Below are 72,089 nucleotides of genomic sequence, written 5' to 3' on the forward strand. Positions count from 1 at the left end.
TAAGGCTGCCATCAAATCCTGAAATTAAAATATGGTGTATAAGCTAGCAGGTAGATTCACTGGGTTAATTACTGCATCCTGGAAGTTGAGGCAGACAGATCCACTGTAAGATCAGGTTCAGTCCATATGGTGATTTCTGAACCAGACAGAGCAACAGAGTGATACAGTTATGCAACAAAAGTAAGACAAAATGAAACAATAATATCAAGCCAATTTAGCCATGCATTTTTTTTGCAACAGTGATTTTCTTGAACCAAGGAGACAAAAAATAGAGTCAGTGATTCTCATATAGTTGAATAATCATAATTATTTAGTAGATGATTTCTAATTTAGTTCTAATACATAGATCAATTTCTAACTGTAAATTTTTGTCATGATATCCTCTAACAGCATGCAAAGATTCTGTGCTTTCCCAGACTCTAAGGTGTAACATTAAGAAGTCACCATATAAATCTAAATGTGCTAACACAAACCTTTAGTCCCATTACTTGGCAGTCAGAGGCAGGTGACTCTCCTAATGTATGACCTGTTCTATATACCATGTTCCAGAACAGATAGAGCTACACTGTGAGACCCTGTCTTGACAATAAATCAATAAATACAATTAAAAGAATGCAACATATGATTACAGCTTTCTGAATACTCTGTTCACATCATCGAGGGCATTTGTATGATAGAAGATTAATGAAATGCATAAAGTTGCTTAGTTAGTAAATTTTATTGTTTTTATTTTATTTGGAGTAGGGTATTCCAGGTTGAGAGAACATGGTGGCCAGGTGTGTTTTGATATATAAAATATGCACCTTGTCTTGGAGTATAAAACTAAGCAATATCAAGGGTGTCTTTGGCTAGGTGTTTACTTGACTTCTGTTTCCTCTCTTGGCCCCTTGCTTCCTCCCTCCTCTTCCTTTCTCCAACTCCTCCTTTCTCCTCTCATGACCAGGTTCAGTCTGGACCCTTCCTTTCTGATTCTATCAAATTTGTACTGTTTTCTCACGTTACTAATATCTACAAAGCTTCATGAGGATGCCTATTTCCCAGGGTAAAGGCTACTCTTTTGATGAGGCAAATGGTGGATCAGGGGAGTTAAAATGCATAATGAATTAGAATTCGAGCTTTGTAAGCCAGACACCCAGATCCAGAAACTTGGTAGATTTAAAACCATTTGGGCCAGGAGCTTTTTCTTCCTTAATTAGCTTTATAATATCCATCTAGCTAATTAATTTTTTCCCCTCACTCCCCTAGTCCTGATAGTAATCCTATCCCATGGAAACCAGACCCTATCACTCAGATTTTGGCAACCTGTAGCACAGCTCCAGCTGCTAGGCTGCTTTGGACTGCTCTGCACAGTCTCCCAACATTATTTCTGACAACCTAGACTTGAACTGGATCTAGTAGAACAAGGTATCCTGATATCTGAGCCTCATAGTGAATTCTCAGAAACTCAGTGGTCTCTCAGCCAAATCAACCCTAGTGCCAAATTCATCCTGTGATGTAGCTTTCATCACTAGGTAGTAATGTTGTGGTAGTGCTAAGTCTGGAACAATTTTGTCTTCTGGTGTATTTTGGGCAGTCTCAGAGAGTTCAGTTATACCATGCTCACAAACAAAGGGAAAGTAAACAACTCTATTTCATTCAAAATGGGTTAAGACAGAAATAAGAAACAAACTAAACCTGCAGAGATGTCATACTACCAATTGAGCAGCACACCTAAAACTCTCACATTCAAAAAAGTAATCACACACAAGAAGCATAGACAGCAAGAAACAATCAAACTCAGAGTTGATATCAATAAAATAGAAGCATAGATAACGATACAAGGAATCAAAGAAACAAAGAGTTGGTTCTTTGATAAAATCAACTAGACATACAAACCCTTATCCAAAATAACTATAAGACCAAGAGAAAATATCCAAATGAACAAAGTCAGAAACAAAATGGGGACATAATGACAAGCCCAGAGGAAATCCAGAGACTCATAACACAAATTAAAGCCGTCTACTCCACCAAACTGAAGAAAAATAAATGAAATGGATAATTTTATCAATAGGTACCAAACTCCAAAGGGAAATCAACATCAGATTAAAAAATAGCCTTATTTAACTCCTAGTTAAATAAAAGCACTCATTAAAACACTCCCAACAACAACAACAAAACTAGCAAATAAACCAAACCAAACTAAAACATAAAACAAACAAAAAACAATAACAACAAAAAAGCACATGGCCTGCTCAGAATTCTATGACTTTTAAAGAACAGATAAATTAAGAGTTCTCAAATTATTCCACAAGAAACAGAATGACATCACCCAATTTATTTTGTGAGGCCACAGTTACCCTGACACTCAATGCAAATTAAGATGCAACTAAAAAGGAGAATTACAGAACTTTCTCTATGAACATACAGGCACGGATACTCATAAAACACTTGCAAACAGAAACACACGAGGAAGATCAACAACCATGATAAAGCAGGTTTTGTATCAGAGTTGAAAAGATAGTTCATTATACAAAAATCAATAAATATAATCCACTTAATGAAACAAACTGGAAAAAAGACATAATCATTGCATTACATGCAGAAAAAGCTTTTGACAAAATCCAACATCATTTCACCATAATATGGAAAGAGTCTTCCTTAGAACTTTTCATGAACCAAAAATAAATGACCTTTCCAAAGGAATAACATGAAGGAAAGAAAATACCACAAATAAGAATGTCTCTTTTCCTCTAAGAATTTCACATTGCTTTGCGAGATGTGAGACTCATTCACACACAGCTAAGACACATGAAAAGTTGTTTTCACAGGAAATCTGAGGAGGGTCAAGGAAGACAGAAAACAACAACAATAACAACAACAACCACAAACTATCCTGACCCACAGAATTGAGACTGCTGTATATCTCCACCAGGAGTTCTCCAAAAAAAAAAAAGCCCTGAGAACCGGATCTAGGCATTCCTACTGCAAGATGTCCATAGTCATAGAACTCAAATATCAACAAACAATGAAATAAAAAATAACAGTTTTCTACAGATGCATGGGTCCAATGTCTTTCTTGAACCGAGAAGATATTTTTCTGATGAAAATGAATAATCATAATTATTCAAAAGGTGCTTTCTAAACTTGTATTAATCTATAATGAGTTTTCTATCAAAACAAAAACAAAAAACCAGTGTACCCTTATATTTGCCTCTCACAGCATACAGAAAGTACTGGCTGGAACTTGTAAGTTCTCAAAGGAACTATGGAAGAATTGAGGTGCCTATTAATATATCAATGTGGACATTTTTGGCTAGGTGCTCTTTTGGGTCCTGTTCACTTTCTAGGCCAACTCCTTTATTTTCTCTCCTCTTCCTCAATACCAGGACCCATTCTGCTCCTCTTATGGATAAGTTCAGTCTGGACCCTTCCAGATGAACCTTTTCTCACTCATAATGGTAGCTAACTATATCAGTAGACCTGGGAGACTAGCTCTCTCCTGAGTTTCAGTGGTCAGAGTACTCTCTGCAGGTAAGCTCTCCTCTTGCAGGGAAGATGTACAGATATCTGGTGTTCGAACCTGCCTCCTGGCAGAAGATGAAGGCCTGAAACAGGGCCTGTCCCAAAAGCTGTGTAGCTTCTGTAGTCCACACTCTCACATGCGCAGACTAGTCTCTGAGGGATCTGGGAACCCAGATGGCTTCCCCAGGTGATCTGACAAAGCCCTCCTGGGTGAAGTGGACACCTCTCCTCTGGCAGGGAAGGTGCCCAGATGTCTGGAGCCCAAAACGGGGTCTGTCCCAGAAGCTGTGTAGCTTCTGTAGTCTACACTCTCACTTGTGCAGACTAGTCTCTGAGGGATCCGGGTACCAAAATGGCTCCCCCAGGTGCTCCAGCAAAGCCCTTCCAGGGGGGGCAGACACTTTTAAGAACTCTTATTAAAAGTAGGTTTTGGAAAATATAAGCCTACAGACTATATCTTCTTACAGATGAATGAATGAGTTGTTCTATGTCTCTTGCTCCAAGAGGAATGCTGTTTCTGTGTCAACCAATAGAGAAGTTTAAAAAAAATACTTCAAACAGACTTACAAAAATGTAAGAAACAACTCAATTACTCCAATTACTTTTCCTTTGAAAACTTCATATGGAAGTAGATATTGACCATTCTGCTGTCTACCATTCTCATTTTCCTGCTTTTAATGAATCACACGCTGCTTTATCAATTTCTTCAATGCATTTATCCAATGACAAATTCATAAAATCTCTAAACAATTAATTAGTTATTGTTACAGGATTAATAACTGCTAGCCACAGAGTCTGAGAGTCACAACTACAGAGTGTATCCTGATGCAAAGTACAATCTGTGCCCCAAAGATGACAATACTCCCAGACAATAGGAAGTAGTCTGAAGAGCAGAGCACCCTCATTTCTGCTCCAGCGTCACTCATTTCTAGGTCCACCTCTTTTATAAATTAAAAGAGGAAAATGTTAGCAATCAAGCATCTCTACTACCTGCCTAAGAGACACAGCAACAACAGGATGCATCATCACTAGCTGCTAAGATGTGACACATCACAACTGTCACAACTAGTCATATATCCTCCCATTGTGTATGTATTAAATCCCCTTGAAAAGGCCAGTTTGCCACTCTTTTCTTCACTCTACCTTCACCCAGAGGCAGCCTCTGTATACCCTCTTCCCAATAAACCTCCCATGTGAGAGCTGTTGCATTTGTGGCATCCATCACTCAGATCATAACACAATCATTAATTAAAACCTGTGCAACCACAGTGGAGAAGGAAAACATAAAAATACAGAAAATGATAGCTCTTTTGATTCTGAACATAATTCCACATTGAAATGAATTCACAGTGGACAGAACCTGTACCAATGCTGGAAATGTGGAAAACACCCATTATGAAACTCACACCAATCATGCTGCCTAGATGAGGCTCTAAGAACTGCGCTACAAAGATAGGACACCATTTAATGATTTCATGATTTAATCTCTCTCTTTCAGCCCCAGCGTGCCTTACAGAAATACCCGGTTCATGTAGGCTGCAGGCCGGCTTACTACTTCAACAGTGGTTCAGTGTACACAGAGAACTGTAGAGAACTACATAACAGGATAAAATCTGGGAAGAAATGGCAAAACAATGTAGAATCTATGGTAGTTCAGCAGGGCCCAGCCTAACATCAGAAACTTCCTTTTGTGTTCAGACTCCATCTTTTTTTAAGCTTGTCCTTAGTTTGAATTTGGGTACTGGAAAAACCACAGCTTGTTCAAAGAACCAAAATATGCACCTTAAAACAGCCACAACTTCACTAATAACAACTACTCTACCCTTAATGACACCCAATTGGTTCTTAGGAGGAAAAACACCTAATGTTTCAGATGTCTCAAAATAGAAGGATCAGGACTCTCCATGCTGCAGGCACCCTAGTACACCTAGGATCTTGAGATCACTAGTGAGTGGAACGCAACATCTTTTCCAAGAAAACCAGAGGGATTTGTTCTAGCAGGAACAGGGAAAAAGAACAAAGGCAGGCCCTAGCAAACTCTGAATCTTGGGATCACTGAGACCAGTCTAAGCAGGAGAGCACATGGGCAGCAGAAGCAACAGAGCTTCTTGAACAGGGTCCCTTCAGGCCTTCATCGTCAGCCAGGAGACAGAGATTAGACTCAGACCCCTGGACACCTTACCTACCAGAGGAGAGTCACCCTCCAGGGAGAACTATGACCCCAGGACTCAGGAGGTGGATCTGAGCTCCAGACATCTGTTCATCTTCCCTGCAAGAGGAGAGCTTGCCTGCAGAGACGGCTCTGACCACTCAGGCTATGGAGAGAGTTGGTCTCCCAGGAGTATTGACAGAGGCTAAATCAGTGGAAAGAGAGGCCCATTGGTCTTGCAAACTTTATGCCTCAGTACAGGGGAACGCCAGGGCCGGGAAGTGGGAGTGGGTGGGTAGGGGAGTGGGGGGGGGGATATGGGGGACTTGGGGATAGCATTGGAAATGTAAATGAATAAAATACCTAATTAAAATAAAATAAAATTAAAAATTTTTTAAATATTTGAACATATATTTTAAAGTGAAATTAAAATAAACTTATAATATATATATATATAAAATCACAGAAGGAACAAGCTCCAGCCAGAGACAGCTAGAACATCTAACACCAGAGATTATCAGATGGTTAAAGGCAAACAAAAGAATCTTACTAACAGAAACCAAAACCACTTGGCATCGTCAGATGCCAGTATGCCCAACACAGCAAGTCCTGGATACCCCAATACATGTGAAAAGCAAGATTCATATTTAGAATCATATCTCATGGTGCTGGTAGAGGATTTTAAGAAGGGCATCAATAACTCACTTAATGAAATACAGTAGGACGCTGCTTAAAAAGGTAGAAGCCCTTAAAGAGGAAGGACAATAATCCATCAAAAAATTTTGGGAAAACACTGCTAAACAGGTAGAAGACCTTAAAAAGGAAGCACAAAAATCCCTGAAAGAATTACAGGAAAACACAACCAAACAGGTGATGGAGTTGAAGACAACCATCCAAGATCTAAAAATGGAAGTAGAAACAATGAAGAAAACCCAAAGGGAGACAAGTCTGGAGATAGAAACCCTAGGAAACAAGTCTGGAACCATAGATGTAAGCATCAGCAACAGAATACAAGAGATGAAAGAGAGAAACTCAGGTGCAGAAGATTCCATAGAAAACATGGACACAACAATCAAAGAAAATGCAAAATCCAAAAAGATCCTAACTCAAAATATCCAGGAAATCCAGGACACAATGAGAAGACCAAACTCAAGGAAAATAGGAGTAGATGAGAATGAAGATTTTCAACCTAAAGGCCAGTAAATATCTTCAACAAAATTACAAAAGAAAACTTCACATACCTAAAGAAAGAGATGCCCATGAACATACAAGAAGACTACAGAACTCCAAATAGACTGGACCAAAAAAGAAATTCCTTCCAAGGCATGATAATCAGAACAATAAATGCACTAAATAAAGATAGAATATTAAAAGCAGTACGGGAAAAAGGTCAAGTAACATATAAAGGCAGGCCTATTAGAATTACACCAAACTTCTTATCAAAAACAATGAAAGCCAGAAGATCCTGGACAGATGTTATACAGACCCTAAGAGAACACAAATGCCAGCCCAGGCTACTAAACCCAGGTTCTCAATTACCATAGATGGAGAAACCAAAGTATTCCATGACAAAACAAAATTCACACAATATCTTACCAAAAATCCAGCCTTCAAAGGATAATAAAGGGAAAACACCAACACAAGGAGGGAAATTATGCCCTAGAAAAAGCAAGAAAGTAATCCTTCAACAAACCTAAAAGAAGACAGCCACAAGAACAGAATCATAACACTAACAACAAAAAATACCAGGAAGCAACAATTACTTTTCCGTAATATCTCTTAATATCAATGGACTCAATTCCCAATAAAAAGACATATACTAACAGACTGGCTATATAAAAAAAGATCCAACTTGTGCTACTTACAGGAAACCCACCTCAGGGAAAAAGACAGACACTACCTTAGCAAAAAAGGCTGGAAAACAATTTTCCAAGCAAATTGTCTGAAGAAGCAAGCTGGAGTAGCCATTCTAATATCGAATAAAATCGACTTCTGACCCAAAGATATCAAAAAGACAAGGAGGGGCACTTCATACTCATCAAGGGAAAAATCTTCCAAGAGGAACTCTCAATTCTGAATATCTATGCTCCAAATGCAAGGGCATTCAAATTCATTAAAGAAACTTTAGTAAAGCTCAAAGCACATATTGTACCTCACACATTAATAGTAGGAGACTTCAACACCCCACTTTGATCAAAGGACAGATCGTGGAAACAGAAACTAAACATGGACACAGTGAAACTAACAGAAGTTATGAAACAAATGGATTTAACAGATATCTACAGAACATTTTATCCTAAAAGAAGAGGGGATATACCTTCTTCTCAGCACCTCATGGTACCTTCTTCAAAATTGAACATATAATTGGTCACAAAACAGGCCTCAACAGATACAAAAATATTGAAATTGTCCCATGCATCCTATCAGATCACCATGGACTACGGCTGATCTTCAGTAACAACATAAATAATGGAAAGCCAACATTCACGTGGAATCTGAACATTCTCCTCAATGATACCTTGGTCAAGGAAGGAATAAAGAAAGAAATTAAGGTCGGGCGCACACCTTTAATCCCAGCATTCGGGAGGCAGAGGCAGGCGGATTTCTGAGTTCGAGGCCAGCCTGGTCTACAAAGTGAGTTCCAGGACCGCCAGTGCTATACAGAGAAACCCTGTCTCAAAAAAACAAAAAAAAAGAAAGAAAGAAAGAAAGAAAGAAAGAAAGAAAGAAAGAAAGAAAGAAAGAAAGAAAGAAAGAAATTAAGGACCTTTTAGAGTTTATTGAAAATGAACCACAACATACCCAAACTTATGGGACAAAATGAAAGCATTTCTAAGATGATAACTCATAGCTCTGAGTGCCTCCAAAAAGAAACTAGAGAGAGCACACACTAACAGCTTGACAACACACCTAAAAGCTCTAAAACAAAAGGAAGCAAATTTACCCAAGAGGAGTAGAAGGCAGGAAATAACCAAACTCGGGTGAAATCAAACAAGTGGAAATAAGAACTATTCAAAGAATCAACCAATCAAGGAGCTAGTTCTTTGAGAAAATCAACAAGATAGATAAACCCTTAGCCAGACTCACTAGAGGGCACAGAGAAAGCATCCTAATTAACAAAATCAGAAATGAAAAGGGAGACATAACAACAGATCCTGAAGAAATCCAAAACACCATCAGATCCTTCTACAAAAGGCTATACTCAACAAAACTGGAAAACCTGGATGAAATGGACAAGTTTCTAGACAGATACCAGGCACCAAAACTAAATCAAGATCAGGTTAATGATCTCAACAGTCCTATATCCCCTAAAGAAATAGAAGCAGTTATTAATAGTCTCCCAGCCAAAAAAAGCCCAGGACCAGACAGGTTTAGTGCAGAGTTCTATCAGACCTTCAAAGAAGACCTAATTCCAGTTCTTCACAAACTATTCAACAAAATAGAAACGGAAGGTACTCTACCCAACTCATTCTATGAAGCCACAATTACTCTGATACCTAAACCACAAAAAGACCCAACAAAGATAGAGAACTTCAGACCAATTTCCCTTATAAATATCGATGCAAAAATCCTCAATAAAGTTCTTGCTAACCGAATCCAAGAACACATCAAAACAATCATCCATCCTGACCAAGTAGGTTTCATCCCAGGGATGCAGGGATGGCTCAATATACGTAAATCCATCAACGTAATCCAGTACATAAACAAACAGAAAGACAAAAACCACATGGTCATCTCGTTAGATGCTGAAAAAGCATTTGACAAAATCCAACACCCATTCATGTTAAAAGTCTTGGAAAAATCAGGAATTCAAGGCCCATACCTAAACATGATAAAAGCAATCTTCTGCAAACCAATAGCCAACATCAAAGTAAATGGTGAGAAGCTGGAAGCAATCCCACTAAAATCAGGGACTAGACAAGGCTGTCCACTCTCGCCCTACCTATTCAACATTGTACTGGAAGTCCTAGCCAGAGCAATTAGACAACAAAAGGAGATCAAGGGGATACAGATTGGAAAGGAAGAAGTCAAAATATCACTTTTTGCAGATGATATGATAGTATATATAAGTGACCTTAAAAATTCCACCAGAGATCTCCTAAGCCTGATAAACAGCTTCAATGAAGTAGCTGGATATAAAATTAACTCAAACAAGTCAATGGCCTTTCTGTACAGAAAGGATAAACAGGCTGAGAAAGAAATTAGGGAAACATCACCCTTCTCAATAGTCACAAATAATATAAAACACCTTGGCGTGACTCTAACTAAGGAAGTGAAAGATCTGTATGATAAGAACTTCAAGTCTCCAAAATAAGAAATTAAAGATTTCAGAAGATGGAAAGATCTCCCATGCTCATGGATTGGCAGGATCAACATTGTAAAAATGGCTATCTTGGCAAAAGCAATCTACAGATTCAATGCAATCCCCATCAAAATTCCAACTCAATTCTTCAACGAATTAGAAAGGGCAATTGGCAGATTCATCTGGAATAACAAAAAACTGAGGATAACAAAAATTCTTCTCAAGGATAAAAGAACCTCTGGTGGAATTACCATGCCGGACCTAAAACTGTACTACAGAGCAATTGTGATCAAAACTGCATGGTACTGGTATAGTGACAGACAAGTAGACCAATGGAACAGAATTGAAGACCCAGAGATGAACCCACACACCTATGGTCACTTGATCTTTGACAAGGGAGCTAAAACCATCCAGTGGAAAAAAGACAGCATTTTCAACAAATGGTGCTTGCACAATTGGCTGTTATCATGTAGAAGATTGAGAACTGATACATTCCTATCTCCTTGTACTATGGTCAAATCTAAGTGGATTAAAGAACTCCACATAAAACCAGAGACACTGAAACTTATAGAGGAGAAAGTAGGGAAAAGCCTAAAAGATATGGGAACAGGGGAAAAATTCCTGAATAGAACAGCAATGGCTTGTGCTGTAAGATCGAGAATTGACAAATGGGACCTAATGAAACTCCAAAGTTTCTGCAAGGCAAAAGACACCGTCAATAAGACAAAAAGGCCACCAACAGATTGGGAAAGGATCTTTACCTATCCCAAATCGGATAGGGGACTAATATCCAATATATATAAATAACTCAAGAAGGTGGACTCCAGAAAATCAAATAACCCCATTAAAAAATGGGGATCAGCTGAACAAAGAATTCTCATCTGAGGAATAGCGAATGGCAGAGAAACACCTGAAAAAATGTTCAACATCCTTAATCATCAGGGAAATGCAAATCAAAACAACACTGAGATTCCAATTCACTCCAGTCAGAATGGCTAAGATCAAAAACCCAGGTGACAGCAGATGCTGGCGAGGATGTGGAGAAAGGGGAACACTCCTCCATTGTTGGTGGGATTGCAAGCTTGTACAACCACTCTGGAAATAAGTCTGGCGGTTCCTCAGAAAATTGGACATAGTACTACCGGAGGATCCCGCAATACCTCTCCTGGGCATATATCCAGAAGATGTCCCAACCGGTAAGAAGAACACATGCTCCACTATGTTCATAGCAGCCTTGTTTATAATAGCCAGAAGCTGGAAAGAACCCAGATGCCCCTCAACAGAGGAATGGATACAGAAAATGTGGTACATTTATACAATGGAATACTACTCAGCTATTAAAAAAATGAATTTATGAAATTCCTAGGCAAATTGATGGACCTGGAGGGTACCATCCTGAGTGAAGTAACCCAATCACAAAGGAACTAGCACAATATGTACTCACTGATAAGTGGATATTAGCCCAGAAACTTAGGATACCCAAGATATAAGATACAACTTGCCAAACGTATGAAATTCAAGAAGAACGAAGACCAAAGTGTGGACACTTTACCCTTTCTTAGAAATGGGAACAAAACACCCATGGAAGGAGTTACAGAGATAAAATTTGGAGCTGTGACGAAAGGATGGACCATCTAGTGATTGCCATATGCAGGGATCCATCCCATAATCAGCTTCCAAATGCTGACACCATTGCATACACTAGCAAGATTTTGCTGAAAGGATCCAGATATAGCTCTCTCTTGTGAGACTATGCCGGGGCCTAGCAAACACAGAAGTGGATGATCACAGTCAGCTATTGGATGGGTCACACGGCCCCCAACGGAGGAGCTAGAGAAATTACCCAAGGAGCTAAAGGGAACTGCAACCCTATAGGTGGAACAACAATATGAACTAACCAGTACCCGGGAGCTCTTGTCTTTAGCTGCATATGTATCAAAAGATGACCTAGTCGGCCATCACTGCAAAGAGAGGCCCATTGGACTTGCAAACTTTATATGCCCCAGTACAAGGGACGCCAGGGCCAAAAAGTGGGAGTGGGGGGTAGGGGATTGGGGGGGGTGGGTATGGGGGACCTTTGGGATAGCATTGAAAATGTAAACGAGGAAAATCCTAATTAAAAAAAAAAGAATAAAAAAAATGTTCAACTTCCTTAGTCATGAGGGAAATGCAAATCAAAACAACCCTGAGATTCCACCTCACACCGGTCACAGTGGATAAGATCAAAAACTCAGGTGACAGCAGATGCTGGCAAGGATATGAAGAAAGAGGAACACTCCTCCATTGCTAGTGAGATTGCAAGCTAGTACAACCACTCTGGAAATCAGTTTGGCAGTTCCTCAGAAAATTGGACATAGTATTACCAGAAGATCCTGCAATACCTCTCCTGGGCATATACCCAGAAGATGCTCTAACTTGTAATAAGGACACATGATCCACTATGTTCATAGCAGCCTTATTTATAACAGCCAGAAACTGGAAAGAACCAGTTGTCCCTCACAGAGAAATGGATACAGAAAATGTGGTACATTTGCACACTGGAGTACTACTCAACTATTAAAAACAATGAATTTATGAAACTTTTAGACAAATGGATGGATCTGGAGGATATCATCCTAAGTGTGGTAACCCAATCATAAAAGAACACACGTGATATGCACTCAGTGATAAGTGGATTTTAGCCCAGAAGCTCAGAATAGCCAAGATACAATTCGAAAAACACATGAAACTCAACAAGAAGGAAGACCAAAGTGTGGATAATTTGATCCTTCTTAGAAGGGGGAACAATACCAGAGCAGAGACTAAAGGAATGACCATCCAGAGACTTCCTCACCTGGGGATCCATCCCATAAACAACCACCAAACCCAGACACTATTGCAGATGCCAGCAAGAGCTTGCTGACAGGAGCCTGATAAAGCTGTCTCCTGAGAGGCTCTGCCAGTGCCTGACAAATAGAGAAGTGGATGCTCACAGCCAACCATTGAACAGAGCACAGGGTCCATAATGAAGGAGCTAGAGAAAGTACGCAAGGAGTTGAAGGGGTTTGCAGCCCCATAGGAGGAACAACAATATGAACTAACCAGTACACCCAAAGCTCCCATGGGACTAAACCACCAACCAAAGAAAACACATGGTGGGACTCATGGCTCCAGCTGCATATGTAGCAGAGGATGGCCTAGTTGGTCATCAATGGGAAGAGAGGCCCTTGGTCCTGTGAAGGTTCTATGCCCCAATATAGGGGAATGCCAGGGCCAAAAAATGGGAGTGGGTGTGTTAAGGAGCAGAGGGAGGGGGAGGGGAGAGGGGGTTTTGGAGGGGAAACTAGGAAAGGGATAACATTTGAAATGTAAATAAAGAAAATACCTAATTTAAAAAAAGAATAGTCAAGTAGATAGATGGATGGTTAATTAATTGAATTAATTAATAGAAAAGATACAGTCTCTGCCCTTGAGACTCTTACTATCTGGTTGAATAGGTCTCTTTGCATAGATTAGTGTAAGAACAACACATTTTTCAAAAGATTTGAAGTCTGATGTGGGGGAGCGAGGTGGCTCAGCTGTTAAGAGCACTGTCTACTCTTCCAGAGGACTTGGGTTCAATCCAGTCACCCACATGGCATCTCACAGTTCACAATCATCTAAGACTCCAGTCCCAGGGGATCCTTTCAGCTCTTATGGCCTCCAAAGACACCAGGAATGCATGTGGAGCACATAAATGCATACAGGCAAAACATTCTGCACATAAGCACAAAATAAAATAACTGAATAAAATAAAAGACATTTTTCTTTAACACCCAGCCAGAAAAAAAAAAAAAAGAAAATTGGACATAGTTTTACCTGAGGACCCAGCTAAACCACTCCTGGGCATATACCTAGAAGATGCTTCAACATGTAATAAGAACACATGCTCCACTCTGTTCATAGCAGCCTTACTTATAATATCCAGAAGTTGGAAAGAACCCAGATGTCCTTCAACAGAGGAATGGATACAGAAAATGTGGTACATTTACACAACGGAGTACTACTCAGCTATTAAAAACAATGATTCATGGAGTTATTAGGCAAATGGATGGAACTAGAAAATATCATTCTGACTGAGGTAAACCAATAATAAAAGAACACACATGGTATGTACTCACTGATGAGTGGATATTAGCCCAGAAGTTCGGAATACCCAAGATACAATTAACAGACCACATGAAGTTCATGAAGAAAGAATACCACAATTTGGATACTTCAGTCCTTCTTAGAAGTGGGAACAAAATACTCATTGATGGAAATACAGAGACAAAATTTGGAGCAAAGACTGAAAGAAAGGCCATCCAGTGACTGTCCCACCTGGGGATCCATCCCATATATCCTTACCAAACCCAGACACTATTGTGGATGTCAACAAGAGCTTACTGACAGGAGCCTAATATAGCTCTCTCCTGAGAGGCTCTGACAAATACAGAAGTGGGTGTTCACAGCCATCCATTGGATTGAGCACAGGGTCCCCAGTGGAGAAGCTAGAGAAAGGACACAAGGAGCTGAAGGGTTTTGTAGTTCTGTAGGAGGAACAATATGAACCAACCTTTTCCTCTAGAACTCCCAGAGACTAAACCACCAACCAAAGGATACACATGGAGGGACCCATGTCTCCAGTTGCATATGTAGCAGAGGATGGCCTTTTGGGATCATCAGCAAGAGGAGAGGCCCTTCTTGTGAAGGCCTGAGGCCCCAATGTAGGGAATGCCAGGACAGGGAAGTGGGATTGGGTGGGTCAGTGAGCAATGGGGGGAATGGGTTGGGGGGGGGGGGTGGGTTCAGAGTGGAAATGTGGAAAGGGATAAAATTTGCAATGTGAGTAAAGAAATATCTAATAAAAAATTTAAAAGTATAAAAAATTAATAAATATAACTCACTATACTACAATCTGGAAAAAAAAAAGACATGGTCATCTCACTACCTGCAGAAATGGCCTTTGACAAAATTGGGCATTCCTTCTCTGTAAAAGTCCTGTACAGATAAATGATATGAGGGAAATACCTAAACACAATACAGGCAGCTTACATCAAGCCTAGATCGATGATCAAGTTAAATGGAAAGAAACTCAAAGCAATTCCACTAAAATTAGGAACAAACTGAGGACATCCACTCTCTCCATATCTATTTAATAAAATAATTGAAGTGTTTTCTAGAGCAGTAAGACGATATTAAGATATTAAGAAGTTACAAATTACATTGGAAAGGAAGAAGTCAAAATACCCTTATTTCTAAATGAAATGATAATGTACATGTGACATAAAATTTTCTATCAGGGAAATTATATAACCCACAAGCCCTTTCCCCAAAATAGCTGAGTACAAAATTAATGCACAAAAATCAATAGACTTACTATACATGAAAAACAGACTAAGGGAATAAATCAGAAAAATCATATCACAATAGCTTCAAAAATATAAAGTATGTTGGTATTAACTTCATGCTGTTGAGGTTTAGTGTTTTGTTTATATTATAATGCTAAATAGTCGGCCCAGACCTCATTGCCTCTATGGATCAGAGAGTCTGCAGTTACCCAAGGGAAGCTCTGAAACCTTGCTCCCAAGTTATCCCTGACTGGAGAATAAAGGTGCCTAAGCCAATAGCTGGGCAGAAGAGAGATAGGCTTGGTGGGTGGGGAGGGGAATCAAAGAAGAACCATGGTTAAAAAAAAAGAAGGTGGAGGCTGAGGAAGCCATCATGGGTATTAGAAGTCTTAGAATAGTGGGTATATTGGCTGGCTAATTGGAGTTAAAAGCATCCAAGAGGAAACATGGCAAAATAAAATGGGATTAATAGCTGTGAAATAGACATTATCACAGCATATAGGACAGATATCTTCCCAGCTCTAGTGTTGATACATGCTTATTATAAAAATTGTATATGCCTTTTATCTGGGAACTGACGAATTAGAGGCCAGGTAGGAATCACGATTGGGATTAAATATTTTGCCCAACACTGCAGAAGCAAGTCAAAGACTTGAATAATAGCAAGTCTTTGAAGAAAAAATTGAAGATATTAGAATGTAAAATGATCTCCCCTGCTCATGGATCAGGAAGATTAACATTGTAAAACTGGCTATCCCACCAAAAGGAATCTACACATTCAATGCATTCCTTAGCCAAATTTCAGCTTATATATTACAGACAAGAGTGATAATGTGATGTGCCAGGCACTAATGCCCCTTTTCTTAAAAATTCATGCATTTCTATGCCCATTTTCTTTACCATCCTGATCCTGAACATGAATTCCCCATGCCTGGAATTTTACCTATTAAAAACTCATGACAGCATTTTATTTTTCTTGGCTATCAAAATTCTGTTGTGCTATCACTATATTTTCACTTACACAAACTGGGTCTTGTGCTGATCTTTCCAATCATATTATAGTTTTTAGGCTACAGAGAAATATTCTTGGAAAGCATTGGCATTATCTACTTTCTTTGCTATTGTAGACACAACAAGGTCCCTGGAATTTAACTTTATCCATGCTTTCCACCTGCCTTGATCTACTGCTTGCTCTTTCTACAGAGTGACCTTTGTCCCTGGAGCTCCCCAGAGAGCTTGCACAGCTCCCCTCTTACCATTCTCAGTTCCACCCCCCCCCCCGATTTTTTTTTAAGTCTACATTAACATTAGTCCTTCTTGTGTTTTATGTATGTTTTGAGACAGGTTTTGGGAGGGAGCTAGCCTTTTTTACTTATTTTTAGCGTTATGTATTTAAAATGGAACAAAAGAAGTCGGAACTCAGGCTGTTGGTTGTGTTTTCAGCCCAGGAGGCTTGTATTCCAAATATAAGAAGTGAGGCTGCCTATCGATTATTTGAGGGTTTAAGAGCTCACTATCACACATCAGGGTAGAACATCTTACCAGATTCAGTTCTGGCCTGGCTGGCAGAAAGCTTGGGGGGGGGGGGGGGGGGGGGGAGGCTGTGCAGAGCAGGTCCAGGGCAGCCCGGCAGGTGGTGGTGTATGGCAGGCAGCCTGAGACTGAGTGGGAAGGACCCAATTCCCTGGAGCAGGTTGAGGATAAGATAAGGGACCAGATCAAGAGAGTGGCAGCAGAAAACAAAAACAAAAACCAAACAAACAAACAAACAAAAAAACAAAAGGGTGAGTGGATAGTACAAAAATAATTAAGAAAGAGAATACGCCTGGAAAGGGGAACCACGTGGCCGGACCCGGGCTGTGGTGGGCGGGTCTAGGAGAGGGGCTCCAACGGTCCAGGCCAGAGTGACAGGAAAATCCACCATTCCTCTTGCTCAGTGAGTGGTCCCTAAACCCTAACTACAGGTACTAGTTCTCTCTGGATCGGAAAAGTCACCTCAGATGCAGTTCCCTGGTTGTGGCCCTGGGAGAGAGAGCCATCAGCAGCACAGCTGCAGGAATATAAGCCCGGGGACCCTGGAACCTCCCAGGTCAGAGGAGTTGCGGGGCTGGGAAACGGGCGGGATCGGTACAGGGCGGGTGTTTTCCCCAGCTGCTCTTAAGGACGTGCTCTCACAATTCTGTTGTGGATATCCTACCATTGTCGGGAAGTTGGAATCCTAAAAACTGGGGTTTATCGTGTTTTGTGGTTTTTGTTTTGTTATTTTTTTGTCGTCCCACCCCCCATTTATCCTACACTTCCGGAACATTCAGTCATAAAATAACTGGTAAAAAAAAAAAAAATCTGGTAGAGCAGTTGCATTATCTGCTGTTTGCCTTTGTATGCAAATCTCCTGGAACGTTAATTCATTCATGTCTTCTAATTCCCTTCTTTTACTAATTGCTTATTCAACAAAATTGCCTTTGGTCTTGGTTAAGAGGAATCCACAGACATACTTTTGTATATAATAATTATATGAGGAAACTACAGAGTTTATTTTATTTTATTTTATTTTATTTTATTTTATTTTATTTTATTTTATTTTATTTTATTTTATTTTGAGACAGGGGTTTCTCTGTGTAGACTTGGAACTCACTCTGTAGACCAGGCTGGCCTCGAACTCAGAAACTGACTTGCCTCTGCCTCCCAAGTACTGGGATTAAAGTTGTGCGTCACCACGCCCGGCCTATAGATTTTATTTAACCAGAAAATGTACTTTATCTAGCGTAACAGTTATTGATGTAAACATTAACATTTATAGGCAGACTTTTTAGTGGCTATGAATTTTTAATCAGAGTTGTATGCAATTTAGGATGGAAGTAAAACATTCAGAAACGTGTCTTCATATGCTGAGTATTTATGCTATACTTAGGTCCACACAAACACAGTACTGCCAAGTGAGTGTATCAGACCACACTATTTGTAGAATTAGAAAACCCACAGTAGATTAAAATAAAGTTTTACAAAGGATGTTTAAAATAATTATAATCACCTTTACCACAAATTGGCTCATTGCTTGAAGAAAAGCCCTCTGCCCTTACACATATAGCCAAACAGTTTTTTGTTTTGTTTTGTTTGTTTGGTTGGTTGGTTGGTTGCTTGGTTGGTTGTTTTGTTTTTAATTTCATGGTATGTTAACATACAGTGCTGTGATCATGGACTTCTCGTAGGAGGAGTTGGGAATGCCTAGACCCTGCTGACAGGGCTTTTTGCAGAGATCTCCCTTTGGACAAGTGCAACAGTCTGGTTTCTGTGGGTGACAATGGTTTTCTTGCAGTCTCCCCAGCTCCTCCCCAGGATTCCTGGGAGAATGACTCTGCTTGTGTCTGAGCTCTGTGTGAGTGAGTCTCACATCTTACAGAGTACATTCAAATCCTTACAGGAAAGGAGACAGTTTTAGTTGTGATATTTTCTCTCTTCCTCATATTTATCTGTTTGGAGGCGTCATATATTTTTGTTGCACGGAAATTTCTGGGTGCTTTCTGAAGACTCTTTGCCATATGCAGGTGTCCCACTCCTCAGGCTGGCCTGCTCACCTGTGAGTCTGAACCAAGAGCCCTGGGTGGTGAAGAGAAGAAGGTGTAGCAAAGGATCCAGGCATGTTAGAGAGAATGAGGAAGCCTTGGGCGTGGGCAGGCTCAACTGACAGTGGGAAGAGGACATGGAATTGGTTTCCACAGATTGTATTTCATTTCAGTTGTTTCTAAATAACTGTACTGAGACTAATGTCAGAATATTCCCAGTGTAGGTATTAGAGGACTCTGTGTATGAATAGATACACAGAGGCAAATGTAATTTAATTGGTTTGTATGTGAGGATGTTGTCCCCCTCCCATTCACATCACTGATCATATCTTCTTACCAATATTAAATATTTTCATTGTTGTAACTCTAATGTAATGTTTGATCAGAACAATTGATGCCTCTTGGTTCTTCCTGCTCTTACAGTTTTGGCACACTTAGGTCCTTTAAGTTGTTTTACTTTGGATGCTTAATTTCTCCATTTCCTAAAATTATTCCAGCAGGTTTTTGAAAAGATTTGTTTAATATCTCTGCATAGTATTAAACTCAGTCTACATTTCCTTTCCATTAATATCTGCTTTCATCTGTCTTCCTGTCAGCTGTCAATGTTTTGCCCTGCCGTAATTTTAATATATTTTGAAATCACCCTTTGGGTTTATCCTTCTCTCATAATTATTAAAATTCTCTTTTGTTTCTCATTTTATGAATATACAGAAGAAATTCTCTATATTTCAAAATGTCAGTATGATTTTGTAAGGAGGCTGTACACAGCAGGTCCAAACAGCCTGAGGCTATATGGCAGCCTGCCTGATTCTGAGTGGGAAGGACTAGTGGGGGTGGAAATATTATCAGCACCAGGAGGGTGAAGGGGAAAGAAAGTAGCTAGATGGACTCTGTGAAGGTGATTAAGGAAGTGAATGTCCTGGCCTGAAAGAGTTTAGAGCTTTGATATTTCTGGAACCTGGCTGTGATGGGCAGTTCTAGGAGAGCTGCTCCAAAGATCTAGGTCAGAGTGACAGGACAATCCACCAATCCCTTCACTACCCGAGGGAGCCTTGCATTCCCTAACCATAGACAAGAGTCACCTGTCAGCAGAGCAGAGGCAGGAACCAAAGCCCAGGGGCCCTGGAACCTCCTGTGTCAGAGGAGCTGAGAGGCTGAGAAAGGGGTGGAAGAGGAGCAGGGGGTGTGTTTTTCAGCAGCTGCTTTTAAGGATGGACGCCTCTCTTAAAATTCTGTTGTGGCTATATATCATTGTTGGTAAGTTGGAGATCCTATTGAACTTGGGCTTATCGTGATTTGTTCCATTTATCATATGGTTTCCATTTGTTCCATTGTCTCATAGGTCATTTGCAGTATGTGTAGTTTGCACAAGGGGCACTCTTGGCTACAGCAATTACAAAGCTCAAATTCAACTTCATCCATGCATTCTTACTTCCCTGAACCACCATTTGACTATTCAAGAGAATTCCCTTTGGCCTGGGAAATAGGGATCCTCAACTTTGTAGACAATAGTAATCTCTAAGGAACCAGTGTAGTTTTGGTTGAATCAGAAAGGAAGGGTCCAGCGTGAATCTGGCCATGAATAGAGAGGGGACTTGGAGGTGGATTGTGAGAGAAAGGAGGAGAAGGGAAGAGGAGAGGCAAGAGAAGAAGTAGGAGCCAAGAAAGCACATAGCCAAAGATGTACTCTTTGATATTATTTGATTTTGCACCCCATGAAAATATACTGAGGTGAATATTTTACATATCAAAGCAGACCTGACCTTCAGGTTCTTCAGCATCTTTCAATCCCTACCTGGTAACCCTTGCCTCCATCTCCTCCTCTCCCCCCTCCCCCCTCCCCCAGCCCCAAACTTTCCAGCCCTTGAGCTTGGTTGCTCTTCCCCCAGAGACTTTTCCCTACATAATCCAGACATTTAGTTCAATCTCCGCCCCCTTTCTCTCTTTCTCTTCTCTTTTCTCTCTGTGTCCCTCCTTTTACTCCCCCCCCCCACCTCGCATTGGGCACTCTCATGGCCTCAATCCTTTGTCCCAGTGAACTTGCCCAAGACCAGCTTCCCAATAAACCTGCCTTTACTATATTCTAATCTGGCTTGAATTGGCTCACTTCTCTGTAGGAGAAATAATGTATCAGATATATTAATGGGCACTAGAGTAAGCCATTTATCTGGAGTTTCTTTGAGACCTAATAAGGTCTTGGCCAGCCCAGTATACATGCTGTGAGAGGATAATATCTGGCCAAGCTATTTTTTTATAGCTAGAAAACTTACTATATGTTAACAAAATTAAAAGGCAGTTTTGAATAATTATGATTGTTCACTTACATCAGAAAAATGTATTTGGTTCAAGAAAAGCACTGTATCCATGCACTTGTGACCAGACTGCTGTGTTTTTATTTCATAATTTGTTGACATTGAGTTTTGTGACTGTGGATTTCTTGTAGGAGTGGGAATTCTTAGACCCAGCAGTCAGAGCTTTTTTCAGAAACCTTTTGGAGAAGTGCAACAGTCTGGATTCTGTGTCAGAAACTTTTTCTTTTTTTTTGTCTTCCTTGCTCTTCTTCAGAGTTCCTGGGAAAACAACTATGCATGTGCGTGAACTCTCTGTGAATGAATCAAACATCTCATAGAGTAAAGTGAAATCCTCAGAGAAAAAGAGACATTTATTATGGTATTTTTCTCTATCCTTCATTTTTATTCTTTTGTCAAGTGTGAGCATCTTTCATTTTTGTTCCCTGAAGTGTTCCAGGTGCTTTCTGAAGAATCTCCTTCCCACATGCAGGTCTCCCACTGCTCAGCCAGATCTGCTCACCTGTGAATGAGAACTAAGAGCCTTGGAGGATGAAGAGAGGAGACTGTAGCCAAGGATTGAGCAAAGGGTGGGGTAGGTCTCAAGTGACAGTACAAAGAGGACATGCAATTGTTTTTTGCCAGTTCCTCTTTAGTTCTTGATTCTATAAAATTTCACTGAGAATAATATCATATGTGGTAATTTTGGATTTCCAGTTATAGGTTGTACTGTAAGAAGTCAGCTATTCTCAGTACTTGGTTAGTTTGGAGTCTCTGAAATGACTGTTGCCCATTAAAACTAAAATTTGTTTGATCCGGACTGAAAGCAGCATCAGGGTATAGGTGTGAACGGAGACTTTAGAACATGTAGCAAGTGTCAGTAATGGGTTCCCTTCTAAGGCCTATGATATTCCTTATTATTGGCGTTTGGCCAGGTTCCCAGTATAGGCCGTGATTTTTTTTTCTTTTCTCCTTTCTGTACAGCTAGCCTTAGATTACACCAGAAAACCTTCTGTTACCCAGAAAATAAGATTGCCAGTATGACACTGACAGGTAGGTTTGACTGCCTGATTGGGATTGTAGCACGTGGGACCTAAATCAGAACACAAATGTCTTATGCTCTAATATCAACAATGGACCTCATAAAATTGAAAAGGACACTGTCAATTTTTTGACAGTAATTTTTTGGGAGAGGGTAACTTCAAATAGCCCCAAAGCAAGATACTTCAATTTTTAAAAAGAACAAATTGAATTCTCGGTCATATAGTTAAAAGGACATCAAATTCTGGATACCCTACATTCTGTACTGATGGAAATAAATCAGGGAAGGCAGGCTATCAATCAAAGTATTCCAAGGGCTACTAGAGGGACAGATGTTCACATATCTAATTGGTGTTTAACTGATTGTTTTAAATTTGTTAATTTTTCCCTATTTTAAGGCCACTGTTCAACCCAGATGAACAGATGAATCCTTGATCTATTCCAGTCAGGGAATAAGATATTTAACATCAGTTCATAGAATTGAGAGTCCTTTTGATATTGATATTTTGGGTACTGCCTCTTATTTGGAGGCATTCTCCACTGGCAAGGACCACATTTAAATCTTCAAATATAACTCTACCCAGCAAAATTGTGGTAACATTAACCACTGGAGGTCTAATGGTCCCTTTTGTACCATCTGGATCTTCCCATTTATAAAAATCTTGGGCAAAAAATGCTCAGGAGAGACTACCTACTCCCATCAGGAACCTCATCTCATCTTAGGATAGTCTTATCTGCCTGTGTTTGTCTATTGGACATTTAAAACTTTTATTGTCAATTTTTATTGAAAGTTGAGGCTTTTTTTGTCTGGTATGTTAGTGACCCAGTGTTGTTTTTGTTTCTGTTTTTTTGTCTTATTGCTGGAATTGAGTATTGCCATGCAAGGAGTTTAAAAGTGGCAGGGTTTTCCTTCTTTATTCTTTTTGGATTTGCAGTCCTTTTTCCAATGCAATACTTTTATGTAGTTGGGACAGATGGATTTAGGAAGCTTAAGGGCAGCTGTGTCATTTTGGGAGTGGAATATCCCATCCAGTGTCTGGTCTTTCCCTATTTAAAACATGTTGGATTTGACCATGTTGCAGCTACAAAGGCTTAGGTGAGAGACAAGGCCTAGAATGAGGCAGTCCTAGTGTAGTGGGTAGCCACGATCCAATTATTGTAATGCTCATTTTCTAGTCCCTAGCATGCCTGTGCTCCAGGTTCATTTCTTCCCAGATAAAATTTTTTTTAGGTACATAACTTTTGCTGCAGGGTCTGTATTTTCCTATCTAAACTGACTTGTACCCTCAATATAAAGTCCAGAAAAGTTTCGGTTGGTGTTTGTTTTAGGAAGGTTAGTGAAGATGCCTCTCCAGGCTCTATGAACAAGGGGGTTAAATGGTCCCAGGCCTGGAGTACACATAAGTGAACCTGCTCAAAGCAGCCAGTAGGGAGTAAAGCCTGCTGAATCTCTGTGAAGTTATGCTGGCTAAACAGCTGGCCATAATTCCAGTTTATTAACTTAATGTGGGAGGGGGTGGGGTGCCCTTGTTGTGGTTCGATTTGTTCATTATGTAATTCATTTTTCCTAGCCTGCATATGACATTCACCTCTAAACAGTTTCCCACTGTACACACAGAGGACCAGGGAGTTTAGATCTGCATATATCTCTTTAGTCTTGGGTAGTTAAAAGGTTGGCTTTGAAACTCTGCAAAATATAGTTGGTCCAAAGGGCACGAATTACATCCATATGAATGGCTTGTCATAATTCTCTTAAGCCTGCTACCGGGAGGGGATACCAAATCACGAGATGTTGTCTGGATACATGTAGCATAACCACAAAGGTCCAAATGAGTAGAGATTCTGGATGCCTGGGACATTGAGGCTGAATGGGTAGGGAACAATTGTTCTATCCCCTCTGATATTACAGAGATGCTTATGGCCAGGGGGCCAGTGCTCTAAGTAGTAGTGCTGACTATGGTGGAGGGTTTATCTGGGTGTCTTTAGGAGCCTTGGTCCTGATTTGTAGTTCGTTGTCTTCTGTAGCCAATGCAAGCTCTTAGATGGAATAAGTGATTAAGGGGAGAAAGGGGGTTATGTTTTAGGGAGTAACTTCTGATTAGATCAGTTGTTTTTTATAAAATGGGTAAGTCAGCTACTGGACAGTCCTCAGAGTTGTCCTACTCAGTTGATTCTTCCTCTTTATCTCCCTGACATTCTTCCTCTAATTTGTCATCCTGATGCTTGGGATGTTTTCTTAAACACTGCTGAATGTCAGCTATTATGGGGAGGAAGGAGAGTGGCACAAGATAGCCTTCCTGGACTTCCTTTTTGTAAACCAGGTACTCAATAAGGGTCAAGAGGTTTAGGTTGGAAATATATACCCATAGGACCTATGGTGTTAATTGAAGAATCTCACTCCAGAATTCCAGGCTCTCCTTTTGGGAGATTTTTAAATCCTCTTCATTCAAGTAAGGCTCTAAGGTAACTAACCAATTTGGAATTCCCCATTATAGAAAAGAGAGGAAGTGCCCCCACTGGTGTTCAATATTCATGAGGCAATTTGCTGCTCAGTTATTGAAAAGACCTATCAAGAATGAGCCTGCTGGCAGATTTAAAAGACTGTCAACAGTTCTAGGGAGTTTTGAATGATTGTTTTGTAACCAGGATTTTTATGAGAGACTAAACGTTTATTGCCTCCACTCAAGTCAGGCTACCGGTTCAGAAAGAAGGTAGAGGACAGTTAGACAATGTCAGGGAGTCACTTGGATCGAGAGGTGTCAGTTTTTTCCCCAAACTGTCGCTGACCCTTTAAAGGCACAAACTGAAGGTAAAGCAAATTTAAAAAAAAAAAAAAAAAAAAAAAGGAGATGATTGGTCCTTAGGTCAGAGGAAAATGCTGCTACTTTGGTGGGAGATGCTCCAAGTTTCTCACATTCCACCAGTTCCTGTTCAGGTGTGAGATGTGGGTCTCCAATGTCAGTGGATTGAGGGCAAGGGGAGCTGAAGCAGCAAGCAGAGTTTGCATGGTTGTATGTTGTAAAGACCTCTGGGAGTAAACTTTAGTTGTTTAGTCCGTTGCATAACTTATTAAGAGGGCTGTCAGATGTGAGCCGTCCAAAGGTGGATATTTACACCTTTAATTTGCAGAATTCTAATTCTTAATTAAGCAGCACGCTTGCTTTTCTTACATTTTCCCATATTGCCTCATTGAAAAATCTCCTCTGTACTCCAACTGTGGACTTTCTGATGAAATGTATTGAGTCTGTTCTGATTAGAGGGAAACGCTTCCAGCTGTCCTTTTGTGTTCTTAGGTTCAGTTTGTGCCTCATTCCGTTCATTGTGCTGAGGTATATGCCTCTTGCTCTCCATTCTTCAAAGTTTGTCCATCAAGCAAATGTGATACTCAGCCACAAGCCTTTCAAGGATCTGTTGGCAAGGTCATGTTTCTTCTGACTTATAGAAGTGTGTCTTACATTTGGTGCTTTAGATTGAGTCATTCATTGGTGCTGAAAGAGTCTTACATTCTTGGCATTAAGTAAGCGTATATTCTCTTCCCATGTGATTTAGAGACAATCTCTTTGTCTGTGACCATCCTGGCAACTTGTCTGTGATTTGTTTTCTTTGCGTATATTTGTTTGGGCCAAACAGTTTTGGGTATTGCGGTAAAGCTAGGTTTGTATGATGACTTTTCTTGGTGTTTGATACACCCTTCTTCTTGTGCTATTAGTATAAGATTTGTTTAAGAGAAAGGAAAGTCCTGTGCTAAATCTGCCTATTCCTTAGACATTACTAGAGTAAATGCTTCCTGCTTCAGTCTCAGCCCTGCTTAAAGCATTTTCTAGGTTTGTAACTTAGAAGGTTGAATTGTTCACTTGTTTTTAAGAGCTTGGTTTTCTCTTCAATTCTCTCTCTCTCTCCCTCTCTCTCTCTCCCTCTCTCTCTGTGTGTGTGTGTGTGTGTGTGTGTGTATGCACACACACGCATGTGTGTATGACTTCCCACAGCATTTCATAAGATATCACTAATGCCACTTAACATTCATTACAGTGTTCTAATTATCAATTCAGTTCTAATTATCTTAACTAAGGACTTATATTTTTTGTTTGAAATAGTCCTTGAAATAAATGTTGCCCATTGCATTGGAATGTTCTCTGACACAGGCTGAAAGCAGTACCAGGTTATTCCTTGAAGATAACTAGATAAAGGAAGTGTGAGTATTTGTCCATGTAACTGTTAAGAGTCAGTGGCCTACTATGATCTGTTAACCTTTGGCCAGGATTCCAGTGAATTTTACATATTTTGTTCTCTGGAGTTGACCAAAAATTTAATCAGAAAGCATTTCATTGCATTGAAAACTGTTTTCACACTACTGCAGTGTTTTTGGAACCCAGGGAAGCACCCACCAAGTTCTGATCCAAGAAAAACTTTTTTGTACAAGGCTGAAACAAAGGATCAGACAATGTATGTGTACAGTTTGCTCACTAAAGCAGAGTGTTTTATATACTTTCACCCCTGCTTTTAAACCTTCCTTACATTCTAGAAATCCAAAGTCATATAGACTCTGACTGTCTTAAATATGTGTAATACAGATTACTGAAAAATCTCATATGTAGAAAGTTTTTTCTCATGAACAAAATATGCCAGATGTCATTTATCATATTCAGAATATCAATTACAGTTAAGGCAAAGAGGGGAACCACAAGGGTGCTGACCAACCTATTACAGTACTTCCCTGGTACCTATCGTGGTCCAATGCTACATCAGTTTACAGATATACCATACCAGGCAGCCTGACTATGTGGTACTGGGGGGTCCACATTTGGCTAAGAGGCATTGATCCCTCTTCTCCCTTCCTATCTTGCACAGCATCTTTTTTCTCTAGAGATGGAATGAACAAGGCATGTTTGATATTCAAAAATACTATGGTAAGTCTTAGTAGTCTACTGTGTATTCACCCTCATTTTGGTGCTATATAAAGCACCAAGTGATAAAGAGCTTGGGATTTATGGCTTATTTCAAGGATTATCAGCTCTGACCTTTCTCATGGAATTTTTATAATTTTTGAAGTTGGGAATTCTATTTCTTATAATTTCGAATAGGTTGTTCTCTAATATCTACTTACCCTTTTGAACTGAGACTTTTCTCTTTCCTTCTTAACCTGGGTAAGAATTGGTCCACTGTCCTGAGTTATTGTGGATATAGTGGACACCTATGACTCTTTCCTGAGAAGACTGGTATCATCCCAGTTGTCCTTATTTTGTAAATGTTAAGATTTGGCATTCTAGCTTCTTATTAAGTATGCTCCTCCTATTCTGAGATTTTGGAAATATTGATAGTGAGCAAATATTTAATTTTTCCAAAGGCCTTTTATGGATGGATGCATATGAGTATGTTTCTTGTGTCAGTCTCTAGATATTTTCTGTCTTACATTGATATATCTATAATTATTGGAATAATCTTGTATACCTTAGTTCTAAAGGCTGGTGTGATTAGTACATTTGTGGTTTCTGCAAAGGACCAAAGGGATTTTTTTTTCTGTTTGCAAGTTTGCACTCCCAGCAGGAGTTCAAATAAGAGTGTATTTGTCACTGGGCAGTGGTGGCACACACCTTTAATCCCAGCACTAGGAAGGCAGAGGCAGGCGGATTTCTGAGTTTGAGGCCAACACACACACACACACACACACACACACACACACACACACATATATATATACAGAGAGAGAGAGAGAGAGAGAAATAGAGAAATAGAGAGACAGTGAGACAGAGACATAGAGCATTTGCAATATTTCTGCATTAGGAATAGGCACAGATTCCACCCACAGGCCTTTGATACTTATAGTCATTGATATCTGGCTACTGTCCATTGCAGTCTATGTATTTCTTTGTGGGCTGACCTCAGTTCAAACCAGAAGGGCTTCTGTTATGTACAAAATAGTCTTGGCAATATTACACTAGTGGACATACATTATCTGAGAGGATGGTATTGCAACACAAGGGGTCATCATCTTGTTTTTCTTGCCCAGCAGCCTACAAAGCTCTTTGAGTATTTTAATGCTACATTAGTGCCTCCAAATCAGTTTTTAGAATCAACAAGTGGTCTCCATACTTCTCAAGATACTGCTGTATCATTTTCCAGGTGGGTCTGCCATGTATAGATCCATCCACTTAAGAGTACCAGGAACTGCATTAAAAGATCACACAATTAGAAATGTGTAGATCCCCTGGCTTAGAACATTTATCATGGGGATATTCCATTAACAACATATGTGGACTAAATTGTAATATTTTACCTATGAATGCTTTTGTGTGGATTTCAAGTCACCAGTATTCTCAAACAAACATTTGTATGAAACTTAGAAACCAGTTCTATGTTGAACAGAGCAGTAAACTATAAAATTCATCTTGCCTCAGGAATAATGTAAAATGTTCTTAGATGATGATAAAAATGGATGTAACTAGATCTGGTGACAATTTATCATTTTAAGTAAAATCATATTTGGTAGATACAGTATATTCTGTACTCCAAGTCAACAGGACACACATGGAAAATAGATATCCTTATCTATCAGGTAGAATGAATTAATGTAAAGGGTCAGATATTGCATTCTAGTGTAATGACTAATGAAACTCCATTTTATGCTAGGCATTCAATTTGATACCCATTAGCCATTTGTCAGTGACTCCAGTCCCTGGAAGATAAGTTCACACTAATATCCCTGAGTACTTAATATTTTGCAGGAGATAATCATGTATTCTATATTTGTGCCTCATACCTGCTGAAGGTAGAAAAATACCTCAGATTGTAGTTATTTTCCTTGCCACACTAAATATATCATTACATGTTCTTTTATCTGTAGGAATATTGACAAGATCCCTGATATCATTTTGGTTTGGGAGCAGGGACATCTTCTTATATGGTTTAGCATTGTCCACAAAGAGTTTTATTAATATTGGCTTTGTATTTTTGACACCTTTATGTGAAATTTTGTCACAAATTCTAGACTTTATTCTTGAGACAGAAACTCAGAGAAGAGCAACGAGAAGAATGACTGATTCCCTGGTAAATGTGTCTGAGGTCAGTCCCATGTCCACATTTCTTTGAAAATTGAATTTCTTATTGAACCCATTAAAAACTTTAATTATCTGCATCTGGTAATGTTAGCTCAAGGGTTTATGTTCTATGATTTATCTTCAGTTTAATTTCTGATAATCAAAATTACCATAGCACAGCCTTGTGCCATTATATTTTCCCTCTATATTGTAATATTAAGACATAAATTTCCTTAGACTTAACATGCAATTCTAGAAGGGAATCTATTGTAAATGACACCCAAAGGATACATTTTTATCTAATTTCAACATCGAATAGACATGTGTCCTTTTATATTAGTGAAGAAGAAAGGTCTTATGTACCATATAAATAGCATTTCAGGAATGATCAGGTTTTCAGAAACAAGCTTATGAATGTGGATCTACATATACATGGACACCTACATCAATGAGCAATATATGGAAGACTAGAATTTATGAAAGAGTAGAGCTAGAATTCTGCATTTCATGTTTTACCTCTTATTTTCTAGAATATTTGCAGGATTGTTCCTAGGCCTCAGAATATCAACTAAGAATGTTAGAAGAGAGTCTGGTCAGAGAAAACTGCACAAAAGATTGATCAAGTGTCCATATTTGAGCAAGGTTGACATTGTAGAATTTTGAAGCATAGTTTTACTCGTCATAACTTGACCATTTGTGGTGTGATACTTGGATTTTGTTTAATTCATCAAGGTCTATCCCTGCACCTAGACCTCAAATGTGAGCAATATATGTTTTAAAAGTTTACTGATGGTGAGACTATTATGTTATCCTGTTTCACAGACATAGAAAATAAACAGCATCTTTTATTAAAAGTAAATTTCAGTTTTGTTTTATATATGTTGGTACATTTTACTGACTCTATGCATATGTGCTTTGTATTCTTCCTGCATGTTGAGATAAGAAGAGAGCTTTAGATCTCACAGAATTGGGATTCAAATTCCATTGTGTACTACCATGATGGTGCTGGCAAACAATGACATATTAGAGGACTTTAAAAGACATTACAATATTCAAACTGCAAACAGAATTTTCAAATATAATGATGGTGGTAAATCCTTTGTCTATTTTTCAGTTTTAGAGAACATCAGCAAAGTCCTAAAGAGCAGAAACATGAATATGTACACCATAGTAAGTCCTTCTTTATATTATCTATAGAAGATGCATAACTTCGACACACCTCTATGGCCCTTCTAGAAAACTTTTGTAATTGAATATTTGCCATGACTCATCCATATCACAAATTATTCCTTAGGTCTTTCTTAACTGGGAAAACATTTTTGTCCAACATCACAAGGTAAATTGGTAATTTTCTATTACAGGGAGTGTTAACATTCAAGGATGTGGCCGTGGAGTTCTCAGTGGAGGAATGGGAATACCTCAGCTGTTATCAGAAGTCATTGTATAGAGATGTCATGATGGAGAATTACAATAATCTATCTTTTGTGGGTGAGAATACTCTTCTTGTAGAACTCCAGATTAGTCCTTTCAATTTACATATCTTTGTAGAAGGAAATTCTCAGAAATGTCTATAGACTCCAAGACTAAAGAAAATTCTGGTAACCAACATAATATTTTCAGGGTGTTTCCTTTACATTTCTTTGTATTTTCAGGACTAATAACCAGTATTGTATTCTGTGTAGTCTCTTTCTAACCCTTTTCAATCAATACATCAAAATTCAAAGGATAGTGCATATTCATAGAAGTGAAATATATTTTTGTAAATATAATAAGTTGAATTTTAAATCTTTACCATTGCATTAAACTGTAGAAGGTTTCGCCGGGCGTGGTGGCACACGCCTTTAATCCCAGCACTCGGGAGGCAGAGGCAGGCGGATTTCTGAGTTCGAGGCCAGCCTGGTCTACAAAGTGAGTGCCAGGACAGCCAGGGCTACACAGAGAAACCCTGTCTCAAAAAAAAAAATGTAGAAGGTTTCAAATAGAGAAGGATCTGGTTATATGAGAGTTATTTATTTATTTATTTATCCTTTGACATATGTTCTCTATCGTTAGTACTGTTATAGAATAATTTTTTTTCCTAGCACTTTGGATGTAGAAGCTAGAGTATATGGTGAGCTCCATGTCAATTTGAGTTAAATAATGAATTCCTAGCTGACCTTGTTTATATGATCCTTCAAATAGTTCCTATCTTAAAGTTCTTTACTGCTTAATCACCTCTTTTTCCTACCTTTTGTAAGGGACAGAGTTTAAGTTAGATTTAGAAGGCTCTTAATTTCCATTCATTTGATATAGACCAAAATTGAGGTTCTTCTGAGCATCCATTTAGTGATTGTGAGACAGAAAAGACCTCATTCCTTGAGAATGGCTAATTTACCTTTCTTTGTAAAATTTGAGAAACAAAGATTATTGAATCTCTTACACATGCTTTAATCCCCATCCCCTAATTAATTTTTTTTTCTAGAGAATACATGCATTAATCACTCTAACTGACTTTCTTTTCTTTCTTTCTTTCTTTCTTTTTTTTTTAGAGAATCACCGTAAATGTAAGAAAGTCTTGGATCAAGGCATGAATGATATTGTCCACGAGCATGTGGATATCTATGAAAAGTCATATAAATGTAACGAGCTTGTCAAAATGATTCATGAACCATCTCATGGTACACATTTTAAAACTAAACATAAAGTTGCATCTGTTAAAACATCAAACCTAAACAGACAAAAAATTGGGAAGACTGGAGATGAACCTTGCAAATTTAAAGACTGTGTGATCTGTTTGAATGTGTGTTCCAGCATTAGACAGAATCAGAGAATCCACATAGGAGAGAAAGAACTGAACACTACAGAGTGTGAAAAGCTCTATGACTCTAAACATAATCTCATGCTGAAACAAACTAACAGTACTGGAAAGAAACTACAGAATTTTAGGAAATGTGGGAATTGTTTCAAGATATATTCAAGCCTCAGTAGACATCAGACAGCTCATAATAGAGAGACATCCTATAAATGTACAAAATGTACTACATCCTTTCTGCATTTGTCAAAGCTCAGACTACATTACAAAATTCATTGTGGACAATATCCTTACAAATGTACAGAATATGGTAAGTGCTTTTATCATGCATCAGGTTTAGAAAGACATTACAGGATCTACCCTGAAGCAAACACTTACAAAGGCAGTAATTGTGACAAATCCTTCATCTACTACTCAGGTCTCAGAAAACATCAGAAAATTCTTGGAGGAGAGAGACCCTACAAATGTAATCAAGGACTTATATCATCCTGTACATTCTTTCAACCTGTATACTATTGTAGACCATATACAGGAGAGAATCCTTACAAATGTAGTGAATGTGAGAAATGCTTTACCCGGAAATACCATCTTACAGTTCATCAGAGAATTCATACAGGAGAAAAACCTTACAAATGTAGTGAATGTGAGAAATTCTTTACCCGGAAATACCATCTTACAGTTCATCAAAGAATACATACTGTTAAGAAACCTTTCAAATATAGTGAATGTGGCATGTCTTTTACCAAGAAATACAATCTTAGAAGCCATTCAAGATTTCATACAGGAGAAAAACCTTACAAATGTAGTGAATGTGACAAAGACTTTACCTACAAAGGTGCTCTTAGAAGACATCAGAGAATTCATACAGGTGAGAAACCTTACAAATGTAATGAATGTGCCAAATGCTTTACTGAGAAAGGAAAACTTATAAGTCATCAAATAATCCATATAGAAGAGAAATCTTACAAATGTAGTGAATGTGAGAAAAGTTTCACCCGGAAATACCATCTTACAGTTCATCAGAGAATTCATACAGGAGAGAAACCATACAAATGTAGTGAATGTGAGAAATTCTTTACCCGGAAATACCATCTTACTGTTCATCAGAGAAGTCATACAGGAGAGAAACCTTACAAATGTAGTGAATGTGACAAATTCTTTACCCGGAAATACCATCTTACAGTTCATCAGAGAATTCATACAGCAGAGAAACCTTATAAATGTAGTGAATGTGACAAAGGCTTTACCTACAAAGGTGCTCTTAGAAGACATCAGAGAATTCATACAGGTGAGAAACCTTACAAATGAATGTGCCAAATGCTTTACTGAGAAAGGCAAACTTAGAAGTCATCAAAGAATCCATACAGGAGAGAAACCTTACAAATGTAGTGAATGTGACAAATGCTTTTCCAGTAAATACTTTCTTAGAAATCATCAGAAAAATCATACAGGAGAGAAACATTACAGATGAGGTGAATGGAACAAATGTTTTACCCAGAAATCCTGTCTTAGATGTCATCAAAGAATTCATATAGGAGAGAAACATTTATCAGAGATACAAGCAGTTGTTAGAACAGTTATTGCAAAGGAATTGCAAATAAAGGGACAGAAAATGCTATATCTGAATCCTATTTATATTTTAATTTGGGGCCTGCTCCCAAAGCAAACCTGTCTGCTTTTTAAACAAGAGAACTAGTGGTTTTAACTAATAAATTAACCATTAAACTAACACAGTACTGGACTACCTTGATTTAAGGAGGTAGTTGCCTATTGTCCATCTCTTAAGCTACAAGAAGCTTTCAGTGTGATCAGAGAACTTGAAGTATAAATTGTAATAAACTGTCTGTGGGGTCATATTTATACTCCATCATCATTCATCCTTTCATGTATCCACTATAGCAAGACATCATTTTATCTGTGACTGATTTCGCAAGACATTCTTTCACCTGTGTGCCCCAGCAAAACATCATTTAAAATAACTGACTTTCCAAACAAACAAAAACTTTTTACTTCAGGTTCTACTTAAAACGACCCTGGCAGTGGGTTAGGCATTGAGGCAGTTATACCCAGTGGTTATGGTATCACACTCCTGGCGGTGTCCTTTCCTGTGCCCTTTTCTTCTTGGAGAACTTTCGGAGGTAGGGTGATTGCTAAGATTTGGGAGTTCCTGTTAATAAGTTTAAACATGTTAAATGCCATATGCAACAGATCTCTGTTTGGTTTGAGGGCCAGTATCTACTTAGTCTTTCTGACTTAAACAATCTTTATTTTCATCATCTATTCTAAACTGTAATTTGCAAATGTAAAGCAGGAGACTAAATAAAGCTTCAACTTATAATTAACTGCATCAGTTTTTAGTGGAACTATCAATCCATGTTAGGTTTGAGCCTTAAAAATCAGTTTTGATTCCGGGAATGGGTGGGTTGGTGAGCAGGGGGAGAGGGAAGTGGATGGGGGTTTTCGGAGGGGAAACTAGGAAAGGGGATAACATTTGAAATGTAAATAAAGAAAATATCTAATAAGAAAATCTACTTCGATAAAAGAAAAAAAAAAACAGTTTTGAATAGAAGTAATAACAGACTTGTTTAGTAATAGCATAAAATTCTTTGACCCAAAAAAGAATTTTGGGTCATACTTCATACTCATACTTCATATAGAGACTTACATAACAGAAAATAACAGTGTCCCATATGGTTTAGTTTAGTCTGAAGCCAGTGTCAGGAAAACAGAAGTTTGAAACAGCAGAGTGCTTGACTGAGAGAACTTTTATCTCTCTTTGGGCTGCAGGAACCTTGCCAGAGCTTAGGAAGCAAATGGACTTTAAAATCCCATGATTTTTAACCTTTTAATGTAACTCTGCTAAAAATTTAAATTAACAATTTCCTTAATTTCTCTTCCTGGTGTTATTACCATAATATACTTGATGTAATGAAATCAAAATGAAAAAGGCAAAAGGTCCCATTTTGAATAGTAGGCCATCTTGAATCCTTTATATGCTTCTGGGATCTCGAATTGCTGTTTAAGAATCATTGCTTGAATGGTGGAAATCTGTTTTTGACAAACTTGATGAAAGCATTGATTATACAGGTTCCATAAACCAGGGCCTGTGTGGAGAGCCGTGCCGCGAGCAATCGCGTGCGTGCCGCCAGTAATCGCTGTGGAGAGCAAGCAATCGCCATTATAAGATGGCGCTGGCCTCCACTGTGCCTAACTAGTAAACAAGCCTTGTACGCAGGTGCGAGAGTGAACTCACTCCTAGTCACTCCCATTTTCGGGGCGTAATAGTGGGGTGATGGGCGAGCAATGAATCAGGAGCGGTCACGCCATACCAGGTGCAGAAACGTCACGCTGCGGGCTATATAAGCGGCACCATTTTCCCGTTTCAGGGTCTTCCTGAAGAAGCAAGCAACAAAGCTTTTGCCGTGGAAGATTCCGGTTTGTTGCGTCTTTCTTGCAGGTTGAGTGGGACGCAATAGGCCTGTATCAGGATAAATGGACCAGTCAAAGCTAAGACAAGGGTGGTCAACCAAGAGGACCAGTTAAAAGGGGACTCCTAATATCCTTGAGACTGGTCTCTTTGTAATTTCTTGTCATTTAATATTTTTCTGAGCTGAGCCATATTTTCTCTGACTACTGAATGATCAGCCTAAACACAGCATTCTTCTCCTCGAGCTACACATAAACCACCTTGCTGAAGAAATAACAAATCTAAACCTCTTCTATTATGTAAAATTACTTCAGCTAAGAGGAAAGGGAGTCTTGTAGAACTTTAATAAATCCTTCTATTACCTCTTATAGCATTATCTATTGCAATTTGTAAGGTTCTGTAATTCTTACCTGGCAGTATTTGTGCCGAAGCCTTTGTGCCAGCTGTTCCAGCTACTCCTATACCAAGCAGGGATATTTTGGTGTGTATAACATCACAGCAGTTACAGCAATCCTATTCACCTGTTCAGCTGGGGAAGTCGAATTGATTAGGAATGGCTTCTCCTGTATAGTAAGTTATTCGGGGAACTAGCTGTACTAGGATATAAAAATCAGATGATATATCTAGGATTATAGTATAAATGCACGGAATGATCATGTCCTAATGTATAACCCCAGCAAACATTCTCTGAAGGAAGTAGGTACAAATATTCTATATTGGCAGGCGTTAGAAAGGAGTTGCAGATGTGTGAACGTTCTGAGGGTGTCTTGTTTCCAATACAAAGACCTTGACCTTTTACTGACTGTAAGGTCAGCTTACCTCTTTCTGATCACTGTTGTTTACACTGAGTACTATTTGTGGTCTGTAAATAGTTTCCAGGGACTGCTATTCCTTTGTAGTAGGGACTGGGTGTTTAAGCATAACCAACAGTCCTGTGTAAAATCTGGAGGAAAGGAGTTAAATATCTGGGAAGAAGCTTTCAACAGTTGTAGGGGTTCTGATCCAAGTGGTGAAGTGGGGTTTTGTTGGACCAGAATGTTAGTGAAGTTGCCTCTTGGTGTAAGGGTAGGAATGAAAATAGATGTGGGCAAGGGCCAGTAATCTGGCCTTGCCTGATCTTTATTGTGTCCAATAGGTACCCCTGGAACCTGTCTAACAACAAGTAGTCGGATAAGAAACAAAATTCCTCAATAAGAGCTTCCTACTTTTTTCAATCCTCTCAATCCCCGAACTGTATCCCATCCTGTGGCCTGTTTCTCTCTTTCTGTGAAGCTTAGTGTCAGGGAGTGACAAGATGAATATGGATAAGGAAGACATGAGGGTGTTCCACTTCTAACTAGCTTGATGAAATCAATTTTAACAGGGCTTCCCAGTAGATAGAGCCTGTCCTTTCACAACCCCAATTCTATGGAGAGCCTTCATGGATTTTAAGAACTTATGTTGGTCATATTCACCTAGAATGTTAGACTGAAGGTTGGGCAGTATGGAAGGGGGTTACCCATATAAAATCTCAAAGGGGATAAGACCTAAGGTATACAGAGTATTCCTGGCCTAATATAAGGTATAAAGTAGGAGAGATACCCAGTCACCACTAGTTTCAAGGGTTAATTTTGTCAAAGCCTCTTTTCAGGGTCAAATTCATCCTCTTTAACTGCCCTGAACTCTGAGGAAAGAGTGTGTGTGTGTGTGTGTGTGTGTGTATTTATATATACTTGTGTGTGTATATATATACATAAATATATATATATAATACACACACACACACACACATATAAATAATAAAACCTAATTTCTAATTGGCTGCAAGAACCTGTGGTAAAGATGAAGATGACAGATGAAGATGAAGGCTGGTCCATTGTCAGACCCAAGCTGGAGAGGCAAACAATAGCTGGGTATGTCTTCCAGGAGATTATTTGCTACTACACTGGAATTTTCCTTCTTTGTAGAGTAGGCTACTTACTACTCATCCTGAAAAGTTGTCTATAAAAGCTAGCAGATATTTATATTGACATGCCCCTGGTTTTACCTCTCTGTAGTCTATTTCCCAATGGGCTCTCTGCCATTGGCTTGAGATCCTGGTTCCTGAAGTTTCTTGATTGGTGCCAGAGGGGTTCATGGCCTGACAGGTACAGCAATTTGAGATTGCCTAGTCTAATAGTTTTCCCATATTAAATATATTGTAGTTTGCCTCTCAGAGCAGGTTCCTTAATTTTTCAGTGACCCAGGTGTCAAGCTTCATGAATCTGATGGATGGGTTGTTTAACGAACTTCTAATGTAACATGGTACAACCCTCTCTAATGTATAGCTATACATTTCTCCTATTAGTCACTTGAAATCTGGCCTGAGCCTGTTTGTTCTCTGCAGCATATTTGGGGATAGTGGGAGCACTGGGGATGGTAAGGATGCCAGGATGTTGGTGATGAATGCTTGAGCAGCCTTTCTTGCTGCTTTATCTGCTATTCCATTCTCTTGAGCCTTTCCTAATGTTCTTTTTTTAATTCCCAGGGCAATAGATTATGACCACTTTGATAGGGTGCCATAATGCCTCCAGCAAAGCAAGTATTTTTTCCTCATTTTTGATGGTCTTTTCTTCAGCAGTCAATAACCCTCTCTCTTGATATATGGACCCATATACATGAGTCACGGCAAAGGCATATCTGCTTACAGTATAAATGTTCGCTATAGTCCCTTCTGCCAACTTCAAAGGTTAAGTTAAAGCTGTCAGCTCAGCCTTTCATGCTGGTGTTTGTAACAGCAAACCAGTCATCCAAACAGCAAAATCCAGGTCCACTATCCCAGCATAACTGGATGCATTCTCAATGAAGCTGCCCCCAACTGTGAAGTAGACACTGTTCTGTCACTGGCCAGGATATGTCTGTTAAATCTGGCCTGTTGTTCTGCACATGCACCCAAAACTTTATACTAATCATGCTGCATATCTGAGAATGGGCCAGGTAGCAGGGTAGCTGGGTTTAGGGAAGATGATGGGTTATAGCTTATGCAAGGGGGACTCAGAAGTAGATTCCTGAAGATCCTTTCAGTAGCATGGCAGGTGGTGATAACAAGTTCCTGTGCTGTGGTTGTCGTGTTACCGTCCTTGACCAGCAGGACTGTGGTAGCTTTTATCCGGAGGCAGACTGGCCATCTTTGGGTCACTGGGTCCAGCTTCTTAGATAAATAAGCCACTGGTCTCTTTCATAGGTCCAAAGTTTGAGTGAGCACTTCTTTTGCTGTCTCTTTTCTCTCATCCACATACAGGTGATAAGATTTGTGAATGTCCAGAATGGCCAGAAAGGGTTTTCTTAAATTTCTAAAAGTCATGTCCATTTTGGGTGTGTGTGTGGGGAGTTCATTCTAGTTTGTCTTCCTGTCCCCTTTTGGTCTCATATAGGCTTCCGAAAGACTTTCTCTGGGGCCCTATTCTTTCCTTGCATTGCCTCGCTTAGCTTAGATAAATTTCTGGGTCATGCAGTGGCTTCTTGGAGAGCCCCACCTCCCCACCCCCATCAAAATCTGACTGTAGATCCAGAGCCTCTCCTTACCACCATAAGTGTTATAATCCCAGTTGTATCAAGCCATAGGGAACAGTATCAGCTTGGACTTTGGCGGGCAGTCTATTTACTCCCAAAACCATTATCTGGGCAGCTTTCATGATTCTCTCATTTTTACTTGTTCATGAAGAGGACATGGATCAATTGCTGAGAGTAATCTCAGGTGGGCTGGTGAGTTAGCATGAATCTAAAAGACCAATAAGAACTGAAGGTCTTTCTGGGAATGGGGATTTTTTTCAACATTGTAACGGTTATTACTAGCAAATGGTATACATGTCATGAAATGTTTCCCCTGTACATCTGGGGGTCCCACAAGCTGAAGAAGTAAGGTCATAGAGTCAGACCTCTGGGCAGTGTAAGCCTATGTATGAGTTGGACTCCTTGTGGAGTCAGGAGAGTTAGGGGAGTCAGGGGCTGCTCCTTCCTCTGTCTGCACTGGTCGATCAGGGGGAACAGTGGCAGGAGCAGAGATATAAGGAGGAGGACTGAAATCCTCCTTGGGGTAGAGAGAAGGAACATGATTTGTGTGTGTGTGTGTGTGTGTGTGTGTCATAAAGCTGACCCTCCCGCAGAGGAAGGAGAGTTGGAAGCAGCTATTGACAAAAAGGGTTTCAACTAAACCGGGTGCTTCTTGACCTGGTACTGCCATGTGATTTATATGACACTTGGTCTGGATGGTCCTTGACCTCATAGACTTCACCTTGTAGATTGTGGGGATATGAAATGTTCCCACATCAGACCATCCTAATTTATAAGTAGACCATTCATTCTTGTAGAAGATGGTTAGCTTGCCAGGACAAACAACTAGACCTGAAATTTCCACAATTTTGTGGAAGTCCTTAAAATGGTTCAGGACTACAATACTCTGAGATGGTCTCCCATCCTGTGCATGGAAGGCCCACATATCCACAGCTGACTCAGAAATCAGATGAGAACTAACAAGACTTCCCAGATGGGGGATTTGAGAGCATTCTCTGTAGCTCCTAGCAGGGTGACAAAATACATGTCTGTTTTTCCTATCTCAGCCTCCAGATTAAACCCAAAACAGAAACAGAGAGAGAGACAAGATGATAGACAACTAGGCATCTGGACTTTCTGATTGGTAAAGGAAGAAACAAAGCTCAACTATTTGAGTCAAGGGTTTTCAGCATGTCTCAGATGATCTTCCAAATATAAGGGCTTGTAATTCATAAAGAATGATACCTCAGACTCAAATAGTATGCAACAGCAAAGAGCATTTATTCTACAGAGAACCTGCATGCAGGGGTTCACTGTACATTGGGATGGAAGACAGAGGTGTAAACTTTGCAGGGTTAATTTAAAGCCTGTTAGGGTAGGAATAGGTGACTTTTAACTTTCCCTTGATTGGTTGGTTCTTCTCCTGTGATATGGATGCCTTTTGGATTTGTTAATGCTCTGTGGCATTTTGGGGATTTTTGCTGCTTAACTATACTGGGCTCAAACTAGGTGGTGGGGCTGCTTTTACATCTCCTGTTTGGCTGCCAGTGAAGTAGGCTCAGGCTCCGTGGTGGGGTAGCTTCTTGATTGGCTGTGAGTGGTGGTTTTGCCTTGAATTGGCTTATTTGGGACTTTCCCAGTTCTGGGGAACAGGAACATAGGCCTAGATCACGAAACAGCCAGTTTGCAGCCTGTCATGGAGTCAGCCTGGCTCTTGCTGGCTCAGTTCTCTCATCGACAGTAAGCAGTGAGTTGTTCTCAGTATTTGATTAATTTTGAGTCTCTAAGTTAACTTTTGCCAATTGAAACAAAGTTTCTTTGACCCAGAATAGAAGCAGCAACATTCTCCTAATGATTGTGAATTGACCGATTTGAAAATATAGGAAATGTCAATAGCAGATTACCTTCCTTATCATTGGCTTTTGACCAGGTTCCATGTGTAACCTGTTTGTTTTCAGTGGAGCTGGTCTCAAATTTAACCAGAAAGCCTTCTGTTACCTACAAATCATCTTGCCACTATGAAACCAGTGAGTATGCCTTGCCTGGCTGATTGTGATTGTAGGAATCAGGATCCAAACTTGTTTACGGACACTGATAACTCTGGTTCTTGCCCCAGTCTTCATAGCAGTTTTGAGACTATGAATGTTACCCCCAGGGAGTCTAAGAAATTTGTAGAAAGTGTAAGAAGTATGATCTGAGCGTTTTTATTTTCTCAAGAAATAGAACCTGCTTTCTGACTCTCCTATACTAACCCCTTTAAACTTTTCTCTGCCCTTCTTGACATGTGTGCTCACTGATACACTGTGTTGAGTTAGTCCTGACTAGAGAAAAAGAGTTCCAGTTGTGCTTTTTTTTTCTTTGTACTGTTTGCGTTAACTGTGCTTCTGTTTGTCTTTATTATTTTGAGGTGTGTTACTTCTGTCCTCACATTTTTAAGGGCTTCTATACCCAGCAAATGTGATATTTTACAACAGGGCTTTCATGAGTTTTTCTCTCTCACTACTTTGACATATTTGGTGTCTTACATTAATTAATTTGTAGGCAGTGAAATAGTCTTGTATTCTGTTGCTAACTCAGCTTTCCTTCTATTTCCATGGAAGAAAAACAATCTCTGTGTTTCTGTAGATCCTGGTCTGTGATTCTTCTTTGCATGTAATAGTTTGTGCTCCTCTGCTTTGGGCATTAAGGCAAAGCTAGCTTTGTATGATGACTTTCTAGTGTTCCCGTTCTTTGTGTTTTATGCAATATTCTCGCTTTGTCATTAGAATGAGGTTTTTCTAAAAAAAGGAGAATTCCATCCTCAGTCCAGTCCTTAGACACTGTTAGAGGAAACTTCCTTCTTTAGTCTCAGCACTTGCTTGATGAACATTTTAGTTTTATAATGTAGGAAGTTGGTTACTTTTGCCAACTGAAAAAAGTTTCTTTGATCCAGAATAGAGGCAGCAACATGCTCCTATGAGTGTGAATTGACCCATTTGAACATATAGGAAATGTCAGTAGCGGATACCTTCCTTATCATTGGCTTTTTTCCAAGTTCCATGTATAACCTGTTTGTTTTTGGTTTTCCCCCAGAGAGGTTGGTCTCAGATTGAACCAGAAAGCCTTCTCTTACCCACAAATCATCTTGCCACTGTGAAACCAGTGAGTATGCCTTGCCTGGCTGATTGTGATTGTGGATTATGATCCACTTTTATTAGGAACTCATCTTTTTTTTTCCAATTCTAATTTATTCATGTATAACATTCTCTCCACAGCACTGCATAGTGTAAGGCTGATGTCATTGTCAAACATTGCAGTGTCCCCTTTTAGCTCTACTTCTAATACATGGAAAGCCACTCTTTCAGTATAAAGTAGGTGAACAATGCTTTGTCAGTACTTTTTTTTTCACATTCATATATACAATTATTTATTATATACTCATATATACATATACTTAAAAGGAACATACAAAACAATGAGTGTTAATTATATAACCTTTAAGGAGCTAGTCTCTGTCTTCTCTATCACAATTGGCTATGATTTTTAAAAATCGACCTTAAATTGCTCTTACACATCTCTTTTAAGTGATGAAAAATTGAAGTAACAGAATAAATTAGAGTTGGAACAAAGGATATTAGATTAGTAAGACCAAGAGGTTTCCCTAACTCAACTCCTTACTTTAAAATCCCTTGTAATTTATCCTTGTAAAATATTTGCTTCTTATTTTTTTTCCATTTTTTATTAGGTATTTAGCTCATTTACATTTCCAATGCTATACCCAAAGTCCCCCATATCCACCCACCCCCACTCCCCTGCCCACCCACTCCCCCCTTTTTGGCCCTGGTGTTCCCCTGTACTGGGGCATATAAAGTTTGCAAGTCCAATGGGCCTCTCTTTCCAATGATGGCCGACTAGGCCATCTTTTGATATATATGCAGCTAGAGTCAAGAGCTCCGGGGTACTGGTTAGTTCATAATGTTGTTCCACCTATAGGGTTGCAGATCCCTTTAGCTCCTTGGCTACTTTCTCTAGCTCCTCCATTGGGAGCCCTATGATCCATCCATTAGCTGGCTTTGTCAGTACTTTATTCTCTGCAGTGCGACAAGTGTGTTGTGTTGAATGACTATATGTCTTTGTATCTATTTCATTAATTTCTTCATAACCTTACTAATGTCTTTCTACATACTACTTCAGATTGACTGTTTTTCAAAATGTTTGTAAGCCCCAAGGCACAGAATTATGAAGAAATGTCTTTCCTAGTCAGTGCATCAGGCTGCCAACCTTTTCAATCTGCTTTTCTCACTTCATTTCTATGTGAATGTCTTTCCTGACCTGGCACTCAATCTGGCACTTTAAGAAAAGGTTCTTGGTGCTCCATGAAGTCTGTCTCACTGTTCTTTAATTTATGCCTCTATTGTAGGTAATTAAGGAACAGCTAAGAGCAGGATATTTGGCTCAGCAGTTAAGGGCACTTGTTCTTCCAGTTACCAGGTTCCATTCCTTGTACCTGCATGAGGACTTGATTTCCAGAACTCAGGTTTGAGCCCTCTTTTGCTTGTTGTAGACTCTGTGTGCTTGATGTGCACAGGCCTACCTGCAGGCAAAGATACCCTCCAAATAAATAGTCTTCATTTAAAAAAGAAAATACAAAAAATCTGGAGGTATACCAGCCTTATTCATAATAGCCAGAAGTTGGAAACAACCCAGATGTCTCTCAAGTGAAGAGTGGATACAGAAAATTTAGTTCATTTATACAATGGAATACCAGTCAGCTATTAAAAACAAGGATGCAGGTAAGTGGATGAAACTAGAAAATATAATCTGGAGTGAGGTAACCCAGACACAAAAGGACATTCATGGTATGAACTCACTGATAAGTGGATATTAGCCCAAAAGTTCAGAATACTTAGGATACAAACCTACAAACTGTAAGAAGTTTAACAAGAAGAAAGACCCAAGTGAGGATGCTTCAATCCAACTTAAATGGGGGAAGAAAATAATAATGGGAGGCAGAGAGAGGGAGGTGCCTGGTCGGGAGAGGGGAGGGGAAGGGATAAGGATCAGGTATGGGGGAAGGAGACAGGAGAGAAGCCCAGAGCTCCAGCAGAATGAATGGAAATATGCAGCTTCATTGGGTAGGTGGAGGGATGGGGGGAGACCCTCTAGAAAGTAACAGGAACCCGGAGGTGAGAGACTCTCAGGGCTCAACGGGGGTGACCTTAGCCAAAATGCCCAACAATAGGGAGAGGGAACTCAAAGAGTCGATCTCCAATAGATAGACAGGGCCTCAAGTGGGAGGAATAGGGTTACTAAACCACAGTCAACTTCTGACCCAGAATTGTCCCTGTCTAAATGAACTACAAGAACAAAAATGGAGAGGAGAGTGATGGAAAGGCAATCCAATGACCATCTATACTTGGAATCCATCACATGGTGTGGGGCAGGGGTTGGGGGACCAAGGCCTGACACTATCACTGATGCTATGATGTGATTTACTGACAGAAGTCTAGCATGGCTGTTCTATTAGAGGACCTACCAGCAGCTGACTGAGACAGATGCAGATACTTACATCCAACCATTGGTCTGAAGTCTGGGAACCATATGGTTGAACTAGGAGAAGGATTGAAGAAGCTGAAGAGAGGGTGAATCCATAGGAAGACTAATAGTCTCAACTACCCTGGACCCTAGGGTGCTCCCAGAGACAGCATACCAACCAGGCAGCATACATGGGCTGGTCCAATGCCCCACCAGCACATATATAGCAGAGGACTGCCTAGGCTGGCCTCAGTAGTACAAGATTATAGCATAATTTATAAGATGGGAAAATCCTAGCATTTCCATTAGTACAATAATTTTGATTAAGTGCTTCCTGTTAATTGTGTTGTAAGCCAAACCCAACAAATTTCCATGTGTGCACTGAAACCAAATACATTGAGTGACATGCTTAGTATCACACTCCATCCAGTGCATGTGGGACCTAGCTGCTGGTAGGTCCTCTAATAGAACAGCCATGCTAGACTTCTGTCAGTAAATCACATCATAGCATCAGTGATAGTGTCAGGCCTTGGTCCCCCAACCCCTGCCCCACACCATGTGATGGATTCCAAGTATAGATGGTCATTGGATTGCCACATGGTTCTAAACAAAATAAAAGGACTTGGGAATTTGTCTCATGGCTATATGAAACCTTGCCACAGTGCCAACATGGGGCCCCTGGGGAAGACCCTCTCTTGATTCTCTGTTGTATCCCTTGTTACATTTTCTTCCTGTTCATCCACCCTTATATTTAATGTATATTTGAGGTTTGCGGTGGGTAGTCAGGCTGTCATGTACTCATAATTCCAACTGCAATGGTATATGACAGTATGGATTTCCACAATTCTCCTTCCTCCAGCTCTTACAGCCTTTTCCCTGTCCCCACTTCAGTCTTTGTACTCAAAGGTCTCTGAAATGGCAGTTTCCTGTTGCCTACTATGTTTTTCTGATTTAGGTTTCAGCAGCACCTGTAATTCTTTTAAGGGATTTTTTGTGTTTCCTCTTTAAGGGCTTCTACCTGTTTACGGGTGTTCTCTTGTATTTATCATCATCATCATCATCATCATCATCATCATCATTAATTTTAAAACCAGAAAATGAAACAATAAAGAATTAAAAACCATAGGCCATGTTCCCTGATTAAAAAGATTCAAGAGCACATCAACTGATTATCCAATAATTAATGAGCAGCCTTGGAAATATACATATGAGTATTATTAATCCGACTAAGCAGGTTATAGTTAGAAGTTTATATGGATATGTATATGCTTATAAACATTTACTATCAATTGAAAAGAGATCATGAATTTAACTGAAAGCAAGGAAGATTATATGTGAGCATTTGAATATAAGAAAGGGAAGGGAGGCCCAAGCTCGACTCGAGACTCGAGCCCCGGGCTACCTTGCCAGCAGAGTCTTGCCCAACACCCGCAAGGGTCCACACGGGACTCCCCACGGGACCCTAAGATCTCTGGTGAGTGGATCACAGTGCCTGCCCCAATCCAATCGCACGGAACTCGAGACTGCGGTACATAGGGAAGCAGGCTACCCGGGCCTGATCTGGGGCACAAGTCCCTTCCGCTCGACTCGTGACTCGAGCCCCGGGCTACCTTGCCAGCAGAGTCTTGCCCAACACCCGCAAGGGTCCACACAGGACTCCCCACGGGACCCTAAGACCTCTGGTGAGTGGATCACAGTGCCTGCCCCAATCCAATCGCACGGAACTCGAGACTGCGGTACATAGGGAAGCAGGCTACCCGGGCCTGATCTGGGGCACAAGTCCCTTCCGCTCGACTCGAGACTCGAGCCCCGGGCTACCTTGCCAGCAGAGTCTTGCCCAACACCCGCAAGGGCCCACACGGGACTCCCCACGGGACCCTAAGACCTCTGGTGAGTGGATCACAGTGCCTGCCCCAATCCAATCGCGTGGAACTTGAGACTGCGGTACATAGGGAAGCAGGCTACCCGGGCCTGATCTGGGGCACAAGTCCCTTCCGCTCGACTCGAGACTCGAGCCCCGGGCTACCTTGCCAGCAGAGTCTTGCCCAACACCCGCAAGGGTCCACACAGGACTCCCCACGGGACCCTAAGACCTCTGGTGAGTGGATCACAGTGCCTGCCCCAATCCAATCGCACGGAACTCGAGACTGCGGTACATAGGGAAGCAGGCTACCCGGGCCTGATCTGGGGCACAAGTCCCTTCCGCTCAACTCGAGACTCGAGCCCCGGGCTACCTTGCCAGCAGAGTCTTGCCCAACACCCGCAAGGGCCCACACGGGACTCCCCACGGGACCCTAAGACCTCTGGTGAGTGGAACACAGCGCCTACCCCAATCCAATCGCGTGGAACTTGAGACTGCGGTACATAGGGAAGCAGGCTACCCGGGCTTGATCTGGGGCACAAACCCCTTCCACTCCACTCGAGCCCCGGCTACCTTGCCAGCTGAGTCGCCTGACACCCGCAAGGGCCCACACAGGATTCCACACGTGATCCTAAGACCTCTAGTGAGTGGAACACAACTTCTGCCAGGAGTCTGGTTCGAACACCAGATATCTGGGTACCTGCCTTGCAAGAAGAGAGCTTGCCTGCAGAGAATACTCTGCCCACTGAAACTAAGGAGAGTGCTACCCTCCAGGTCTGCTCATAGAGGCTAACAGAGTCACCTGAAGAACAAGCTCTTAACAGTGACAACTAAAACAGCTAGCTTCAGAGATTACCAGATGGCGAAAGGCAAACGTAAGAATCCTACTAACAGAAATCAAGACCACTCACCATCATCAGAACGCAGCACTCCCACCCCACCTAGTCCTGGGCACCCCAACACAACCGAAAATCTAGACCCAGATTTAAAAACATTTCTCATGATGATGATAGAGGACATCAAGAAGGACTTTCATAAGTCACTTAAAGATTTACAGGAGAGCACTGCTAAAGAGTTACAGGCTCTTAAAGAAAAGCAGGAAAACACAGCCAAACAGGTGATGGAAATGAACAAAACCATACTAGAACTAAAAGGGGAAGTAGACACAATAAAGAAAACCCAAAGCGAGGCAACGCTGGAGATAGAAACCCTAGGAAAGAGATCTGGAACCATAGATGCGAGCATCAGCAACAGAATACAAGAAATGGAAGAGAGAATCTCAGGTGCAGAAGATTCCATAGAGAACATCGACACAACAGTCAAAGAAAATACAAAATGCAAAAGGATCCTAACTCAAAACATCCAGGTAATCCAGGACACAATGAGAAGACCAAACCTACGGATAATAGGAATTGATGAGAATGAAGATTTTCAACTTAAAGGGCCAGCTAATATCTTCAACAAAATAATAGAAGAAAACTTCCCAAACATAAAAAAAGAGATGCCTATGATCATACAAGAAGCATACAGAACTCCAAATAGACTGGACCAGAAAAGAAATTCCTCCCGACACATAATAATCAGAACAACAAATGCACTAAATAAAGATAGAATATTAAAAGCAGTAAGGGAGAAAGGTCAAGTAACATATAAAGGAAGGCCTATCAGAATTACACCAGACTTTTCACCAGAGACTATGAAAGCCAGAAGAGCCTGGACAGATGTTATACAGACACTAAGAGAACACAAATGCCAGCCCAGGCTACTATACCCGGCCAAACTCTCAATTACCATAGATGGAGAAACCAAAGTATTCCACGACAAAACCAAGTTCACACAATATCTTTCCACGAATCCAGCCCTTCAAAGGATAATAACAGAAAAGAAGCAATACAAGGACGGAAATCACGCCCTAGAGCAACCAAGAAAGTAATCATTCAACAAACCAAAAAGAAGACAGCCACAAGAACAGAATGCCAACTCTAACAACAAAAATAAAAGGGAGCAACAATTACTTTTCCTTAATATCTCTTAATATCAATGGACTCAATTCCCCAATAAAAAGACATAGACTAACAGACTGGCTACACAAACAGGACCCAACATTCTGCTGCTTACAGGAAACCCATCTCAGGGAAAAAGACAGACACTACCTCAGAGTGAAAGGCTGGAAAACAATTTTCCAAGCAAATGGACTGAAGAAACAAGCTGGAGTAGCCATTTTAATATCGGATGAAATCGACTTCCAACCCAAAGTTATCAAAAAAGACAAGGAGGGACACTTCATACTCATCAAAGGTAAAATCCTCCAAGAGGAACTCTCAATTCTGAATATCTACGCACCAAATGCAAGGGCAGCCACATTCATTAGAGACACTTTAGTAAAGCTCAAAGCATACATTGCACCTCACACAATAATAGTGGGAGACTTCAACACACCACTTTCTTCAAAGGACAGATCGTGGAAACAGAAACTAAACAGGGACACAGTGAAACTAACAGAAGTTATGAAACAAATGGACCTGACAGATATCTACAGAACATTTTATCCTAAAACAAAAGGATATACCTTCTTCTCAGCACCTCACGGGACCTTCTCCAAAATTGACCATATAATTGGTCACAAAACAGGCCTCAATAGATACAAAAATATTGAAATTGTCCCATGTATCCTATCAGACCACCATGGCCTAAGACTGATCTTCAATAACAACATAAATAATGGAAAGCCAACATTCACGTGGAAACTGAATAACACTCTTCTCAATGATACCTTGGTCAAGGAAGGAATAAAGAAAGAAATTAAAGACTTTTTAGAGTTTAACGAAAATGAAGCCACAACGTACCCAAACCTATGGGACACAATGAAAGCATTTCTAAGAGGGAAACTCATAGCACTGAGTGCCTCCAAGAAGAAACGGGAGACAGCACATACTAGCAGCTTGACAACACATCTAAAAGCCCTAGAAAAAAAGGAAGCAAATTCAGCCAAGAGGAGTAGACGGCAGGAAATAATCAAACTCAGGGGTGAAATCAACCAAGTGGAAACAAGAAGAACTATTCAAAGAATTAACCAAACGAGGAGTTGGTTCTTTGAGAAAATCAACAAGATAGATAAACCCTTAGCTAGACTCACTAAAGGGCACAGGGACAAAATCCTAATTAACAAAATCAGAAATGAAAAGGGAGACATAACAACAGATCCTGAAGAAATCCAAAACACCATCAGATCCTTCTACAAAAGGCTATACTCAACAAAACTGGAAAACCTGGACGAAATGGACAAATTTCTGGACAGATACCAGGTACCAAAGTTGAATCAGGATCAAGTTGACCATCTAAACAGTCCCATATCACCTAAAGAAATAGAAGCAGTTATTAATAGTCTCCCAACCAAAAAAAGCCCAGGACCAGATGGGTTTAGTGCAGAGTTCTATCAGACCTTCAAAGAAGATCTAATTCCAATTCTGCACAAACTATTTCACAAAATAGAAGTAGAAGGTACTCTACCCAACTCATTTTATGAAGCCACTATTACTCTGATACCTAAACCACAGAAAGATCCAACAAAGATAGAGAACTTCAGACCAATTTCTCTTATGAATATCGATGCAAAAATCCTCAATAAAATTCTCGCTAACCGAATCCAAGAACACATTAAAGCAATCATCCATCCTGACCAAGTAGGTTTTATTCCAGGGATGCAGGGATGGTTTAATATACGAAAATCCATCAATGTAATCCATTATATAAACAAACTCAAAGACAAAAACCACATGATCATCTCGTTAGATGCAGAAAAAGCATTTGACAAGATCCAACACCCATTCATGATAAAAGTTTTGGAAAGATCAGGAATTCAAGGCCCATACCTAAACATGATAAAAGCAATCTACAGCAAACCAGTAGCCAACATCAAAGTAAATGGAGAGAAGCTGGAATCAATCCCACTAAAATCAGGGACTAGACAAGGCTGCCCACTTTCTCCCTACCTTTTCAACATAGTACTTGAAGTATTAGCCAGAGCAATTCGACAACAAAAGGAGATCAAGGGGATACAAATTGGAAAAGAGGAAGTCAAAATATCACTTTTTGCAGATGATATGATAGTATATATAAGTGACCCTAAAAATTCTACCAGAGAACTCCTAAACCTGATAAACAGCTTCGGTGAAGTAGCTGGATATAAAATAAACTCAAACAAGTCAATGGCCTTTCTCTATACAAAGAATAAACAGGCTGAGAAAGAAATTAGGGAAACAACACCCTTCTCAATAGTCACAAATAATATAAAATATCTTGGCGTGACTCTAACTAAGGAGGTGAAAGATCTGTATGATAAAAACTTCAAATCTCTGAAGAAAGAAATTAAAGAAGATCTCAGAAGATGGAAAGATCTCCCATGCTCATGGATTGGCAGGATCAACATTGTAAAAATGGCTATCTTGCCAAAAGCAATCTACAGATTCAATGCAATCCCCATCAAAATTCCAACTCAATTCTTCAACGAATTGGAAGGAGCAATTTGCAAATTTGTCTGGAATAACAAAAAACCTAGGATAGCAAAAAGTCTTCTCAAGGATAAAAGAACTTCTGGCGGAATCACCATGCCAGACCTAAAGCTTTACTACAGAGCAATTGTGATAAAAACTGCATGGTACTGGTATAGAGACAGACAAGTAGACCAATGGAATAGAATTGAAGATCCAGAAATGAACCCACACACCTATGGTCACTTGATCTTCGACAAGGGAGCTAAAACCATCCAGTGGAAGAAAGACAGCATTTTCAACAATTGGTGCTGGCACAACTGGTTGTTATCGTGTAGAAGAATGCGAATCGATCCATACTTATCTCCTTGTACTAAGGTCAAATCTAAGTGGATCAAGGAACTTCACATAAAACCAGAGACACTGAAACTTATAGAGGAGAAAGTGGGGAAAAGCCTTGAAGATATGGGCACAGGAGAAAAATTCCTGAACAGAACAGCAATGGCTTGTGCTTTAAGATCGAGAATCGACAAATGGGACCTAATGAAACTCCAAAGTTTCTGCAAGGCAAAAGACACCGTCAATAAGACAAAAAGACCACCAACAGATTGGGAAAGGATCTTTACCTATCCTAAATCAGATAGGGGACTAATATCCAACATATATAAAGAACTCAAGAAGGTGGACTTCAGAAAATCAAATAACCCCATTAAAAAATGGGGCTCAGAACTGAACAAAGAATTCTCACCTGAGGAATACCGAATGGCAGAGAAGCACTTGAAAAAATGTTCAACATCCTTAATCATCAGGGAAATGCAAATCAAAACAACCCTAAGATTCCACCTCACACCAGTCAGAATGGCTAAGATCAAAAATTCAGGTGACAGCAGATGCTGGCGAGGATGTGGAGAAAGAGGAACACTCCTCCATTGTTGGTGGGAGTGCAGGCTTGTACAACCATTCTGGAAATCAGTCTGGCGGTTCCTCAGAAAACTGGACATAGTACTACCGGAGGATCCAGCAATACCTCTCCTGGGCATATATCCAGAAGATGCCCCAACAGGTAAGAAGGACACATGCTCCACTATGTTCATAGCAGCCTTATTTATAATAGCCAGAAGCTGGAAAGAACCTAGATGCCCCTCAACAGAGGAATGGATACAGAAAATGTGGTACATCTACACAATGGAGTACTACTCAGATATTAAAAAGAATGAATTTATGAAATTCCTAGCCAAATGGATGGACCTGGAGGGCATCATCCTGAGTGAGGTAACACATTCACAAAGAAACTCACACAATATGTATTCACTGATAAGTGGATATTAGCCCCAAACCTAGGATACCCAAGATATAAGATATAATTTGCTAAACACATGAAACTCAAGGAGAATGAAGACTGAAGTGTGGACACTATGCCCCTCCTTAGATTTGGGAACAAAACACCCATGGAAGGAGTTACAGAGACGGAGTTTGGAGCTGAGATGAAAGGATGGACCATGTAGAGACTGCCATAGCCAGGGATCCACCCCATAATCAGCATCCAAACGCTGACACCATTGCATACACTAGCAAGATTTTATTGAAAGGACGCAGATGTAGCTGTCTCTTGTGAGACTATGCCGGGGCCCAGCAAACACAGAAGTGGATGCTCACAGTCAGCTAATGGATGGATCATAGGGCTCCCAATGGAGGAGCTAGAGAAAGTAGCCAAGGAGCTAAAGGGATCTGCAACCCTATAGGTGGAACAACATTATGAGCTAACCAGTACCCCGGAGCTCTTGACTCTAGCTGCATATATATCAAAAGATGGCCTAGTCGGCCATCACTGGAAAGAGAGGCCCATTGGACTTGCAAACTTTATATGCCCCAGTACAGGGGAATACCAGGGCCAAAAAGGGGGAGTGGGTGGGCAGGGTAGTGGGGGTGGGTGGATATGGGGGACTTTTGGTATAGCATTGGAAATGTAAATGAGTTAAATACCTAATAAAAAATGGAAAAAAAAAAAAAGAAAGGGAAGGGAGAAATTATGTAATAATTTTATAATCTCTCAAAAACGAAAGAAAAGGTGAGATACTGAAACATAGCTATTAATATGATGTTTTTGGAAGGGTAGAACTTAGGAAATAACTGTTAATAGGGCAAAACCTTCATGAATGTAGTAAGAAACTGCATAGAAGAAGTTTCAGAGCACAATGCCTTTCCTTCTCCATATATAAGAACATAAAGTACCATGTTCGAATCAGATCAGAAAATGGCCCTTGTACTGGAACTGAATCTGCCAGTAACTTGCAATTTGTTCTTTTACTTTTGGCCTTTTACATACCTAATAAACACATGTATTAAAAACTAAAAGGACCCTCTATAAACTGAATTCCTGAACCCTTACAATTATTACAACCAGGTTGGTTTTCTTCTAAGGATAGCTGAATACATGCAATTTAAAAATATAATATTCAGTAAGCAAACTCAAGGACAGAAATTATATGATCATTTAATAGATGTAAAAGGCATTTGACAAAGTTCAACATGATCATAATAAAATCACTTAAGTAATGAGTTATAGAAAGAACATATCTCAGAACAATATAAACTATATATGACAAACCAATAGCCAACATAATGCTAAATGGGGAAGATCCTGAGAGTATTTCATACAAAAAATGGAACATCAGAAGAGTTCTTACTCTATCTGCTCTTATTCAGTGTGGTCCTTCCACCCCTACATGCTACTTTATTTTTCTCTGAAGATGTTCTTCCCACCTTTCAACATTGTTTTCATCTAGGGTCTTCACCAAGGCTGTTTGATTCTACTGTTCCTGACAAATCCAAAGTACCGATATTGGAGGTCTATGCGAAGCCATCAACTGAGTCCATTATTGAAGATAAGGTGTAAAAGTATATTTGAGTGAAAATACTGGTTTGAATTATTATGCTTCTTAAAGGAACACTCCAAGGGGCCTATTTCTGCTAGGCAGGCTTTACTCCCTGGAAGTTTCACAAGATTTTACCCAGGTCCACAGGGATTTTTTTGTTTCCTCCAAGTGGCTTGGGTCACTTATCCTGTTCTGCCTTCTACAGCACACAAAGCTTGTCTCTTACAATTTGGGGGGCTCCACTCTACAGCTACTGCTGTACTTGGTAGTCATTCTATGGTACATCTCCAAAATTTTGGGGTCTTCTACTGCAACTGGTTTGTGCTCACACCAGTATCCTCTCATAGGCTCTTTTCATGTGGCAAACTCTCACATTTTCTCCAGGACCCCTTCAATCCATTGGTACTCTTGATGCACTTTCACCAATGGCCTCTGCTGGCTTCTCAGTGCTCAGCCTTAGATGCTCTGCACAATCCTTTTATGTCTTCAAAACCACATGGGTGACTCTTACAGTACCATGTTTGGCTGGCAGCTTGAGATACAACCTTGGCTACCTCTGAATACAAATTGCATGTACTGATGTTGAGAAAATACTTCCTAGAAGTGTTTACCCCCTTGATGTTGACCTCTTACACTTCAATCACAGCTAAATTTGCAGCTCCAGCTACTCAGCATCAATTGTTCCAGCAAAGCAACGCTTTCACTTTAGTGGTTCTGGTTTCCTACTGACCATACCTGATTCCTCAGCTCCAGCTAACCAGACACCATAGGTTCTTCATACAACTGTCCAAAGTTCTTCTATACTCCTCCCCAAAACATGGTGAAATCTATCACCACAATATCTCACAATCCTGGTACTAATTTGTTTTCATTAGGGTTGGTATTGCTGCAACTTAGGAGGAATGAGTTTATTTCATTTACACTTCCATGTCACAGATCATTATCAAAAGCAGTGAGGGCCCAAACTTAAAGAGAGCAGGAGCCTGAAGGAACAAGAGTGCCACTTACTGGCTTGTTCCCTATATTTAAGGGAGCTATTTATGTCCATCTTAAAGACCTCTATCATCATCATGAGATGTGATTTTAAATCTGAATCTTGCTTTTCCTGTGTGGTAGGGCATCCAGGACTTGCTATGGTGGGAGAACTGGGTTCTGGTGATGCCATATAGACTTGGTTTCTGTTGCTTATGTTCTTGAACCTCTAGCCATCTGGTTATCTCTTGTGCTACATGCCCTTGCTATCTCTTACTGAAGCCTATCCCTCCAGCGATCCGGGTTGTGTCAAAACTCCTCAGAGTCCAGCTGTCTCTGATCCTGTGATTCTGTGATCCTGGGTTTGTCATAGCTCCTGGAAGTCAAGCTGCCTCTGGGGTCCTGATCAAGCTTCTGAGGTTCTATGGTCCTGTGCATGTTAGAGCACCTGAGAGTCAAGCATTCTCTAGGTGTTGTGGGACTGGGTGCAGAGCTAGCAACCAAGGCCTGCTCAGGGCAGCAGCTCAGACCAGAAAGAACCTGTGCCAGTATCTGGGTGGGGTGAGGTGAGAGGGTATTCCTGTGTCCCTGAACCCCGAGGGTCCCAGTTACTCCCGGTGTTGGGGCAGAAGTTGTGGCCTCCTCACTTATAATCCTGGGCATGTTAGAGTACCTGGGAATGAAGTTTCTGGATGTTGTAGGACTGGGTGCAGAGCTAGTGCCCAAGTTCTGCTCAGGGCACTGGCTCAGACTGGAAGGGCCCATTACTATTTTTTTAATGCATTCTTAGTTCTGAAATACAGACACAAATAATCTTCATACATTTCATTTTAATATGATCTCTGACATATTCTAAGAGATTAGCCAGCACCAAAGATTTTCACTGTTCATTACATTTACAAGGTTTCTCTTGTGTATGTATTCTCAGATGAGTTCTGAGATGGTCTTTCTTGGTTTACAAATTCTTCACAGTCACTCAATTTGTTGATCTTCTCTCCTGTATTTATTTCTGACAAGTTCTAAAATTGTCTTTATTTTCAATAGATTGTTCAGTTCATTTGTAAGGTTTGCCTCCTGTATGATTTCTCTAAGGAATTCTAAGATAGGTTTAAGGGCAAAAGATTTGTCACATTAACTACATTTGTAAGGCTCTTCTATATGTATGCTCTGATGCCTTTTAGATAGTTTTTCTCAGGAATGGACTTGTCATACTCACAGAATTTGTAAAATTTCTTTCCTGTATCAATTCTCAGATGAATTTGAAGACACCTTTTAAAATAAAGATTTGTCATATTCATTACATTTGTAAGGTTCCCCCTACGGTTCTCTGCTGAGTTCTAATAGAGTCTTTCCTGATAAAGAGTGTTCAATATTCCTTTCATTCCTGAGGTTTCTCTTCTTTATGTATTATCTGATATTTTCTAAGACTATCTTTAAAGGTAAAACATTTGCCACATTCATTAATTTGTAAGTTTTCTTTCCTGTATGAATTCTCTGGTGAACTGTGAGATGACTTTTCTAGGTAAAGCAACTGACACATTCACAGCATTTGCAATGTATCTTAGTTAGGGTCTTACTACTGTGAAACACACTCCATAACCAAGGCAACTCTTAGAAAAGACAAGATTTAATTGGGGCTGGCCAACAAGTTCAGAGGTTCAGTCCCTTATCATCAAGGAGAGAGCTAGGCAGTATATCAGCAGACCTGGAGCTTAAGGAGCTGAGAGTTCTACTTCTTGTTCTAAAGGCAAACAGGAGAAGACTGGCTTCCAGGCCGCTATGATGAGTGTGTTAAAGGTCATGCCCAAAGTGACAGAACTGCTCCAGAAGGCCACAAATACTCCAACATGTCCACACATCCTAATAGTGCCTCTCCCCGGGTCAAGCATATACAAACAATCACATAGCGTTTCTCTCATGTATGAACACTTTGATGATATCTAAGCCTCTTTCTGGGTTAAGAATTTGTCCCATTCACCTCACCAGTAATGTTTCTCGCCTGTGTGATTTTTCTGGTGTTTTCTAAGAGAGCTTTTACTTGAAGCTTTTTACTTGTCACACTCACTATATTTATAAGGTTTCTCTGTTGTATGAATTCTTCCATGAATCATAAGATCATATTTCTGGGTAACATATTTGCTACATTTACTACATTTGTAAGGTATTTTTCCTGCATCAAGTCCTTGATGACTTCTAAAAGTGACTTTATCAATAAAGCATTTGCCACATTCACTACTTTTGTAAGGTTTCTTCTGTGTATGAATTCTTTCATGGCTTCTAACACTGCCCTTTTCAGTAAAGCACTTGTGGCATTCACTGCATTTGTAAGGTTTATTTCATGTATGAATTCTCTGATGACATATAAGGGCACGTTTGTAGCTGAAGCATTTCTCACATTCACTACATTTGTAAGGTTTCTCTCCTGTATGGATTCTTTGATGAACCGTAAGTTGGGATTTCTTGGTAAAGCATTTGTCACATTTACTACATTTGTAAGGTTTCTCTCCTGTGTGAATTCTCTGATGACTTCTGAGACTACTTTTTTGGGTAAAGCATTTGTCACATTCACTACATTTGTAAGGTTTCTCTCCTGTGTGAATTGTTTGATGTCTTCTAAGACTGCCTTTCTCAGTAAACCATTTTCCACATTCATTACATTTGTAAGGCTTCTCTCCTGTATGAATTCTCTGATGCACTGTAAGAAGGCATTTCAGGGTAAAGGTTTTGCCACATTCACTACATTTGAAAGGTTTCTCTCCTGTATGAATTATTTGATGACTTCTGAGACTTCCTCTTTCAGTAAAGCATTTTTTGCATTCACTACATTTGTAAGGTTTCTCTCCTGTATGCATTCTCTGATGAATTGTAAGTTGGTATTTCTGGGCAAAGCATTTGTCACATTCATTACATTTATAAGGTTTCTCTCCAGTATGAGTTCTCTGATGACTTCTAAGACTGCCTTTCTCAGTAAAACACTTTTCACATTCACTACATTGGTAAGGTTTTTCATCTGTGTGAATTCTTTGATGAATGACAAGACTTCTTTTCCGAGTAAACCATTTGTCACATGCACTACATTGGTAAGGTTTCTCTCCTGTATGAATTCTCAGATGAATACTAAGACTGCTTTTGTGGTTAAAGCATTTGTCACATTCAATACATTTATAAGGTTTCCGTCCTGCATGAATTCTCTGATGACTTCTAAGACTGCTTTTTGCAGTAAAGCATTTGTCACATTCAATACATTTGTAAGGTTTGTCTCCTGTATGAATTCTCATATGAATAACAAGACTGCATTTTTGAGTAAAGCATTTGTGACACTCACTACATTCATAAGGTTTCTCTCCCGTATGAATTCGTTGATGACTTCTAAGATTGGAATTCTTGATAAAAGACATGTCACATTCACTACATTTGTAAGGTTTGTCTCCTGTGTGAATTCTCTGATGAACTGTAAGTTGGTATTTCTGGGGAAAGCATTTCTCACATTCATTACATTTGTAAGGTTTCTCTCCTGTGTGACTTCTCTGATGTTTTCTAATTTGCGAGTAGTAGATAAAAGATTTGCCACAATGACTGCATTTGTAAGTATTGCCACGAGGGTGGATCCTCTCATGTTTTTTAAAGCCTGATATATTATAAAAGCATTTACCACATTTGCAAGGACATTGTCCGTAATGAATTTTGTAATGTTGTTTGAGCTGTGACAAATGCAGAAAGGATTCACTGCAGTGTGTACATTTATAGGATTTCTCTCTAGTATGTGCTCTCTGATGTCTACTGTCACCTGAGTACATGTTGAAGCATTTCCTATATTTCCTGAAATTGTGTGTCTTTTTTCCACTACTGTTACTTTGTTTCAGCATGAGTTTATGTTTTGAATCAAACAGATTTTCATGCTCTGTAGTGTTAGGTTCTTTCTCTCCTATATGGATTCTTCCATTTTGACTAATGATGGAACACACATTCAAACAGTTCACACAGTCTTGGAATTTGCAAGGTTCAACTCCAGTCTTCCCAATTTTGTTTTTGTTTAGGTTCGATACTTTGACAGACTCATGTTTATGTTTGGTTCTGGAATGTGTAATTTGTGAGGATTCATGAATCACTTTGACAGGCTCATTACATTTGTAAGACTTTTCTTGGATAATCACATGCTTGTGGACAATGTGCTTTGTACCTTGATCCAACACCTTCTCACATTTAAGAAAATTCTCTGGTCAAAAAAAAAAAGAAAAAAAAAGTGTAGTTAGGGCAGAAAGAGATTAATACATAAGTAAGAGATTCAATAATGGATGTTTCTTTAAGTTCACAAAGAAAAGTAAATTAGCAATTCTAAAGGAAAAATGTCTTTTATGTTTCATAGTCATTAAATGGATGATCAGAAGAAACTCAAATTTGATCTATATCAAATGACTGAAAAATAAGAACCTTCTAATTCTCATTTAAACACTGTCCTTTGCAGAAGTTAGGAAAAAGAGGTGATCAAGAAAAATAATTTTGAGATAGAAACTATATGAATGATCATATTAACAAGGTCAACTATGAATTTATTATGTAATTCACATTGACATGGAAATCACCATATATACTTCCTTCTGCTTCCAAAGTGCTAGGAAAACGGACATGGTGTAACAGTAGTAAAGATAAGAGAGCACATGCCAAAAATACATAAAAACAAAATTCTCAGAAAAACAAATACTGTTATATATAAAAATTTTGCATTTTAAAATTCAGAAATGGGTGAACACTGAAAAGCAATGGCAAAATTTTAAAATTCCAGTTATGATATATAAAACAATATACTTCCTTTCTATAAAGCTGCAATATTCTGAGAACTTTAGAGTTCTGACTGAAAACTAGGTAAGGGTTAGAGATACTATACAGGATAAAGTACTTGTTACTATTCATTATTCTGTAAATCTCTAGATGTTCAAAGTTTCCATCTACAAAAGATGTAAATTGAAAGGATTAATTTGGAATTCCACAAGAAAAGTATTCTCACCCAAAAACAATAGATTACTGTAATTCTCCTTCATCACATCTGCATACAGTGCCCTCTGAAAACAGTTGAGACATTCCCATTCGTCCACTGAGAATTCCACAGCCACATCTCTGAATGTTAACAGACCCTGTAATAAAAAATTACCAATTAACCATGTGATGTCGGACAAAAATGTTTCCTACTTAACGAAGACCCAAAGAATAAGATATAATTTGTGACATAGATTAGTTATGGCAAATATTTAAAGATAACAGTTTTCTAGTAGGGCCATAGATGTGTCAGAAGTTAAGCGTTTTCTATAGATAATATACAGAATGACATACTACAGTGTACATAGTCACATCTCTGTTCTTTATGACTTTGCTGATATTTTCTAAAACTGAGTAACAAAGAACAGATTTGCCTCCATCAATGCATTTGAAAATTCTGTTTACAGATTAGATTCTATGATGTCTTTTAAAGTCCTCTAATATGTAATTTGTTTGCCAGAACCATAATGAAAGTATACAACAGAATATGAAACCTGGTTCTATGAGATCTAATGCTCTCTTCTTATCTCAACATGCGAGAAGAATACAAAGAGCAAATGGATAGAGTCAGGAAAATGTACCAAAATACATAAAACAAAATTGAAATTTAATTCTATTAAGAGAAGCTTCCTAATCTAGTCATAGTCTTTTGTGAATTTTCACTCTGTGAAACAGGATAGCAAAATAGTCTCACAATCAGCAAAGTTTTAAAGAATGTATTATACACATTTGAGGTTTAGGTGCAGGAATATTACTTGATGAATTAACAAAATCTAAGTGTCACATCACACATGGTCAAGTAATGATGAGCAACACTATGCTTCAAAATTCTACAATGCTCAGATGTTGACACTAGCTCAATCTTTGCAGCAGTTTGTTCTAACCTTCTCAGTTGATATCTTGGGGTCTAAGTACAATGGTGCAAATGTTCTACAAAAAAAAATAAGTAAAAAGTAAAACAAGGATGCAAAATTCTAATACTAATCTATCGAAAATTCTATTCTTCCATATATTGCTCAGTGATGCCACATTCCATGTATATGCAGATGCAAATTCACAAGCTTTTTTCTAAGTAACTGATCACTCCTGAAATATAATTTAAATGGTAGACACGACCTTTCTTCTTCACTCATATAAAAGAACACATGCCTGTCTGATGTCAAAATCGGACATTATATTCATTGAGTGTCAACTACAATAGATTCCCTTCCAGAGTTGCGTGCCTTCAGTCTAAGGAAATTTATGTCCTCATGCTCTAATATCGAGGGAAAGTATACTAGAACAAGGAAGCTATAATCATTTTGATTATCAGAAATGAAAATGAAGATAAATCACAGAACATAAATACTTTAGATAACATTACGATGTAGATAATTAAAGTTTTGAATGGGTTCAATAAGACATACAATTTTCAAAGACATGTGGACATGCAACTAACCTGGGGTGTATTTACCAAAGAAGCAGTCATTCTTCTTGTTGCTCTGCTCTGAGTTTCTGTCTTAGGAACAAACACTGGAATTCCTGACAAAATTTCACAGAGTCAAAATTAATAAAACTCCCCATGAACAATGCCAAAATATTGTCCCGGAAACTAAAATGATCAGGAATCTTTTCAACATTGTCACAGGCAGGAGAGCCTGGAATGATATGTTTTGTGTGGAATATATAAGGGCAGTTTTAATTATGAATAAATGACACCCAGTCTACCCACAAAAAAACCTGCCTCAAGATATACAGGAAATATAACAGGGAGGATTGGGATAAAATTTTGCAAAAGGAGGGAGAGAATAGGAAATAATGAGGGTAACCATGCAAGCTCTCTTGGGAGTTAAAGGTGGAAAGTCCACTCTTCAAATTATAAGTGGTAGAACGAGGGAGGTACAAAGATGGATGAAAGTAAACTCCAGGAGCTTTGTAATGGCCATTATAGCAAAGAAAACAAAAAAGCAAATACTGTATTGGAATATTATACCATCAGGATTCTAACAACCATGATGAGTGAAAAAAATCAGGAAAATTACTAGTGAATGTGTTTGAAAATTCACTCACAACTGTAAGATATACAAAAAGACCTTTGAGAGCCAGGAATAAATATAATGCTGTCACAAATTTACAGTATATATAATTCCATGCAGAGGAGAATTGTGGTAAGCATCAGGATGTTAAGAAATTATTAGCATGGCATTACATAAAATTTCAAGGGAAATAATCATGACATTTTACAGGGCATATGTCTTCATGATCCTTGCTTGCAACATACAAGCTGAGTAACGTCAAATTTAGTAGCAAACCCATCAATACTTCCTACTCCAGTGATGCTGTGTTTTAATTTCAGACATACTAAATGTAGGAACAAAATGTGTTCCCTGACTTAATTTTGACCCTGTCTTTAACTGGAAAGGTATATTTCTCATTTCATGGATGTTGAACAACAGGATATTCTGGCATGTAAACAATAACCTTTTTTTACATGCATCCACTATTAAGTCCAGGGCTTCTATATTAAAATCCAGAAGTGACAGTTCCTAAAATACTGAGCTACTTCTGAATAGACATCTTTCTGCACTATTGAGACTTCCACTCAAAGGTCACTATCACTTACTTTATCAAGATCTGCTTCAAATACCTATGTATATTGCTCAGGCACTGGGACTCCTGATTGGTAGGAGACCATGGCAGTCTCTTCTTCTATTTCCTGGGATAATTTGCCAGACAGATTCTGCTGTTCTCACATCTAAGTGCTGTAACAACATACATATATCTTCCAACTGTCTTCTATTTTTTAACATGAGCAGGGGTTTAGAAAATACAGTAGTTACAGATATTTCCCCACATTTTGAAGTCAGCAGAGAATAGAGTGATACATTTTAAAGCCCTGAAAGAAAGTAATTTTCAACTGTCACAGTACATTCAGAAAAGGTGACTGGTAAAATTGATTTTTAGGAAGTGTATTGGAATGTAGTAAAAAAATAAGAAATGTTTTTCATACAAGGATCTACCTACACTCTAAACAGATGAAAATATGCACCAAAAATCAGACATGAATTATCCATGAGGACAAAGGTAGTAGTATATTTCATGTGATCAATAATGAATATGAGAGAACTGGGAAGGAATCATCAAGTCAAACAGAAGGAAGCACTATCCCAAATAAGAAAAGTAGAACAATATGAACCATAATTCAGCAGCCACAATGACTAAAAACCTTCTGGATTAAAAAGCCTAAGGAATATAACTTCAGTAAGAACAGCATTTCACCCACCAATATTCAAAAAGACTGTGCCACAAAATCCCTAGTAGGAGTTTTAACAGATTAAACACAGGTCTCCAAAATAAAGAGTGTATTTCTCAATCTTGGTTTCTAGTTCAGAAAGAAGAAAAAATGTACATTATTTAATTGACACTGTATCAATACAAAAGCTCACATTCTTCTCAACTGTATTTTATATAGCTTTAATTTAGCTACAGGGCGGTGGTATAATAATTAATGATTAGGAGGACAAGCTGTTCTTCCAGATTACAGGGCTTTCTATACCAACAAACAGACGGCAGCTCAAAACATAACTCTACTTCCAAGATATTCCATGACCTCTTCTACCATCTATATACATAGTACATGGGTGGTACACAAACGTCCATGAAGAACAAATATTCATACCCATGTAACAACAACAAGAACAACAACAATAACAATAAATGAACTCACTACAAAATAGGTGTAAAAATAGGCGAAGCACAGAGATACTTAATAAAGCAAAATACTCAACTCTACCTTTCAATGATGGTGTGATTTAATACATGTCCAGAAAACACCAGCAGAATCCTTTGTGATTGAAAAATGCCTTCTTAATACTGATGAACACAGGATTCAAAAACTTGATTCATCAGATTTCTATGTAAATTAGGATAATATCCCAGTGACTATATAGCTTAAAAGTCTTCAAGAGCCCACCAAAATGTTCATAAATATGTCCATATTTCTTGGTTTTGAGGGACTCACCAACTAGAATTCAAAATATATTCAATCTCACACTACCTGACTAGAGTACCTAACATAAAGAAAGCAAAGTAGTGGCTGGAAAGATGATGCAGTGGGGAAGAGCAGTTACAGATATTCTAGAGTACCTGGGTTTGAATACTAGCATCAATATCCTGGCTCACAACCATTTTTCATTTTACTGTAAGATAATCTAATGCTCCATGTGATCTCACAGGAAGCAGACACATGTTTTCAATAGAAATACATTAAGTCAAAAGAGCCATTCACATAAAAGAAAAGAAAATAACAAAACAAAAACAAAAATAGCCAAGTATGGGGTGGTGGTGGATTATTTTAAACACATTATTCTGGATCCAAGCTGGGAATGACTGTTATTTGTTCTTATACTTGTGTAAATAAGTAATTCTGGTGTTTCTGATAAGAATAAAAAAATAATCACAAACCAAAAGCAAAGTGCAGGAAAGGCAAAGTACATCCTTATTTTAACTCCTTGTGGGAATAGAAACTAGTGCAAAGTGAACAGTTACCTATGCATACAACCATGAAAGGCCTATGGAAAAAAATCAACATTTGCTATTGTTATTGTTGTTTTCCCAAATCTCAGAATAGGAGGAACATATATACCTAAGGAGAAACTAGAATGCCAAATCTTAACATTTTACAAAATAAGCAAAATTGGGAGGAATCCAATCTCCTCAGGAAAGAGACATGGGTGTCCACTATGTCCACGATAACTTCGTATAGTGGACCGATACTTACCCAGGTTTAGCAGCAAAGCAAAAAGTCTTAATGCAAAAGGATAAGTAGATTCATGAGAGCAACTTATTCCAAATTATAATTAATATAATTCTCAACTTCAAAAATTATAAAAATTCCATAAGAAAGGTCAAGTCTGATAATCCTTGACATAAGCCATAAATGCCAAACTCTAAATAACTTGGTGTTTTACATATCAACAAAATGAGGATGAATACACAGTAGACTACTAAAACTCTCCATAGTATTTTTAAGTATCACAAATGCATTGTTCATAGCATCGCTAGAGCAAAAAATGCTGTGCCAGGTACAAAGGGAGAAAAGTCACCAATGACCTTAGCCAAATGTGGACCTCCAGAACCAAATTACCATGCTGCCTGGTATGGTATATCTGTAAACTAATGTAGCATTGGACCGTGACAGGTACCAGGAAAGAACAGTAACAAGTTGGTTGGTGTCCCACTTTGTCTTCACTAAAACTAATACTCTCAAGAGCATAAGTGGCCTCTGGTATATTTTGTTCACGAGAAAAAAAAAACTTTCTGCATATGAAATTTTTCAGTAAAATGTATTACACGAACTTAAGATAGTCAGAATGTATGTCACTTTTGATTGCTAGAAAGTGGGGAAGGTTTGGAAGTGGTGACAGAAGTATATAAAACACTCTGTTTAACTGAACAGATTTTATATATACATTGGCTGATCCTGTGTTTCAGCCTTGCACAAAAAAGTTCTTTCTTGGACCACAGCTGGATGTTTACTTTCCCAGTTTCCAAAACTACTGTAGTAGTATAAAATCAGTTTTCTATATAATGGAATGCTTTCTGTTTAAAATTTCAGCAAACTACAGCAGACAAAATATGTACAATTCACAGGAATCCTGGCTAACAGGTTAAACAGGTCAGAGTAGGCCATTAACTCACAACCCTTTGCTACTTGTACAAATACTCACAGTTGGTTTACTTAGTTCTGTTCAAAACATAACCTGGAGCTGCTTTCATCCTGTCTCAGAGAACATTTCCATGCAATGTGTAACAGTTAATTCAGGGACTCATGACTAGAGACACATGGAGAATAGGTAAGTGCTCCCTGTATTAGCATGAAGAAGAAATCTATATAGGCTGGCTTAAACCCCAAGAAACAACACAAGTGGGCCCAAAGATTGGGTTAGCAGAACAATAGGGAGGTTATCTATGGAACACACAATACACTACAGACTATAAATACTCAGGAGAAAACTAATTTTATAAGAAAGAACATGGAGTACACAGAGCATCCCCAGTTACATAGGGCAGAGACTAGATTATCCCAACTGTGACTTGAGATATATATAGAACCAAATGATCACCAGAACATGGACCTCTCAGCATGGTAGATATACAGGCAATAGAGCTGCCGATCCAGAAAGACAAGCATAGTAATGACCATGTGAATATCACTAAACTACCACAAGTATGTTACCTAACAGGCAATCTCGTCAACCAAAGGTCACAGGAAAAGTATATATTCAGATAAAAAAAATATGAACAGGACTTAATTCTTTCCCAGTATCTAATGATTCACAATCTTTGATTCCTAGAAGAGTTAGCTGATAAAAAGAATGAGCAGCTTAAAACATACAGAAGAGTAAAAATCAAAATTATGAAAAAAACCCCATAGAGCAGATATACTATGCTGCTATTCATGGAATGATACAATACAGAATGTGTAAAACATAAACAAAGGGGGCATGATGCAAATAAATGAGTTCAATGAAGAAGCATATGATTTGAAAAGCTTGTGCTAGAAGACAGTTCCGATGGATAATAAGCATATATTAAAAATGCTCGATACTGTACAGCATGAAAAAAATGCCCACCTAATATGCACTGAAATCCCCTCTCTGCTATGTCAGTGTCCACATTCAAGGTTCTCTACAACAATTCCTAGAGACTAAAGATAGGAAATAGAGAAAATATGTCAGTTTAATCCAAGTTACTTCTGCCACCATGATGACCAGTGCACAGCTATTTTCAACAACCACAGAAGTAACAATCTATATGAGATTCAACTATATTACATATGTGGTTCAGTATGAAATGAGTAATTATAGTACATTCTTATAAAAAGGGAATTAATCATTGACCAACATGCATGTGAACAGAAAAGTAAATGGGATATTGAAAAATGCATGTGACATCTAAACACTGACAGCTTTCATGTTCTCATTCAGATAAAGCAAAACAAGCAAAAACAGACTTTCTCTGAGGTAGGAATTCTAAACAAGCCATTTCACCAGGAATGGAGCATTTCTGCATAACATAACAAAATGCTGAGTCTGTATGAGATTTTGAGGAACTACTGAATTAAAAAAAATTTTTTCTGAAGAACAAACCAAGGTTTTGAAATCCATTGAAATTATAGCAATGAAAACAAGAGAATTGGCTTGAAGAAAGGCCACGGGTGATATCAATGGGAAATCATTAAAAACAGACTTAAAACACTTCTGAGATTCTAAGTCCTGAGAACATCATTTTAGGAAAGGGCAAATGTGATCATTAAAGAATAGAACCTATAGAAACTACAAAAACTCTCAAAGGTAGAAGTTCCAGAAAATAAACCTAGAGATACAAATTTTCCTGATTTTACAAGAGGCTAAACATAATGAAAATCATTTGTATTGATGTGAAGACAAAATAAAGAGATGAAAAGAATGGGAGTGTCATTATTATCATGAACAGTAATAAATAATACATTTTAGAAGACTCTAGAACAGCTGTTCCCAACCTGTGGGGTTTGATCCTCGGAGCGAGTTGTGGGCTGAATGACGCTTTCACAAGGATTTTCTAAGACCATTGGAAAACACACATTTCCAGTGGTGTTAAGAACTGAAACATCGCTCCTCTGTTCATTTCCAGTATGGTCTGCTCACATGCAGACATATACACATATACATACCTGGAACTGAAATAAAGGTTGCAGGACTAAAGTGGTACAGCCTTAGAAAGATTGAGAATGATGGCTGGAGAATCATTTCTAGAGAAACAGAATATGGCAAAAGCATTCTTATGTCTCCTTCACACTTTCATTATTATTAAGTTTTTTCTTTGGAGTTTGAATTTCACATGATAGGAACCAGTGTTTTTCAACATGTTTGAAGTACTCTGTATTTGCACATGCTGTAAATTGAGGTTAGCAACAGCTCTCTGGAAATTAAGTTATGGATGTCTGTCAGCCTCCATGTGGGATGGAAAAATATATTCGGATTTTATTGTATGAGATGAGAATGTAGATTTAGTAAAGTGAAAATTAAAAACAGTAGTGACTTTACAGATATGAATAGATGACAGAAGTGGAAATTAGAAGTTTCTCCTGTATTGTATAGGTATACCTAGTCTAATTACAACTGCATAGGAAAGAACATAGCAGTTTATTTTGGGTCATATGAAAATAACAAGAAAATTTTCAGACATTAGTCAACCCAGTGTCGTTAAATGAAGAAAACAAAAGGAATGCATGAATCTGGTTTAGATTTCAGTACATAAATGCACACACACAAGAAGAGCAGTTATTACAGTGTCTTACAATATTCTGACTAACCAGTGTAAAAGATCTATGTCTACCAATGCAAAGTCAGAGAATGCTGTAATTGTTCAGTCTGTGAGGCTGGATGTTCCAATAGCTGTAGTATGTATTACAATCCCAAAGAACCTGGCTCTAATGCCAGTGAATGAACAAACTTTTCAGCCACAGAAAGACAAATAGGAAGAAGTGGATATTCCCACATCAAAAGAACTGAATTAATATTCTATGCATAGTTGAATCAAGAAAAATTCCTCACATAAGTGTGCAGTCATTTAGGTTAGAGTTAATTCCAGTAGTACTCATCTTGACAACCAAAAATAGCAATTACAGCCTATAATAGAGTCTTGTTTTATAGTTTACAAAGGATTAAATGTTAATGTGCCTCAACTGTGGCATTGGTATATCAATGATGATGAAGCAAAGGTAATTTAGGTTATTGGTGAGTATTCACTAACCACCAGGGAACTCCAAACATCTGTACAGACTCCTGATGTCAGGATTAGTTATTGCCTGAATTAAAGCTCCTTTTCTTGTTGATGTTTCACGGAAAAATAGAAAGGCCAGAGCCAGAGAATGGAGAAGAATGCAGTGAACATACTTTTGGGCTGAATATGCATTTGTGTTCATCTGCACAACTAATTCCTGATGAGATTGGGACTGTGGGGCAACAGGCTATGCACAGGAGCCTGATGTCCAGGAGACATGATCGAAAGCCTGCCGTCCCATGTAGGTGAGAATTACCACCAGTCAGGTTCTCCCGGGGTTCAAGATCTAGCCTCGACTGGAAACCAGGTGGACATCTAAGCCACTGACCCCACTCGACGGGGGATGAACAAGGGGCAGCCCCTCAAACCAGGGGCCCTGGGGCAACACCCTCGGGCCCCAGGGTTATAGGAGAGAGGGCAGAGGGAGAGAGGTTCTCATGCATGCAAGAGTCCTTAGTCCAGGCCTTGACTGGATCACAGGAAAGCCTTCTATCGGGAGATTAGATATGGCTCATTAGGAGAAAGCCTATCCCATCATCCAAGCGCAGCGGGCCTTGATAAACAGAGACAGTCTATGGTTTTAGAGCTTTATTGTAGAAAGGCAGGGAGGAAGGAGAGAAGGTAGAGAAAGAGAGAGAGAGATAGGCCGGCCATGGCCAAGAGGAGAGAAGTCAGAAAAGGAGAGAGAGAAGAAAGGCTGGAGTAAAAGAGAGAGAGCAAGAGGGAGAGAGAGTAAGAGAGTGAGAGGAGAGAAGTGGAGTGAGGAGAGTAAGAAGAGTAAGGGGAGTAAGAGAGCTAGGTGGGGCCAAGGAGCCCCTCTTATGGTGGGCTGTTATCTTTACTGTTGCTAGGTAACTAGGATGAGTTTAGCCTGAAGGTCAGAAGCTTGGGACATTGCCTACGTGACTAAAAGCCATACTTCTCCTGTGGGGGCTGTAGGGGCACTAATTTCAACTGGAGCCAGAGTTCCAGGAGACACAAGGGAATGCCTACAGTGCCATGTAGGTGAATTATCACCACTCTGGGGTTCAGACCTCAGCTCAACTGGACACCAGACTGTCCGTGTATAGCCCAATGCCCCACATGGGAAGAACAACAGTTTATCAAGTCTGAGTGAGAAAAGGGGCCTCTGAGTTTTGGACCTTCCCTAAATGTCTACTGACAGTTCAGAGCAAAATGTGGAAGGTAACATTTTTCCAGTGATAGAACCAATAAGGAGTTGCCCAGAATTCAATAAGTAACCTCCCACCCACATTCAGATAGGTAACTTTAGATTGATGCAGAGGATCTCACTCAAAGAAAAGATATTAAAGAAGACTGGATACATTTCATGTCTGCAATTGTATGCTGCATTATGTCTATATACCTTTTTAATTGAGTTAATATCAGGTCCAGTATCATAGAGTTACATTTCTGCCTTCTTTAGCAGGTTTCCTGCTCCTGCTCCGTAGTATTAACACCCCATATACTCACCCTTCCAATCAGAGATTGGAAATTCTACAGTTCAAAGACAGACAGGACTACAAAAAGAAAACACAGATCAAGGGAAAAAAAAGAGCAGATGCACCTTTACTTGTTTACCTATTGTCGGGAGAGGGGCATAGCATTACCAGACCCCACTACTCAGTTACATATTCAGAGGTGCTTCTCTCAGTCATTCTTTTCTGGTGTGTCAACCTGTCCTGTATCCTTAAAGAGATTTTGTTTGTTTGTTTGTTTGTTTGTTTTTTGTTGTTGTTGTTTTCAAGACAGGGTTTCTCTGAATAGCCCTGGCCATCCTGGAACTCACTCTGTAGACCAGGCTGGCCTCGAACTCAGAAATCCGCCTGCCTCTGCCTCCTGAGTGCTGGGTTTTCAGCCACAGAGGGAGCCTCTATTTCTCTTGCTTTCCTTCATTCACCTGACCCCAAACTTGCTAGCCCTTTCCTCCTTCTGGTCACCCAACATACTGGTTCCAACATAACATTTCTTTGACATCCTACCAAGGTGGAACCCCCCAAGTGGGATTTTATAAAAGTCTGCACCTTTACTTGTTTATTTATTGTCAGGAGAGGGGCCCAGCATTACCAGACTGCACTACTCAGTTACATATTCAGGGGTGTTTCTCTCAGTCACTCATTTCTAGTTATGTCAAACTGTCCTGTACCCTTATTTGGAAGACATCTTCCAGCCACAGGGGGAGCCTTTATTTTTCTTGCTCTCCTTCATTCACCTGACCCCAAGCTTGCCATCCAACATACTGGTTCCAACATATCATTTCCTTTGGCATCCTTCCAGGTGGACCCCCCCCCCAAGTGGGATGTTATAAAATTCTGCAGAACAAAACACTCTTTGCATTTACATAATATTTGAGTTTGGGGTGTCATTCTTCAATGAATCATTGACCATGATTATACCAGCCCTGAAGCATCTCTGACCTTGGAAGTTGTAGGGCTGCTAGGTTGTGGTTCCAGCCACTGCACTGCTGACTGCTGATTTTCTCAGGATACCAGGCTGGAAAGTTCTTCTGAGGAGAATTATCAGTGTTTTATAAAGAACAATGCCAGGGTAACCAACACCTGCCAGGGATCACATGGCTGCTCTGGTACAAAAGGGAATGGTGGATATTTCTGTCTGGCCTGGATCATTAGAACAGCTCTCCTAGACCCTCCCACTACACCTAGCCCAGTTCTGGTCATGTGGTTTCTCTAAACACTTTCAAAACAGGAACTTTCCATTCCTTAATTTCTCTGTAGAGTCCATCAAGCTTTTTTCTTTTCTCTATTGTAGGGCAGCAGGTGTGGGGGAATAAAGAGAGTGGGAGAAAACTGGCATCCCGCCAGAGTTTTGGTGCTCTGGGCAGGCAGATGCAGAGGCCCTGGTGGGTGTCTGGCTGTGGGAAGCTACAGACCCCAGGCTGCAGGGGGTGGGCAAGGGGCAGTCTGAGGTCTCTGGGCCTCATGGAGGCAAGAGTTAACAGGTTCTCAGTCTTGGGCATCCCAGACACCATTGGACACTACAGAAGAGCTGAGAACAAAGTGGGGACCCGGTGAGTGGCTCAGCTAGCCTTGGGGCCGAAGAGAGGAGAGGACAAGGAGAGAGGGTGCGCTAGGTGGTTGCCACACTGGCAAGAGTCTTCTGACCAGTCCATGGGTGGAGCGCAGGGAGGCCTTTAAGGGAAAGCCTATCCCATCATCCAAGTAGTTCAAGCCTTTATGAGCAGAGATGGTCTATGATTCTAGAGCTTTATTGTAGAAAGGCAGAGAGAAAGAGAGAAGATAAAAGAAAGAGAGAGCCCAGCCATAGCCATGTGGACAGAGGGGGGAAGGGAGAGAGAGAAGAAAGGCTAGAGATGTCAAGAAAGAAAGAAAGAAAGAAAGAAAGAAAGAAAGAAAGAAAGAAAGAAAGGAGGGAGGGAGGGAGGGAGGGAGGGAGGGAGGGAGGGAGGGAGGGAGGGAGGAAGGAAGGAAGGAAGGAAGGAAGGAAGGAAGGAAGGAAGGAAGAAAGAAAGAAAGAAAGAAAGAAAGAAAGAAAGAAAGAAAGAAAGAAAGAAAGAAAGAAAGAAAGAAAGAAAGAAGAGACCTTAAGAGAGAGAGGAGGGGC

General features: G+C 39.5%; 1 protein-coding gene and 1 pseudogene across 3 annotated transcripts; one reads left to right on the forward strand and one right to left on the reverse strand.

The window, feature by feature from the left end:
- Positions 1-17,172: 17,172 nt before the first annotated feature.
- On the forward strand, positions 17,173-34,356 carry Gm9805 (predicted gene 9805). 3 transcript variants are annotated; one of them, NM_001377043.1, is made up of 5 exons: positions 17,233-17,390; positions 29,179-29,252; positions 30,342-30,397; positions 30,589-30,715; positions 31,756-34,356. In NM_001377043.1, exons 3-5 carry the CDS (start codon positions 30,380-30,382, stop codon positions 33,324-33,326), a joined length of 1,716 nt encoding a protein of 571 aa, NP_001363972.1. In that variant the 5' UTR covers positions 17,233-17,390; positions 29,179-29,252; positions 30,342-30,379; the 3' UTR covers positions 33,327-34,356. The 3 variants fall into 3 exon arrangements, with proteins under 3 accessions (XP_030105265.1, NP_001363972.1, NP_001349050.1); NM_001362121.2 differs by having other exon boundaries at positions 29,197-29,252; XM_030249405.1 differs by lacking the exon at positions 29,179-29,252 and having other exon boundaries at positions 17,173-17,390; positions 31,756-33,907.
- Positions 56,732-59,803, reverse strand: Gm20008 (predicted gene, 20008; annotated as a pseudogene).

The sequence above is a fragment of the Mus musculus genome, chromosome 17 (genome assembly GCF_000001635.26).
Source record: "Mus musculus strain C57BL/6J chromosome 17, GRCm38.p6 C57BL/6J".
In the NCBI taxonomy this organism is placed as follows: Eukaryota; Metazoa; Chordata; class Mammalia; order Rodentia; family Muridae; genus Mus; species Mus musculus.

Bases quoted from the DNA above. Each gene is read 5' to 3' on its own strand.
- Gm9805 (XM_030249405.1), top strand. The intron at 30,716-31,755 runs GTGAGAATACTC...TTTTTTTTTTAG, and splicing joins CAATAATCTATCTTTTGTGG to AGAATCACCGTAAATGTAAG.